General features: G+C 37.1%; 3 protein-coding genes across 3 annotated transcripts; all 3 read left to right on the top strand.

The window, feature by feature from the left end:
• Positions 1-2,569: 2,569 nt before the first annotated feature.
• Positions 2,570-3,810, top strand: LOC114649509 (trace amine-associated receptor 1-like). The gene has a single exon (XM_028799001.2). It carries the CDS (start codon positions 2,602-2,604, stop codon positions 3,637-3,639), a length of 1,038 nt encoding a protein of 345 aa, XP_028654834.1. The 5' UTR covers positions 2,570-2,601; the 3' UTR covers positions 3,640-3,810.
• A 36,647-nt stretch (positions 3,811-40,457) lies between these two features.
• Positions 40,458-41,686, top strand: LOC114649508 (trace amine-associated receptor 1-like). Its single transcript, XM_028799000.2, has one exon. It carries the CDS (start codon positions 40,474-40,476, stop codon positions 41,512-41,514), a length of 1,041 nt encoding a protein of 346 aa, XP_028654833.1. The 5' UTR covers positions 40,458-40,473; the 3' UTR covers positions 41,515-41,686.
• Positions 41,687-51,753: 10,067 nt separating this feature from the next.
• On the top strand, positions 51,754-53,102 carry LOC114649507 (trace amine-associated receptor 1-like). Its single transcript, XM_028798998.2, has one exon. The coding sequence runs from the start codon at positions 51,754-51,756 to the stop codon at positions 52,810-52,812; it is 1,059 nt and encodes a 352-aa protein (XP_028654831.1). The 3' UTR covers positions 52,813-53,102.
• Positions 53,103-60,948: the final 7,846 nt, after the last annotated feature.

The raw sequence follows: 60,948 nt of genomic DNA, 5'->3' as shown, positions 1-60,948 counted from the left end.
TTATGGATTATGTGATACAAGTAATGTGAGATTTTTTTTTCGCATGAACATTTCTTATATTATTTGCTGTCGTACAGCATTAGTTATCATTAACTTGTTTTGCTTTCTTATCTTCGATTTCCATGAAAATGTGAGATTAAACAATTTTCTTGATTTTCACTACAAAACATCTTTACACACATACAGGACAATTTCAAATTCCAGCCCGGCATCAATTGTACAGTATTTAATTCACTGATATGAATAAGTGTTAAGACTTTAAGTTATATGTACAGAATATTTACATATTTTATTTGATATAAAAATTCTAATTGTGCCACTGAAAAAATGACAGTTCTAACAAGCATTGTAAGCATTTCAGTTTAAGTATCTATATTGCTTTACAAGAATCTGTTTTTGTTTAATCATCTAGGATATACTTTGAATGCTACTGGGAGACTCAACAATCCTTTGGGAAATTCAGGATGACAACATGTGTGTTTAGGTGTCATCAAGTCTGTGATAAATCCAAATGCTAAGGATAGTTAACTGATTTTCATGTTTGTTATGGTTTGGTGAGGTATATAAAAGTCTTCATCAAGAAATGCAGTACTATAGTAGCAGAAGGGTTCGTACTAAGGTATGTGATCAGACTTATCTGTTTACAGTTTACATTTTCACTGGTCTTCTTTTTTATATTAGAAGTTAACTATATATCCATTTATTTTGCATGCGTTACTAGGGCTTCACCTAAGCACAATTGCATAGACATAGCATAACAATTAAAATAATGATGTATCGTTTATTTTCAATACATTGCAATAGATATTCATCTATTAATTTATCTAATTTATAACAAAACTTAAAAACATTAACCATATTAAATTGCAACCAGATCAGGTTCAATTAAGACAATACCACTGTTCAACTAAATAAATGATGCATTTAGATAATTGATTAACAATTATTAAAAACAAAAATGTAATTAATTTTATGTCATATTAATTAGTTTTTTCTATGAAGAGTATATACTGCGAATTATTACTGTCATAAGAAAACAGCAGAGTTTTGGTTCAATTTATGAAGCATATATTTTAAAAGTTCCCTTTTAATCTTCAAGAAAGCTTTCAGTCTCTATCATTTATAGACAAATGTTACATAAATCTAATACATTTCATTTATAAAACACTTGAGTAAAAGAGCAGATTTCAAAAGCTTAGCAAATGCACATCAGAAAAGAATTATGTTACCTGTAATTACACCGGTAACAGAATATACCAAGTATATTACTGTATAAGTTGTCGGTAAAACCATAAATATACAATTTGCCTGAAGAAAACATAATGGCAATACGTGTACATTAGAGGGAAATTGATTAATATTTATAAAAGCATTGGAAACATTTGAACAAAAATACACATAGCACATTCTGATTTGTAACGTTAACATTGGTATACTTTTTACTGAAGTGTTTCATACATAATAAATCACACAATACTGTGATGACAAATTATCTTAAATATATCTGTCAACTACACATGCATTCACTTTCAAGATTTCGTAATTACTACACACTATGACATAACTTATTATCGAGTGAAAATATTATGAAAATATAAAATGTAGTAACAAAAAGTGAGAAAGATTGCTGAAAGGTTTAGTGAATGGACACTATTTTAAGAAAAAAACAGTATGAGTAAAGTTTGGATTGTGCCCTTCGCTGACTAAATTAATGAGGTTATTGAAAAAAAGGATGGTGAAAGACTTTATTGATATTTTTTTTTGTTTTCATTAGTGGTTTTATTTAAGCAAATAGCTGCACCATTATTCAGTCAACAGTCCATTGTTACTTTTTTCAAAATGATAATATTTTAAAAGCATGACTTTTTAAATCACTTTGATTTAGGGCAGTCCAAACTGGAAAATAGACAATGATCAAATAAGAAATAATAATAATTCTTTGAGAGTTCAAGTACTATACAGAATACAAATTTACAAAGTGAAAAGATCACTTCTATTTCCTCTATATTTACTGTAAGTTAAATGAATATATTGGATTAAATCTGAAAGATATACGAAATGACAGAAATGATCAATTCATTCTTTGTGAGAATTAACTGGTTTTGATAATTTTTAAGAAACATGCTCTGTTTGTTTGGGTGGTAAAATTACATGTTTTGAAAATGTCATCTTAAAAAATAATTTAAGTAAATCCTCATTTGCCTGCCAATGACCCTAAATCTAGGTTCACATAATGGATGAATGGTTTAAATTATGTGCAGTATAAATTTAGCAATATAGAAGTAATTTAGCTCTTTAATTGTGGAAAGATCAAAAGTGATAGGTTTGGAGGTAGCGAACCCTGATTGTTTTTGCTCTGACTTATCCGCCCTATCATAGTTATCATGCAGAGTTGTGATTAACAGTCTTTATCTTAAACAACATGTTGCATTAGAATGAAAACTGAAAAATAGAATTCTTGTCTTAATATGTTGAGATCTTATTGTGTGCTAAGTTAAATTTTATTCATTTAATTTTGATGACCTAATATTCTGCATATAAATTTGAATTTATTATTTTTTTCCTTAGGATAGGACACTTCAAAGTCCACTTTACAGAAAAATGAACTTGAATGAAAACAGGATTACTAAATATACACTAGTCTGCTATGAGTCAATTAATAATTCTTGTCCAAAGCAACTCTATTCAGTTGATAACTCGTTAATAACATATATAATGATGTGCATAATCATCTTTGTGACTGTATGTGGGAACCTCTTGGTTGTAATTTCCATATCACACTTCAGACAGCTTCATACTCCAACAAATTATCTCATCCTCTCTTTGGCACTGGTTGATTTACTTCTAGGGGGCTTTGTAATGCCACCTCTCATGGCTCGAATTGCTGAAAGTTGTTGGTATTTTGGTGATTTTTTCTGCAAGTTTCATCTCAGCTCAGCTATAATGCTTTGTACTGCATCAATCATTCATCTCTGTCTAATATCTGTTGATCGTTATTTTGCTGTATGTCATCCTTTAAGGTACAGAAATATTGTTAGTGCCCTTGTAACATTTATCTTTATTTTAATTAGCTGGGTTCTGTCAGCTGTTCTTGGTTTTGTAATTTTATTTCTTGAGTTAAACATAAAAGGAATAGAAGAACAATATAGAAATACGAAATGTGTGGGGAGCTGTTATCTGATGCAAAATGAGGCATCAGGTCTTGCATCGTCATTGTTCTCTTTTTATATCCCAGGCTTTGTTATGATATGCATTTATCTGAAAATTTTTGCAGTAGCCAGAAGGCAGGCCAGGGCAATAAGAGACACAGGACATCTAAACCAGACCGCTGAAGAGAAAAGCAGAGCTGCAACGAGCAGAAGAGAAACAAAAGCTGCAAAAACGCTGGCAATTGTGTTGGGAGTTTTTCTTGTTTGCTGGTTCCCATTTTTCTTGTGCAACATCATTGATCCCCTTTTGAATCACGTTATGTCACCTTTATTTATTGAACTATTAACCTGGTTTGGTTACATGAACTCCACATTTAACCCTCTTGTTTATGGTTTCTTTTACAGCTGGTTTAGAAAAGCTCTTAAAATAATTGCAAGTGGCAAGATTTTTCATAACAATTCTTCTAGGACAAAACTTTTAACTGACTAAATTATTCTGCCAATAGCAATTTTCTCACTAGTAGCAGAAAGCATTAATACTTTTCCAAAATATTTAATGCAACCCTTAAGCATGTACATATTAATTGCACACGAAGAGGAAAATGTCATGTGATTCCTTGTAGTTTGATATAAAATTAGCTTGTAGTCATAATCATGTCATTATTTGATATTTACATTATTTAATATAATCTAAAATGTATTTTAATCTGTGGTGGGTTGGTACCCTGCCCGGGATTGATTCCTGCCTTGTGCCCTGTGTTGGCTGGGATTGGCTCCAGCAGACCCCCGTGGCCCTGTGTTCAGATTCAGCGGGTTGGAAAATGGATGGATGGATGTATTTAAATGATTTTCATTTTGTTATATTTTTTTGTCAAATATATTAAATTTGTCAGTAATTTATGTGGTTTGTTACCAAAATAACTACAAGCACTATGGTATCCTTCATTTAAATGTCATTTTAATAATGTTGCTTTCTTTTTTTTGTATATACTTTGCCAGCAGAATGTTATTTTTTATTGCTGTCAAATTCTGGGCATTTATATCTTCCTTGCCATTAAATGTATCACCTAATAAAAAAAATCTCAAATGATGATGTTATTCTAATTAATCTGAAATGTATTTTTCAATATATACTTATTGAGAAATTATTGATTTTTAATACCATTTTATATTAGGATACCACAGAATCCCATCTTAATCATTAACATTAACTAAATAATGGCACCTTTTTTCTCCATTCAGATACACTGTCTTTTGTATTGTTCATGTATTATTTTTGTTTATACACCTTTAAGTTATTTCTTTGTTTGCCATACTATATTATTAATTTTGACTTTATTAATCAAATGTAAATGATATCTCTAATCTATAAAGAAGAAAAAAAAACTATGTGGTTGAATTTACTTCTTTTTCTTCTGTACCCTTTTTACACAAGAACAATTGTAGAACAACATTCAGTATTTGATTTGGTATCTTATGAATAATTTCCTGCTTCATAAAGGGTGTGAATGATCTAAGTACATATTATAATTTTGTCTAAAAAATTATTAATTAAGCGACCAGAATGATTTTATGATGTTTGTAGATTATTTTAAGTTTTAGGTTTAATGCCTAAGCAAACATCAAAATTGTACTCACAGTGGAAACTGACATTGTGTTAATTTCCATGAAAACTGTTCATTCTGATATAAACTCTATGTAACTAGTGGGAGAGGAGTACAATAGATAGATAGATAGATAGATAGATAGATAGATAGATAGATAGATAGATAGATAGATAGATAGATAGATATGCATTTCTGCATATATTCTACCCTGAAAGAATCAATATTGAGTTATAGGGCTAAACAGGACCAACCTCCTAGAAACAAAAATAAAACCCTCAGAATATGGCATATCATAGCACAAACATTATGATCTTCAGAGTTGATACACTTAAAGATTTCTGAGCTGTACAGCATCAATATTTTCTGAAATGGGGTATTATCCTTTTTAAAAATGCCAATCACCAGATGGAAGCACTGCCACGTAATCTGCAATAAAGATTTCATATCTGGTGATAGTCAAACATTGTTCTTCTTCTACCAAGAGACCATATGACAGGGCTATTCAATTGGGGGCCCGCGGGCCACATGCGGCCCAGAATCAACCTCTGAGTGGCCCAGCCCGTGGTTCCGCCCATAGATAATAAATTAATATATATTATTCATAAATTGTTATTTAATATAATTTAATATAAATATATATATATATATATATATTATATTAATATAAATATATAGTATATTAATATAAATATATAGTATATTAATATAAATATAAAGTATTTATTATGTCTATGGTCCCGCCAAAAACGCGCATTCCTACGTAAACTACGTAGCCTGCAACACACAAACAATGCAGAGCGTGCCGGTAGTAGCTTAGATTACTATCAATATGTGTTTCTCAACACTGAAACGTAAAATTGCCAATGAAAACCGTAAGTTTAACCCTGCCTGGACTGACAAATACTTGTTTATTTTACCGCCACATCCAAACGCCAAACTGATGTGTTTAATTTGTAATGAGTGCGTTGGAGTATTTAAAGACTGCAATGTGCGGAGGCATCATGTTGAGAAACACCACACTTTTCGCACCAATTTTCCAGAGGGATCTCAAGAGAGGGCTGCAAAAGTGTAGAGTTTGATTGCATCTTACAACCGGAGCAGTACTACCATGGTGCGGTCATTCACAGCCCAAGAGAGAGCTACTGCAGCATCCCTTCGTGTTTCCTGGATACTGGCAAAAAAGAAAAGGCCATTCACAGACTCTGAAACCGTGAAGGACTGTATGCTGGCTGTCGTGGATGAGGTGATAAATGACGATAAAATTAAAATGAGCGTGGTATCTGCTATAAAAAACGTACCCCTGTCAGATACTTCAAACATTCGTAGGGTTGAAATTCTTGCTGCAGATGTGTATGAAACGCTGTTAGGAGACCTGATGAAAGCTGATACTATGTCTATAGCAGTAGATGAGTCCACAGACAAAACTGATACTGCTCAGTTGTGCATATATGTCCGTTTTTTTGATGGCAAATGCTTCCGAGAGGAGCTGCTCGGCCTACTGCCGTTAGAAGGACACACAACTGGTGATATAGTCTTTGGGAAAATTTCCGCCTTTTTTAAAGACAGTGGTCTGGATATGAAGCGTGTGTGCATGCTTGTGACAGATTGGGCTCCGTCCATGACAGGGAAAGTGAATGGTTTGGCAGCACGTTGGTCCGCTGTTGCACCTCAGTTGATCTCCTTACACTGCATTGTGCATCAGGCGTTGTTGTGCGCAAAACTAAGCGGGGCGCTCAAAACGACAATGGACAGCGTTATGGCTATAATTAATTTTATTCGCTCCACATCAAGCCTCCAACACCGCTTATTCCGCATGCTGCTGTCAGAAATGTCTGCTGAGCACCACGACCTTCTTTTGCATAATGACGTGAGGTGGCTGTCCAAAGGCAAAGCACTGGAGCGTTTCTGCGGTCTCAGAGAAGAGATCATAACTTTCCTTCGCGGCAGCAAGCAAAAAAAGGCAGAAACGCACTTGAGTCGCATACTGGACGACAACTTCATGGCCGATGCCTGCTTTCTGAGCGACATATTCAAACACCTGAACGATCTCAATATGGGACTACAAGGCAGAGACAAAACTGTCATCGACCTTGTGGAACAGATGCGCGCATTCCAAGTTAAACTGGACCTTTTCGCAAATGATTTGAGCACAGGCCGAATGCTGCATTTTCCGACACTCCGCAAATGCATCTCATCCCCCGCACAAATCACGGATGTGATGACAGTTTTCATTGCGATGTTGAAAAATAACTTTGCTGGTCGATTGGATGGACTTGATCTGCCCACAGAGTTGGCCGTTTTTGTCAGAGACCCGTTCACTGTTGCAATAGAAGAGGACTTATCCGCCAGAGCTAAGAAACTGGTCCCTTCCATTGACGAGGGGAAATTTACACTCGAACTTGTTGACATGCAGTCATCTGTAACCATGGCACAGGAGCTTTCCACGAACGGGCCTGCAATGTTTTGGACTGATGTCAACGCACATCAGTTCCCTAACATTAAGAAAGTAGCGATCGTCATGCTCAGTATGTTTAGATCAACATATACATGTGAGTCAAGTTTTTCACACATGAACTCCATAAAAAGCAACTCTCGTTGCTCCCTGACTGACCATATTCTCCACCAATGCCTTTGAATTGCATTGACAACTTACGAGCCTAAAGTCACTGCTCTCGTTCAAAACAAAAAATGTCACTTCTCCCACTAAGTCAGCAGGGTAACTGTAGCCTACAATACATCAATATAATGTGGGATGCGTAACAGAGGCACGCCTAATCACACATGGTGATTTAAAATATGTTCCCTCAGTGTTGTTATAGTTGTGAATACTGTGCACTTTTTATTTTATGCACTTTGAGATGTTCCTGGGTCAAATGTGTGCAAGTTGTTTATTTTGTTTCAAAAGGAAACAATGTTATTTCTAATAGCCTACTACTGTGCACTATTTTGTTTTATACACTTTGTGATCAGATAGGTCAGATATGTAGCCTAGGTCAGTTTTTTTTTCTTTTGTAAGTGGAAAAAATAGGGGCTACCTCAGATTCTGTTAATTCAGCTCTTTTTGTATGCACCTTTTGCTCTGCAAACTGACCAAAGTTAAAAGAGAAACAACGAATAAACCTTATGTTTTTCAATAAATTTGTTTGTGTTGGTTTTAAAATTTGTCATTACGAGCTGCTTTGCCGCTAAAATGACTGGCCCAGCTAACCTTCTTGGTTTTGACAATCTGGCCCAACTGAATTTGTAATTGAATAGCCCTGCCATATGATATTTATTATGTTCTTTTGAAGATGTATTCCTTGAGTGTGATATATTTTTCCATTAATTTGAAAGCATCCAAAACAGCTTTTCCATATTAGACTTTGCAACACATGCAATAAATCAAGGGGCATTTTGTGCTAAAGTGATAGGCATTATCTAAAGTAGTCTGTTATTACAGGACTATTTTCTTAGAATTTATGAATGAAATGGTAAAGGTCTATATTGCTGGACTTTTCCTATGTGAACAGACAAAGCGCCTACAGGTATATATAATTGACATGTGAATGTGATGTCCTATCTGCATACTTATTAAAGTGAAATTGACCACTACAGTGACACCAGTACAGTAAGTAAATGTATGTCAAAATCAGTGTACACAAGTAACATGACTACTTTGTGAAATCAGAGTGAATAACAATCTTGTAAAGACCAGCAGGGCAACAGCAGCAGGAAACAAGTAAACAATATCTAAATTAGCCCCAGTGTAAGGGAGTAAGTGTAAGTAGTTACATAGGCTCTGAGCCACTTTGACCTCAAACTGGATTAAATGGGTTCCAAAATTGGATGTCATCACCTTTCAAGATATCTAAAAAAAAAGTTCTAGCGTTCAGAGTCTGTTGAAGGCACACATAGACACCTAGGAAAGCTTAACATAATTACCCTGGGAGTGACCTGCAGTATTAAGGATAAGACACTGTTTAAGACAGCTCAGCTAGTCAAACAAAATTTCAGTAGATGTCTTTGGAGTTATAACTATTTTAGTTATAATACAATAATTAGGATGATTTAGAGTTACTATTCCAAATAAGCATGGAGACTGTAGAATTCTTTAAAATCAATAGAGTGGAAAAAAGCTACAAGGTAAGAAGTAAAATATTAATAAAAAAAGTAATAATGTAATACTACATTAAAATGTAATAATCTAAACGTCACCCTTTAACACGTATATGAGTCAAGCACATAAATCTGTCAACTAATGTAAACATGGCAATAGACTCTTGCTACAACCTGTTCCATTTATATCACAATGCCTGACGTTTAGTGAATTATGTGAAACAATACAGCCTAAGAAGGCAACTCAAAATGCAGCAGAGGAAATAACTTGGTACTGGTTGTGCCATTAGAGGGAATAAAATTCCAAATTAACTTGCAAAAAATACTGAAAAAGCAAATGAAAAGCAAAAACTGCCAGTGCCACCTTTTCACATCTGATCAACTTAACCACCCTTTGGCTTATTACAGTGCAATTGTAAATCGGTGTGACATTGTGCAGACTGAAGTTCTGTTTGCTGCAATCTGTTGCTTATGCATTCTTAGGCATATTTATTGTGAACTGAGGCAAAGTCAACATTGAAATTACACCTCTTTGTGATTTAGTATACAGCTAATACACTTAACTTGGCTGTATTGCTATAAGATCGAGTATCTTATGTTTCAAAAATCCAATAAAACTAAAAGACTAAGGAAATGCTTGACATGGATTGTGATGGTGCGGGTCCGCCCCCCACTTCCTGGTCCTTCTGGGAGTCTCTTGAATCCGCTACTGCCAATAACGTACGCGAGGGATTAGCCTAGCAAATGAGGTCACACATGCTGCACGAACGGGTAGGTGCATAAAGGTGCCAAAGTGCTTTTATTAAAACAATAAAACAACATTAAAAAATATCTTCAATAAATAAATAATCCGTAAAAACAGTTACTGTCCATGAGTTTAAAAAATCAGAATTAAAAACAAGAGTAGAACCAACAACCATTGGGGCCTTCATGATCTGTCAGACAAGCCCAGCCCAACTCTGTCTTCATCTCCCTGGCTCTCCTATAGCTCACTCAGTGGTTGGAGAGAGCAGCAGCTGCAGTTTTCTCCAACCTAACCCCCATCTTGGCTGCTTTGAACAGCGTTGGCCAGAGTGCTCGAGGTTGGTTGTCCTCCCATTATCCCTTGGGTAGGATGCTACCTCAGTTACACTTATTCCTCTAGAATAATCAGCTGAGACGATCCGCCCCTAGAGCAGCAATCCTTTGCCCCGCCTCAGGGCTAATGACTGTGCTCCCTTTCCCCATACTGACTGGCTGGCTTGTCCTGTCTCTCCAAATCATGCTGTTCCAGCGACTCTCTTTCTGTTATTTCATTTTTCTGTCCTTTCAGGTCACCACCTTCTGTCCCATGCAGGCTTCTTAATCCTCTGCTGCTTAATTAGGTATGAGTGTGAGGAGTTGCTCTCACTGTGGCATCATTGGGGTGCTTTACTGCTCCGCTTGAGTATGCGACATGGTCAGCCAGTTCTCCAATTACACGAGGAGTGAAACGCACTCACGCACACCCACACCTATTTGGAACCCGCACCTTTTCAGGGCATGATTATTTATTTAAAATTGATCATAATTTCCTAGCCATGGACCCGCTATACCACATACCACCCCTCTTAAGCCTCCAGTTGCACGGGAAGGCTCCATGCCTCAATTAACCCTGTGCAACTGGTGGCCGAAGTCTCCGTCACTGCACTAAAAGCACTAAAACAAACCCTTTCTGAAATCAAGACCCATGCCCCCTCCATAATATAAAGACATTAAAAGAAACAAGAAATTTAAAAAGACGATTAAATCAACAATAAATAAATATCCAATAAAAAGTTAAATTCCTAAAAATGTTCTCTTCTGACATGAGTCCTATCCCACTTGCTTTTCTCTTCTTGTCTTCAGTCCTTACTGCCACAGCTCATTGAACCCCTGCCACCAAATCTGACAGTGTGGGTCGGCTCCACACTACTGGAGCCTCTCAAATGTGCTACCAGCAATAACATACCCTAGCAAATGAGGACACATATGCTGCAGCAAGGGGTAGTTGCATAAAGGTGCCAAAGTGCTTTTATTAAAACAATCAAACAACCTTCAAAAGAAAAAAAAAACAGTGTTCAAAGTGCAGTGCAGTCTTCAATAAATAAATACCGTATATACTCGAGTATAAGCCGACCCGAATATAAGCCGAGGTACCTAATTTTACCTACAAAAACTGGAAAAACTTATTGACTCAAGTATACGCCTAGGGTGGGAAATGCAGCAGCTACTGGTAAGTTTCAATAATCAAAATAAATACCAATAAAATTACCGTATATTAATTGAGGCATCAGTAGGTTAAATGTTTTTGAGTATTTATTTCAAAGAAACACAGTAAACTAGCTCTGTAAGTGGAGAAGAGGGTCAACAAAAACAATATGGTATCTCTCTCGCTCGCTCTCTCTCTCTCTTTCTCTCTCTCTGCGCATGTCTCTCGCGTGCATGTGTGTGTCTCTCTCTCTCTCTTTCTTGCGCTCTCTCGCTGCACAGGGAGGGACTGAACATGTGCAGGTTGGCGGGGGCAGCAGGACCTGACTCGAATATAAGCCGAGGGTGACGTTTTTCAGCACATTTTGGGTGCTGAAAAACCCGGCTTCCACACTCACATCACAATGTATAAAAACTAAACTTGGCGTAAAGCCACACACATTTTCACACCAGCTCAATCCCTAGCGTATTATGCAAATTCTCTGCTCGGTTTTGAAAACTGGCGGCACCCAGTGTCAAAGCAGTGCTATTGTTCCAGTGTGGTTTCCCTTTCTTTTATAGATCCACATCCCCGATGCATCTTTATCAAATACACTGAAATTAACTGCATATCGTTTATTAGTTTAAGGTATCTGAGTGTAATTAACCTGTAACAATATACTGGTCCACAGAATGGCCAAACTATTCCAAATACCATAGCTGCTTTAGTGTTGTTACTCTCACTGCACCACTCAGAGTATTTATCCCACTGTATATGAGTGCGGAATCACAGCTCTACACCAGCTGATCAGAAAAAGAATTATCGGGATACAGCATCAAGCACATGCTGCCTCAGCCATACGCACAGTCTATTTGAACTGCAACCATACAGCAAACGCTTCACAACATTTCCTGTAGGGACCTCGCGGTTCAGAAACAATTTCATCCCAAGAACTATAAACGCACTCAATCAGTCCATTAAGTGCTCCTGGTAGAACTGTTTGTACTTATAAGTACAGTTACCTCACTGTAAACTTACGATACAGTTATTGCACAAACCGGAACCTCTTTATAAAGTGCATATTTACATGTGATGATGACAGGCTTCTAAGTCGATTTAGATTTCCTAGCATGATCTTCTTGGAGCTCTTGATATCATTTTTAAAATAAAATGGAGCAAAGTATGTTTATTACATTATACAGATACAATTTTAACATCATTTAAATAATCTGTATTGTTAATAATTAAACATGTGATGACACGGTGTTGCAGTGCTAGTGATGAGCTGGCGCCCCTTTCAGGGATTGTTCCTGCCTCGCGTTGTATGCTTGCTAGGACTGGCGTAACCCTAGATGGATAGAATAATTAAACATGTACTACGAAGATATTTCAATGTTCCTTAAATGTTTTGAAGAATCGCCATTCTCAGCTTGCAGATGGCTTTACATCTATTACAGAGCTGATCATGTGGCGATGAATGACTTGGAGAAAGAAAAGTAAGGACAGAATTGGGGGTTAGTATGTTTGAAAGAGACAGTACTGCTGCAATAAATTATCTCATTGAAGGTCGCACATGTCATCTTGTGGGAGGCTGGAACAATCTCTGGACGGGGCACCAGTTCATCACTATCACTGCGCCACGGTGTTCCCATGTTTAATACATTTCCTTTCATCACGAAAATGATATCAAGTATACATCTTATTATTTAAATTGTTTAGCGAGCTATGATATCATGAATGTAATGTATTCTGTGTCCTGTTGGAGGAAGAGAAAGCCCGTTTAAGATTCACACACACAGAGCACATAGAAAAACATTTACAAAACAAAGCATTTAACGTGCTACTTTAGTTACGATGGGATTTGAGAAACTAGCAAATTAATTGATTTTAAGATGAAGTTTATGACATTCTACTTTAATGACAACGTGATTAAAGTGGAAATTTCAAGATTAAAGTTGACATTTTAAGCTTTCTTTCCCACTGTGTCCCTATTTTTTTTCTTTTCTCTGTACCCTAATAAGCTTCCATATGACACTCAAGAAGGTGTGCTACGACTCACCTTTTTTGTTTTGGGCACTGTGTGACTTTGTGAACTTGAGCTTTTGAATTCTCCGACACTCTGTGTCACTCAATAAAACTTCCTTTTGTTGTTTATACCACTGTTTAAACCAACAAATAGTATGTTTTTCCTTACCTCCACTTGGTATTCGCTGAAATTCTTCTATTTTCCCCTGTGCTTTTGACTTTATCTTTTCACAGAATGTTGAACTTAAAGGCTATTTATGTTGATTTGCATATTCAAAGAGGCAGACAGTCGCGTGCACGTGCATTACTTTTCATGCTGACCGGGATTTAAGGAGTGGAAGAACATGGAAGTTGTTGTATGCACAGATTTATGCATCTGGATTTTCTTGTGTGTACACACATTTCTGCTTTTGACGGCATGTTTTAGTGTGAATTCTACGCATGGCGTTATGCATGAGGCTCCAGCTCTCCTATAGCTCGCTTAGCTGGTGGAGACACAAGTAGCCAAGGACTTCAAGTTAATTGCAAATAAAGTAAATAAATGCACAAGTATCTGCAAAAGAAAAAATTACATCTTGCCTGAAGAAGGGGCCTAAATTGCCTCGAATGCTTGCATATTGTAATCTTTTAAGTTAGCCAATAAAAGGTGTCATTTTGCTTGACTTCTCGCTACATTCATAATGGCTAACATGGTACAACACCCTAGTACCAAAGGAAAAAATAAATAGAATTGCTCAGGCAAAAGTAAAAAAACAAGTTGCAAGTTTTTATATGTTATAATATGAGAGTGAGGTGGCCTTTAGTGCATTGCAGACTGATAAAACCATTTGACCGGATAGGATTTTGATAGAGGTGTACTGAATGACTGGAAATATTTGTTAATCTTTATTAAGTGTATTTCAGAAGGTTGAAGTACATGTATACAACATTGCAAATGTGACTACATTCCACAAGAAGGGAGAGAAAATTGATCCTAGTTATTAAAGGCTAATAAACATTATATAGTATGTATATCATGTGAAATTATAAGTACAGTACCATAATAATTAATCACTAGAAGTATGGGTGAATAAAAAACGCTAAACAACAGCCACTATAGGTTTATTGAAGAAAAATTTTGCCAAATCAATCAGTTAAATTTTTACAAATGGGCAACTGGAGAAGCAGATACAAGCAAGGCACATGGAATAATTTACTTTAACTTTGAAGAAGCCTTTTGTAACATTTCACACCAAAGAATAATTCTGAAAACAGAAACAGCATCTGTTGCATTTTTCTTTAATTTGTTGTGCCTTTTTTGAAATGTTTCCTGGAAATTAATGTGTGTAGTTAGGGTTTGTTTTTAACCCACAGAATCTGAATTTGTCCTCAGTTTCCATCCAGGGTGGAGCATAAAGATGTCCCACATTTTGAAGGGATATAAAAAATGAACAAAGCTATCTAAATAGAAAATGTATATATTTCTGAAAAGTACATAAAAAACTGTTTTGTTTCAACGGGTTTTAAAAATCATATCAGACAAATGGGGGCTGTTGTTGGCAATACATTGCTGAAGACGTTCAAAGAAGTTCTCCATTACTGTCCAGATCATCTCAGGCAGAATGGCGTCGATTTCCTGTCTGATCCTTTCCTTCAAATCCTCAAGAGATCAAGGATGATGTTTGAAAATCTTTTCATTAGGTATCCCCAAAGGAAAAAGTCACATGGGCTTAAATCTGGTGACCGTGCCAGCCACCCCACGTCTCCTCTTAAAGAGAGCAAACATTGTGCTATGTGAGCTGTGGCCCCTTCCTGTTGAAACCACACATGTTCTGCTCTAGATCTGCCAGGTGTTTTTCTTTTCAGTGTGGACCCAGTTGCCCAAAGTTTAGAAATCCATAGCAAAATTGTTTTCCGATCTGGTACAGATGCATTTTGACCGAGCGCAAAGCGTGTACAGAATGCTCTCTGCATCACTATCGCAGAATGGTTGTTCTCATAGTACGCTTGAACAACAAAGCACCAATGTTCACCGGTCAAACTCATGATGGGTACTGAAAACGGTAGAGCCTAACCTACCGAATGAGACCTACCCCACCTCTCTACCCCCACTACAGCCCGCACAGTTCTCACTTGAAATGTGGGAGATCTTTATGCCCCTTCCTGTAGTTATGAAAACTTTGAATTATTTTACAGTTACTTTCCCCACCTTCTTGTGGAGCAGTTGTTTTCACTTTGCTGTGACTCAAAAATTAGTGGTTGTGACATCAGGGGTTCTTGTGTATAATCATCACAACAAGCACTCCCTATTTATCCAAGTTTGATAGAAAAAAACAAGGACTTATTTTGTGAAAGTATTCTTGGTTAACATTTTTTGTGCTACAACTTTTGACTCTGTTTTCAGGTTTGGCCTTGGTTTTGACTATTGTGTCGGTGACTTAATGGGAATGACTCTTGTCTGTCCCTCAGTTTACATCTCCTGGTTTTTTTTCTAAAACAACAATGTTCTAGCAGTCCAGTCTCAGATCTGTAAAACTAGATTTCCAGTTGTTTAATCATTAGGAAACAAATTGTGTAACACTAGAATCCCTGAAGCCTACGAAAATATTCATAATACCAGACCACCTTAAATTCCCTTGCAGCTCCTCATCAGAGTCTTTGTTTTACAAATGTGTCAATCAGCGCAAGAAACCTGCTATCCCATCCTCCACTGAAGGAGCTGAAGTCAAGTCAGACACAAAATTCTCAGAGCTGATGTCTCTTTATCCGGGAGTTAGGTGTCTGGAATTGTATAGGGTAAATAATATATTGTTATTTGAAATACATACACTTCATGTGTGTTCTGTGTATACAATAAGTAATAATCACTTAGTGATAGTGATAAATCAGTGGTTCTCAAACTTGTTCCTGGACACCCCCTGTGGCTGCAGATTTTTGTTTTAGCCAACATCTGTGTTTAATTGAACTCCTAACCTAATTACGTGATCTGTTAATTGCCAGTGAAACCCATATCATTAGGTTTTTTTATCTTCTAGAGGGCCAAATATTAAGTGTTTTGAGCATAACCTTTGAAAATATTTTTTTAATTTTCAACATTATCTCACTTTTTACAGTGAATTTGGTCAAATCTCGATCATCTTCTAGACTGACGCAGAATAAAGAGGAAGGGCAGAGGAAAAAAAGGGCAGTAAAGTTTGGTGCCTCTTTTTTTATCTGGAATGCAAGGTGGTCAAACATTAAAGCATTAGGTTTGAAGGAGTTGATGTTTCACTGTTGAAGTTATATCAGTTAAGAGGAACTTCATTGCACAATCAAAACACATGTGTGAAAATACATGAAAGTTAATCTAGTAGTCTAGAAAGTTACATAGTCTAGAAAGTCATTTCCTAAGAGCTACAAACTTCATTTGTTTAAGTTTTGAAAAACATTTTATAGAATTGTAATTTTATAGAAATGTAATTTTCTGGGATCCATATTTTAGGGGTCTTTATTGGCATGTTATATTTATTATATTTATTGAGAAGACACTGATTATTTTTTAACCACAGACTCATTTTCCTGATTAATGTCCTACAAAATCATTGTTTGGTAGAAGATCTTCTATAACATGAATCTCCTGTTAACATTTGAGTATACCTCACATCATAGATAAATTCTTTGAGCCATTCTCTAGATGAAGGAATAAGCCTTTATTTCACACATATGGAGTCATGCACTACAGGGAAGGCAATGAGTGAATTGCAGCTGTTAAATAATATACACTGTTAATCGCAGAAGCACATGATTACACATGATTAGTTTTCATGTTCTCATAAGATACTGGTTACCAAGATACAAGATACCAAGAAGACATTATTCACCAGCATTTGTGTGTCTGCTGATATGGCTTCAGCGATATCTTTTATAGGTAGCAAAACTTTACACCAGCTGTTGCAGACTGAAATCAAAGGCTTCTTCTTTTTGGGTGCATACACAGTCATCATGACACTGCCAGATCTAAACAGCAGTGTGGCAAATTGCTCACATACTGAAGAGACTTTAGCTGCAGGTGGAAGTCTCATTTTACTTTATGGTGCCAAGTAGAGTGCAGTAGTCTATTACCCAACGACAGTGCTGTGTAGAAGCTGTCTGTTGTTACGGTCCTGCTTTTGTCCAGTCTGATAGCAGTCACAGGACATCAAATCTTTGATTGCCGGTACAACAAATAGTTCTGAGCAGGCATCTGCCATAGCGCTGCTCTTGTGAAAAGAATGTAGATAAATTCCATCAACTCAGAGAGGGAGAGGCAAGTTCATTGTACCACGTGAACCTCACTGAGAGAATAAAACTGAATAATAAAAAAACAAGCACTAACTTTTACAAGTAGCCAAAATTTACACCTGGTGTTACAGACTCAAATCAAATATATGTTTTTATTATATTATTGCAATAATAATAGCAGCTCACTACTCAAAATGTGAAGCAACTGGGGCCTCATTTATAACGCCGTGCGTAGAACTCACACTATAACATGGCGTAAGCACAAAAGCGGGATTGTGTGTAAGCACAGAAAAATCCAGATGCAGGAACTGTGCGCACGCAAAATTTCACGTTCTTCCACTACATAAATCCCGATCAGCGTGAAAAGTAATGCACGTGCACGCGCCTTCTGTCCCGCCCCAACTCCTCCCAGAATTACACCTTTTTGAATATGCAAATCAATATAAATAGCCTTCTGTGAAAAGACAATGGGAAAAGTACAGGGGAAAATATAAGAATTTCAGCGAATACCAAGTGGAAGCAAAGGAAAAACGTACTATTTGTTGGTTTAAACAGTGGTATAATCAACAAAAGAAAGTTGATCGAGTGACAGAGTGTCGGAAAAACTCGAAAGATCCAAGTTCACAAAATCGCACAGTGCCCGAAATAAAAAAGAAATCACATATCAAAGTCGCCGTGAGAAGGCGAGTCGTAGCCCACCGTCTGAATGTCATATGAAAGCTTATTAGGGTACAGACAAAACACATAGGCACACAGTGGGAAAAAAGCACGAAATGTCAACTTTAATCTCGAAATTTCCACTTTAATCACGTAGTTTATTTTGCCATTGAAGTAGAACATCATAAACTTCATCTTAAAATCGTTTATTTTACTAGTTTCTCAAGTAGCACGTTAAATGCTTTGTTCTGTATTTGATCTTCTATGTGCTCTATGTGTGTGAATCACTACGTGCTTCCGTTCTTTCTCTTTCTCCGACAGGACACAGAATCCATTACATTCGTGATATTACAGCTCTCTGAATAATTAAAATACTGAGATGTATATGTGATATCATTTTCATGATGATAGGAATGAAAGCATGTTATTAAACATGGGAACACGGTGGCGCAGTGATTGTTCATGTCTCACGCAAGAGTCTTGCTGCGCCATGTGCGACCTTCGATTAAATAATTTATTACAGAAGTACTGTCTCTTTCAAACGTACTAACCTCAAATTCCTGTCCTAACTTTTCTTTCTCCAAATGCCCAATCGCCACACAATCAGCTCTGTAATAGACGTTAAGCCATTTGTAAGCTTAGAACGCCGATTCTTCAAAACTTTTAAGGAACATTGAAATATCTTCGTAGTACATGTTTAATTATTCTATCCGTCTATCTTTCCAGTGTCGCGTCAGCGCAAGAATACAACGCAATGCAGGAACAATCCCTGAACTAGCTAGCGCTGCGGCACAGTGTCCTCACATGTTTAATTATTAACAATACAGATTATTTAAATGAAGTTAAAGTTTTAGCTGTATAATATAATCAACATATTTTGCTGCATTTCATCTTAAAAATGATATCATCATATGTAAATACACGCTTCATAAAGTGGCGCAGGTTGTGCAATATTATAACTGTAGTGTAAGTTTACAGTGAGGTAATTGAACTTATAAGTTCAAACAGTTCTACAAGGAGCACTTGATGGACTGATTGAGTGCGTTTATAGTTCTTGGGATGAAACTTTTTCTAAACCGCGAAGTCCGTACAGGGAAGTCTCTAAAGAGTCTTGCTGTGGCTCAGGCAGCGTCTGCTTCATGCTGTATACCGATAATTCTCTTTCCAATCAGTTGCTGCTGTGAGTCCCCACTCAGATACAGTGATATAAATACTCCGAGTGGTGCAGTGAGAGTAATATGGAAAAAGATGATCTGCTGTGGCAACACCAAACGGGAGCAGCTAAAAGAAGAAGAAGATGCAGTGAGAGTTACAACGCTAAAGCAGTTATGGTATTTGGAATACTATGGCTATTTTCTGGACCATTATATTGCTGCAGGTTAATTACAATCAGATGCATTACACTAATAAACAATATGCAGTTAGTTTCAGTGTATTTATAAAGCCGCGTCAGGAATGTGGATCTAAGAAAGAAATGGTGATCACACAGGAACAGTAGCGCTGCTTTGACGCTGGGTGCCGCCAGTCTGCAAAACCGAGCGAAGAAATTGCGTACTCCAAGGTATGAGTTACCGTGGAAATGTGCGTGGCTTTACGCCAATTTTAGGTTTTATACATCGCGATTTGAGCATGGAAAGGTTCGTACGCAACATTTCTGTGCGTACGCACCGTTTATACATGAGGCCCCTGGCCTTGAACCCAGGATCTTTGGGTTAGTTCTTACCTCTACACCATTCAAGAAAACATATAAACTCTCTATCGATTGACATTTGAGCCTGGGTTTTAACTCATTGACAGCAACATATAAAGCAAATGCTTTTTTTTTTCATTGGTTATATTCTTGAATAAAAGCACACTTGTTTATTTGATATTTGGACTAAAGTCTTCACACATTATACACTTCACGTCATTATTAGTATAACATGGAAAAATGTTTCTGCTTTTGATATGTGTTCATTTCTTGCATTTCTCGCATTTCCTTTCATCCTACACTTACCCAGATCTTTGTAGACACGGAACACACATGAAATGCATGTATTCCAAATAAAGATATACTGTATTATTTACCCTATACAACTCCAGGCACATCACACGCAAATAAGGAGCCTTGGCTGGGAGAACTTTTTGCCCGAGTTGAGCTCCATCAAGGTGAGGGATGGGATAGCAGGCTGCTTGTACTGATCGATATATTTACAAAACAAAAGACACTGATGAAGAGGTCCAAAGGGATTTTAAGGTGAGATTGCAAGTTTTTTCATAGGCTTCAGGAATTCTAGTGTTAAAGCAAAAGAAGAGTAAGAGGAGACATTATTCATGTATTTATTTATGAAGGGTATTAGCACAATGGATTGAGATGGTTTACTTTAAAATGAGTACAGCAAGAATACGGGGACACCGTTGTAAACTTGCCAAGGGTAAATTTATACACAAACATTAAGAAGTGTTTCTTTACACAGAGAACCATAGACACATGAAATAACTTTAGGGACCTTCAAAACTTGACATTATTTTGGAAGAGTTAAGTGGATAGTCCAGGGGCCTCATGTATAAATGGTGCGTACGCACAAAAATGTTGCGTAAGCCTGTTTCCGCGATGTATAAAGTGTAAACTTGGCGTAAAGCCACACATTTTTTCATGCCAGCTAAATGCTTGGCGTACACAAGTTCTCCACTCGATTTTGCAAACTGGTGGCACCCAGCATCAAAGCAGTGCTTTTGTTCCAGTGTGGTTTCCCTTTCTTTTTTAGATCCACATCCCTGACATGGCTTTATCAAATACACTGAAATTAACCGCACATTGTTTATTAGTTTAAGGCATCTGATTGTAATTAACCTGTAACAATATAATGGTCCATGGAATGGCCAACCTATTCCAAATACCATAGCTGTTTTAACGTTGTTTCTCTCAATGCAACACTCAGAGTATTTATCCCACTGTATCTGGGTGTGGAATCACAGCTCTACAGCAGCTGATCAGAAAGAGAATTATCGGTATACAGCATCAACCACACTCTGCCTCTGCCATGCACACAGTCTATTGAACTACTCTCAAATGGCAAATGCTTCAGAGCCTTACCTGTACGGACCTCGTGGTTCAGAAACAGTTTCATCCCAAGAACTATAAACACACTCAATCAGTCCATCAAGTGATCCTTGTAGAACTATTTGTACTTACTAGTACAATCACCTTACTGTAAACTTGATGTAGAGGTAAGAACTAACCCAAAGGTCCTGGGTTCAAGACCAGTTGCTTCACATTTTGAGTAGTGAGCTGCTATTATTATTACCATAATACAGTATAATAAAAACATATATTTGATTTGAGTCTGTAACACCAGGTGTAAATTTTGGCTACTTGTAAAAGTTAGTGCTTGTTTTTTTATTATTCAGTTTTATTCTCTCAGTGATTGTAAACAATTCAATACTTGTTACATCTTAATCTCTGCCTGAACTGAAAAGGTTAAATTTAAATACACTTTCTTCATAACTTATACCTTGCAGTTGTGGAATTACTTGATGCTCTTTTCTGTACTTTCTCCTCAACAGCTAGTTTTTTAAACATGGAGGTAACAAGTAAGTACAGAATTCCAGATGTGGCATCACAAATGTGTTATATAGTATAAGTGCCATATGGGATTAATTGTTTGGCATCCCCTCCAGAAAGAAAGGTGATTCCTTATCCTTTTTGGAAGGGAGGCCAAAGGGTGCAAGGACTAACACTAGAATTACCAGAGCCTACGAAAAAACGCGTAGATCCGTCCCACCTTAAATCGCTTCGTACCTGTCCATCAGTGTCTTTTGTCCTGTAAATGTGTGAATAAGCAGCAAACATCCTGCTGTCACATCCCCCCACCCCGCACAGTTTTCTCAGCTCAAGTCTGTTTACCTGCGTGTCAGTTGCTTAGAGTTGTATAGAGTGAGAAGTCAAGCAAAATGACACCTTTTATAAATACTATATCGTTATTTGGAACACTTGCATTTCATGTGTGTTCCATGTCTACAACGATCTATGTAAACACATTGTTAAAACAGAAACGTTTTTCATGTTTTAGTAATAACTGACAAAATGTAGACATGAAGTGTATAATGTGTGAAGCCTGAATTCCAAATATCAAATAAACACTTTCACAAAAGGTACAAATATAACAGAACAAGTGCACTTCTATTCAAAAATATAACTGCAGAAAAAGAACCTGCGTTAGGGTGTGACATTGACATGCATTTGCTATGACCGCTTCGGTGGCGCAACGATATCAACTGTTGACTGGTAATCAAAACTTCACGGTTTGATCCCGGGATGAGACCGTTCTGAGAAGTAAGCTGCTCATACTCTTACTATTTTAGAATAAAAACATATATTTGATTCCAGTCTGTAACAGCTGGTGTAATTTATCCATCCATCCATTATCAAACCCACTATATCATAACCACAGGGTCATGGCAGTCTGCTGGAGCCAATCCCAGCCAACACAGGGCGCAAGGCAGGAAACAAACCCCGGGCAGGGCGTCAGCCCACCGCAGGGCACACACTAGGGACAATTTAGATCGCCAATGCACCTAATGCACTCTGTGGGAGGAAACCGGAGCACCCAGAGAAAACCCACGCAGACACAGGGAGAACATGCAAACTCCACACAGGGCGGACCTGGGAAGCCAGATTGAATGTTATTTACCTTGAGTTATTTACTTACTTCCTACAGCGTAAAGTCACAAGTAGAGTGCAGAGCTTCCCGTGTACATATACAAAGTACAGCGATGGCAAAAGTGCATTCTTGATCCGATATAGAACCGTCGTCATGACTTGAGTTTACTTCTGTTATAGCACATTTATGTGATAACAGCAATGTCAAATGTGTGTGTGGGGGGGGGCAGGGTGTGTGGGATCGTGAACGTGGCTGAGAGAATAAAACTGAATAAAAAAAAAAAACAAAGCCAACCTTTACAAGTATCATAAATTACACCGGCTGTTACAGACTGGAATCAAATGTATGTTTTTATTCTAAAATTGTAAGAATATGAGCAGCTCACTTCTCAAAACGGATTCGAACCCGTGAAGTTTTGATTACCAGTCAACAGTTGATACCGTCGCACCACCAAATGGTCATAGCAAATGTGTGTCAATGTCGCACCATAATGCGGGATCCTTTTCTGCAGTTATATTTTTGGATAAAAGCGCAATTGTTCTGTTATATTTGTACCTTTTGTGAAAGTGTTTCTTTTATATTTGGAATTCAGTCTTCACACATTATACACTTCATGTCTACATTTTGTCAATTATTACTAAAACATGAAAAACATTTCTGTTTTAATGATGTGTTTACATAGATCATTGTAGACACAGCCACACATGAAATGCAAGTGTTCCAAATAACGATATACAGTAATCCCTCCTCCATCGCGGGGGTTGCGTTCCAGAGCCACCCGCGAAATAAGAAAATCCGCGAAGTAGAAACCATATGTTTATATGGTTATTTTTATATTGTCATGCTTGGGTCACAGATTTGCGCAGAAACACAAGAGGTTGTAGAGAGACAGGAACGTTATTCAAACACTGCAAACAAACATTTGTCTCTTTTTCAAAAGTTTAAACTGTGCTCCATGACAAGACAGAGATGACAGTTCTGTCTCACAATTAAAAGAATGCAAACATATCTTCCTCTTCAAAGGAAACAGAGAGTAAAGCAAACAAATCAATAGGGCTGTTTGGCTTTTAAGTATGCGAAGCACCGACGGTACAAAGCTGTTGAAGGCGGCAGCTCACACCCCCTCCGTCAGCAGCAGGGAGAGAGAGAGAGAAACACAGTCAAAAATCAATACGTGCCCTTTGAGCTTTTAAGTATGCGAAGCACCGTGCAGCATACTTAAAAGCTGCACACAGAAGGTAGCAACGTGAAGATAATCTTTCAGCATTTTTAGACGAGCGTCCGTATCGTCTAGGTGTGCGAACAGCCCTCCTGCTCACACCCCCTACGTCAGGATCACAGATAGTCAGCGCAAGAGAGAGAGAAAGAAAAATAAGTTGGGTAGCTTCTCAGCCATCTGCCAATAGCGTCCCTTGTATGAAATCAACTGGGCAAACCAACTGAGGAAGCATGTACCAAAAATTAAAAGACCCATTGTCCTCAGAAATCCGCGAACCAGCAAAAAATCCGCGATATATATTTAAATATGCTTACATATAAAATCCGCGATAGAGTGAAGCCGCGAAAGGCGAAGCGCGATATAGCGAGGGATCACTGTAGGGGCATTTGTGATATTACAGCTCTCTGAATAACTAAAATACTGAGATGTAAACGTGATATAATTTTCATGATGATAGGAGTTAAAGCACGTTATTAAACATGGGAACACGGTGGCGCAGTGAATGTACGCGACCTTCGATGAAATAATTTATTGCAGTAGTACTCACGGGCGGCTCTAGGCTCGTGGCAGCTCTGGGCAGAGAAAGAATCGGTGGCCCCTTCACCCGCCAATGTGAATATGGTATTTTGTGCACGGCAGATGGCCACGTCCGTTGCGGACACTGCATAGCCGCCTCGTGCTCATGAAACAAGCATTTAACCTTTGCCGAAATTTGCCGCTGCGTTTTTAGCTGTGTCATTATTTTCTCTTTCTGTTTTATATTCAATATATATTGGCATGGCGGTCCCTGGGATTTGGCGGCCCTGTGCAGGTGCACAGTTTGCACATGCCTAAGGCCGGCCCTGCAGTACTGTCTCTTTCAAACGTAGTAACCTCCAATTCCTGTCCTTCCTTTTCTTTCTCCAAGTGACCGATCGCCACACAATCAGCTCTGTAATAGACGTTAAGCCATCTGTAAGCTTAGAACGCAGATTCTTCAAAACTTTTAAGGAACATTGAAAAATCTTCGTAGTATATATTCTATCTATCATTCACGCCTGACCCAGTGAAGCATACAGTGCTTTTATCTGTATAATATAATAAACATATTTTGCTGCATTTCATCTTAAAAATGATATTGTGTGCTTGATGCTGTATACCGATAATTCTCTTTCCGATCAGCTGCTCCAAGTGGTGCAGTGAGAGTAATATGGAAAAAGATGATCTGCTGTGGCAACCCCTAACAGGAGCTGCTGAAAGAAGAAGGTACAGTGAGAGTAACAACGTTAAAGCAGTTATGGTATTTGGAATAGTTTGACCATACCGTGGACCATTATATTGTTACTGGTTAATTACAATCAGATGCATTAAACTAATAAACAACATGCGGTTAATTTCAGCATATTTATAAAGCCACGTCAGGGACGTAGATCTGAAAAAGAATGATAAACCACACAGGAACAGTAGCACTGCTTTGACTCTGGGTGCCGCCAGACTGCAAAACCGAGTGGAGAACTTGCGTACAACAGGGTATGAGGTACCATGGAAATGTGCGTGGCTTTACGCCAAGTTTAGGTTTTATACATCGCGATTTGAATGTGGAAACATTCTTACGCAACATTTCTGTGCGTACGCACGGTTTATACATGATGCCCCAGGTCCTTACTCATTCTCCCCTGAGCCAAGTGCAACTTTCTCTCTTCTGTTTCTCCAGCTCACTCCATGGCCGTCTCAGTCGGTGGGGACACCAGTAGCTGTGGTCCTTCTTTCCAACCCTCACCTTGGCTGCCTCCATCAGTGTCTGCCAGGCCGCTTGAATTTAGCTGTCCTCCCGTCTTCTTTATTGTATTCCTGGCATCCCTCAGATCCCTAAGAAGGACTCCACCCCTATCGTACCTGCTTCTGCATTTAAAATGGCATTTAACAATCTGCCTCATGGAGTGCCCCAGCACCTGTTCAGAGCCTGCATGCTCTTGGACTCGATTATTTATTTAAAATTGTGCTTCACTACAGACCTCTTTAAAATTTGTGAACATCATCGCATCCTTACCAAGTCCAAACATAACATGTTTTATTTTTTTCAGTATTTATTTGTATTCATTCAACATTGCCACAAGATGTTAATTGACAATTCATTATTAGTTCCTCTGTAAATATGTAGGGGTGTGTGTAGGTCCTGTAATAGACAGGTATTCATAACAGAAGTCATTCCTGCTTTTAACCTGCTGCTGCTGCAATAGGCTCTGCGTGTTTCAGAATGTTATTTCACCTTATTATTTATTTTACAAAAAATAACAAGGAGATATACATAGACCATACCATTTTCTAAGCTCACCTAATCCTAAGCAGAATCATGAGGGAACAGGACACCAGTCCATCACAGGGTGAACACACTCACACCCATGCACTCCAGTTTAGCATTGCCAATCCTTGTACTGTGGTAGAAAACTGGAGCACCCAGAGGGAATCAATGCAGACATAGGGAAAAAATGAAATCTCCATGCGAGGAGAATCTGGGACACGAACCCTGGTCTCCTTACTGCAAGGCAGCACTGCTCTACCATGCAGCCCACTATATAATAATATACTGTGTATACATATACATATGTGTGTGTGTGTGTGTGTGTGTGTGAACATACTGTATATATTATAAAAATGCACTGTATATGAAAAGTTTGCTATTTAAAAATAAAATTACCTGAAGTACTATATCATCCTTTCAGTATTATATCTAGAGGAATTATATGCTAACACACAATGGTTTTATGCTAGTTTTGTTTAAAAGATCTGTTGTTGTTTTTATACTTCTTGATAGTTTCTTAAAATAGTATGTTTTATGGAGGATCTCCTTTTTTCCATTAGATGGCACTATAATCCTGCTAGCCATGTTGAAAGAATTCAGAATGCTCAGTTTAATAAAGGTGTTAGACACAATAAACATGCTGTGGTCCTAGGAGAGAATGCATTTCCCATACATCATACCATATAATGATCTCTTTAGCAGCACTTTACCACATTGATGTCAAGGGAATGCAACATTGCCAGATCCTTGTGGTATGTGAGGTTGGATGTACAGCTATTTCTGCAGTTTAACAGAAACTGTTTTCTAACAAAAATGCACAAGTCTTCTCCAATTCTTAGGATATTAGAAATATATATATTAACATTACTAATGAATGAATTATACTTTACTATACAAACTCTAAACATATCTGCATTAAATTTCAATCAGTGTCTGATTCGTAAAAAGCTAATTTGCTGAGAATATTAATAATAATAATAATAATAATAATACATTTTATTTATATTGTACCTTTCCCAAGCTCAAGGTGCTTCACAGAGTCTCAGAAAGAACAGCTGAATATGTGTAACATTGGATACATTTTTTGTATAGAACACTAAAATAGATAAGTACAGAATATGCAAAGCATTATATAGAACAAAAGACAATAAAGAAAGGCCTGAAAAAATAATGTAATTTCTGATAAAACGCACACAGAAATTATCCTGAGCATCTGGACAGAGAGGTAAACTGAAAGAAGGGGCAGAATGTTAGGTTAATTTAAAAGCCTTCCTGAATAGATGAGTTTTAAGTTTTTTTTTAAAACAAAGAATTGAGTCAGTCAATCTAATTAATTAAGGGAGGTCATTCCAAAGTCTGGGCGCCATACAGCTGAAGGCCCTGTCACCCATAGAGAGCAGGTTAGTGTGAGGGACAACACGATTGCTAGAATCAGAAGACCTTTGTGGTTGAACAGAAGCATAGTGATGAAGAAGGTGACTGATGTTGTCAAAGCAAGGCCATTTAAAGCTTTGTAGGTTATTAAGATGATTTTATATTCAATCCTGTAAGGTACTGGAAGCCAGTGAATGCGAAGCAGGATGGGTGTGATGTGCTCACTGTTGCTGTTTCATGGAAAGTCTCTTGTAATAGAGTTTTGAATCAACTTGGGCTGTGATATAAGATTTGAAGGGCCATCGGCCAGTAGGGAGTTACAGTAATCAATGCTGGATATGATGAAAGCATGGACAAGATTCTCAGCATTAGAAAAGGAATGAGTGAACACACAGTGTATGTTATGAAGATGGAAGTAAGAAAGTTTCTTAATGTGGTTTATGTAAGTAGAATAAGAATAAAAGAGGAATCAAAAATAACACCGATTCTTTGCATTAGAAGAACATCTGATGAGATCATTGTCAAGAGTGATCGAAAAGTAGCTAATTTTCTTTGCCCTTTAGTACCAATTTGAAGGAGTTCAGTTTTGTTGCATTTTAATTTTAAAGAATAATGCTCTATCCAGGCAGCACGGTGGCGCAGTGGTAGCACTGCTGCCTTGCAGTTAGGAGACCCAGGTTTGCTTCCCGGGTCCTCCCTGCATGGAGTTTGCATGTTCTCCCCGTGTCTGCGTGGGTTTCCTCCGGGTGCTCTGGTTTTCTCCCAGAGTCCAAAGACATGCAGGTTAGGTGCATTGGTGATTCTAAATTGTCCGTAGTGTGTGCTTGGTGTGTGTGTGTACCCTGCGGTGGGCTGGCGCCCTGCCCAGGGTTTGTTTCCTGCCTTGTGCCCTGTGTTGGCTTTGATTGGCTCTAGCAGACCCCCGTGACCCTGTAGTTAGGATATAGCGGGTTGGATAATGGATGAATGGATGCTCTATCCAGGTTTTAACTTCACTGAGGCAAGCTGTGAGCTGAGAAAGCTCTGATGAAGTTTCACTTTTAACACTGAAATAGAGATGAATATCATCTACATAAAATGATAACCCAGTTCAGAACTATGAATAATAAAGCCAAGGGGAAGCATATAGATACAGAAGAGCAGAGGACAGAGCCCTGAGGAATTCCTTGTGTGGCTGGCACATCAGTCAGACTAGATTAGATTAGATTAGATTAGATTAGATTAGATAGAACTTTATTTGTCCTCAAAGGGAAATTTGGCTTTTTGCAGAAGCTCTTTAAATAAATAAATACACATACTTTGTTCTGAAGACACACCATTGGCTATAAAGCAAGAAAATAAAAAGAAAGAAAAGTTCTGACTGGGCTGTCACAGTCACAGTGAGGCATTATTTCGACATTGCTATTGATATAAAGTAGCCCCAGCATTGTTTCTTAACACATTTCTACACTTAAACCACTTGGGGGCAGTGCCAGAGATACCCAGAATGTTCTGCATTCTGGACAGTAGAATGTCATGTCTGACAGTGTCAAATGCTGCACTAAGGTCCAACAGGATTAATTTTCTGGTTTGTCCAGTGTTTGCTACCATAACCAAATCATTACTTACCTGAAGCAGAGCAATTTCACAGCTGTGTTGCACTCTTACGTAATTGGTGTTTTGGGAGGCTACAACACCCTCAACAACTTTTGACAGAAAAGGTAAATGACGGATAGGCTAAAAATTGTTAAGACTGTCACTGTCAAGACCAGACTTTTTTAACACTGGGGTTACAGAAGTGATTTTAAAAGTATCTACCACAAAGCAAGTATCAAAGAATGTATTTATTATTGTTGTAACAGTCGGGATTATGGCATGAAGGCAGGATTTATGAAGTGTTGTGGGGATGGGATCCAGTACCGAAGTAGTCTGCCTCATGTTACAAAGGAGGTCTTTAACAAATGCAGATGTGACTCGTGCAAATTTAGAAAAGTAGCTGGATGGAATGGGAAGACAGTGAAAGATGGATGGTGGATTCATATTAGTTGAATTATTTAGATTTATAATTTTACCACGTAAAAAGTGGAGGAATGTTTCACAAACTTCAGGAGAGGATCTAATTGGGCCAGATGCAGGCTGAAGTAGTTTATTAACTACAGAGAACAAACGTTTAATTATCATTGCCACTTTCTATTATTCTGCCGTAATGTGTATCCTTGGCTGCAGTTAGTGTATTTGTTTAAACTCTTTGATGGTCAAAGAAAGCTTGGGCGTGCACATTGAGGCCAGTCTTACGTGACACTATCTCAAGGCGTCGGCCTGCTGCTTTCATAGACTGTAGTGCTGTGTTGTACCATGGAGCAGAATGCTTAACACTAGAATCCATGAAGTCTATGGAAAAACTTGTAATCCTGGGGCTCCTTAAATTCCTTCACACCTCGTCATCAACGCCTGCTATACCATCCTCCCACCGATGTAGCTCAAGTCACACAGAAGATTCTCAGAGCTCAAGTCTGTTTATCTGGGTGTGTGTGAGGTGCCTGGAATTGTAGAGGGTAAATAATATATCGTCATTTGGAATACATGCATTTCATGTGTGTTCCGTGTCTACAATGATCTATCTAAACGTAGGATGACAGGAAATGTGTTCAACAATTCCTGCCTCGCATTACTAAAACAGAAACATTTTACATGATTTAGTAATAATTGACAAAATGTAGACTTGAAGTGTATAATGTGTGAAGACTTTAGTCCAAATATCAAATAAACACTTTCACAAAATGCATAAGTACTGTATAACAAAACAAGTGTGCTTTTATTCAAGAATATAAATGAAGAAAAGAAATCGGGTTAGAGAACAACACTAACACAACTGCTTGGGTGGGGCAGAGGTAAGAACTGCTAATTCATAATTAAGAGGTTGTAGGTTTGATTTCAGGCCCTTCCTAGATTTACTGTTTTGAGTACTGAGCACCTCATATTGTTACTATTATAGAATAAAAACATACATTTGATTTATTTGAGTCTGTAACAGCCGGTATAAATTTATGGCACTTGTATAAGTTAGCGTTTTTTTATTGTTCAGTTTTATTCTCTCAGTCACGTTCACGCTCCCCCTGATTTGACACTGCTACTTTTCAAATAAAGATATGCTATAACAGAGGTGAACTCAGATAAGGGTGAGAGTTCCACATCAGAGAAAGAGAACAGAAGCACTCTCCACAAGAAACGTCCACCCACACATAAGAACAATGCAGTTCCACAAGGCATAAAGGCGAAAGATGGCACAGTTTGGATGCAGCTACAGGCCACGCTTCATCCTGCCAGTCAATCTGCCACACATGTCCTACAACAAAACAGCAGGGCATACAGAGCTCGCCAAGGAATTGTGCAAAGTTCTGTTTGTGATTATATTTTGTGAAGGTCTTTATATAAAAAACATTTATATGTTACTTATATAAAAGCCAGACTGAATACCTTGATTTATTTACTTATCTTCCTCCAGCATAAAGTCACAAGTAGACTGCAGAGCTTCCTGTGTTTGAACGACAAGGGCATGCTGAACCCTCATCCTCTTCTGAGTTCATCTCTGTTATAGCAGGTCTTTATTTGAAAACTGAATTAAAACTGAATTAAAAAAAACACTAACTTTTACAAATAGCATACATTTACATCAGCTGTTACAGATTCACATCAAATGTATGTTTTATTATATAATAGCAGCTCACTACTCAAAAATGGTAAATGTTGGAGGACCCAGGAATCAAAACCACAAACTCTTGATTAAGAGACAGCGGTTGTTACTGCCACACCAACCAAGCGGACGTACCTACTTTGTACCCTAAGCCAACTTCTTTTTCTATGGTTATATTCTTGAATAAAAGCACACTTGTTTTGTTATACTTGTACCTTTTGTGAAAGTGTTTATTTGATATTTGGACTTCAGTTTTCACACATTAAGCACTTCATGTCTACATTTTGTCAATTATTACTGAAACATGAAAACGTTTTTGTTTTAGTTATGTGTTCAGCAATTCCTGCCTCACATTTCCTGTATGTATTCCAAATAACGGTATATTTTACCCTATACAACTCCAGGCACCTCACACACACCCAGATAAACAGACTTGAGCTCTGAGAATCTTCTGTGCGACTTGAGCTGCGTCAGTGGGGGGGATGGTATAGCAGGCTGCTTGCTGCTTGTGCTGAGCGACAAATTTGCAAAACAAAAGACACTAATGGAGAGGTGCGAAGGAATTTATGGTGGCCTGAGATTACAAGTTGTTTAGTAGGCTTCAGGGATTCTAGTGTTAAAGGAAACCTCCTTTTAAAGTTTTAAAGACGCTGTTTTATCTAGTGCTGAATGAAGGGCTGTGTTATAATAGTGCAGATCTATCTAGTGCAGATGAAATAGGGGAAGACAAAAAAAGTCGTGTTGACAGATAAGCCAGCTGTCCAGAGCAGGTCTAGTATATGACCAACAGACTGGGTAGGAAAATCAACATGTTGCACTAAACCAAAACGGCTCAGCAAGGGCAGTAATTCATTTCTCAGTTTACATGTTGTAATGTCAATATGGATGTTGAAATCGCCAAGAAGAATGACTGTCTGGGAAAGGTAATTTAAATGGGTTAGTAGTTCAGTCAGATCAGATAAGAAAGACTTATTGTATTTTGGGGGACGATGGAGAACAACAAGTAAGATAGGACCAGATTTTGTTATTAGTTTAAGAGCCAGACACTCCAAAGACAATGGGCCGTTAGTTGGAATTCTTTTGATGTTTAACTCAGATCTAACAATTACTGAAACTCCTCCACCTTCTCTTGAGCTGCAAACTTCTGTGAAGTAAATGTATCCAGATGGTGTCACATCCATAAGAGATGTAAATTAGTTTGTTTTTGTCAAGTTTCTGTGTACAGATCCATAAACAGAGTTTACTTTAGCATATTACAAAATTGGCACATTGATACTCCAAAGCCATGAGTAGGACAACATATTCCTGAACAAATGATTCTGAATTTTCCTTTTGCAGCCTAGTGGTGGTGAGATCCTGCTCAGCGAAGTAAGTATTTTAGGTGCCGCACAATTCCAGGGTCTTTTAGGATACTCCAGCCTGACTATTTGCTCAGGACAAACTGTTTAATGTGCCTGAGTTTATCATAGGAGTATTTCAGCATAGTAGAAAGCTAATACTTACCTGACAGTAGTAGAGAACACTTAAGCAGCACAGCACAGCAGAAAAGTTGAGATGAGTGGGGTGGGGTGCCACAAATGCACGGTAACACATCAAAAAAATCCAGTAGAAGCATATACTGATACCACTGGAGGATTGATTCATTAAAAAGTAGGAATATTTTAAGATGCACAAGAAGATAATTACCAGGATTTGGAGGATCCAACATATAACCATATTCAAATAACCGTGGGTATTACAGGTATGATCACCTTAGTGCCACAATAGAATGCATCAGCAGCAATCCAGTGAATCCATTTTAGAAGGCACAGTATAGAAGACTTTGACAGTAATCCAATATGTTCATTTTAATTAAGGAGAAAGAACATACCCATTACTTAGATCTCCATGGTGCAAAGAAAACTGTTCACAAATCAGACATCAGATAGGAGTAGGCAATCAAAAGAAAGTTTCCTCATGTGAACCACAAAGAGATTCAAATCAGTTGTCCCTGAGGTTGTAAATTCAGTCAAGACAACATCCATAAAAATAAATCCAAATTCAATATAAAAAGTAATCAATTGCATTGATGAACTACTGTATAAATACAGTGAGAGAAAGTGAAAGAAGTCCAAAAATTGCAAGGTTTAATGAGAATTTTAATGAAAAATGTTAACAGGGAGGAGCGGCAGCAACAGTTGTGCACCAGCATTCACTGCACCATTGCTGACATTTTAAAGTTAGAAAAGAGGTGATGTAGCTCTTCCCAGGAAACTCAATTAGGCCTGATGGCATTTGAGGATGCTATAATCTGAACCTGCACAGCATGGCAGAACTGGTAAATATTCTTAAATAGCAAATGTCTGCTTAAAAATGGATGCTGGAAAACTCTGGAGCAATCCACAGATCAATTCCATCTCCCTTTATCTTCATCCTCCAGTAATACTATTTTGTAAGACAAGTTGTGATTTGTTTTGCTCCTGCTCTTGTCTGCAAATTGGACTGCAGATTGGAAGCAGAATTGCCAAGATCAGAGAGTCATTTGCAGTTGACCGCCAGTTTTTTAGCCTGATCATAATAATGATAATGCATTTTATTTATAGGGGCACTTTACATTAGCAGTAAATCTCAAAGTGCAACATAAAAAGTTTAAACAAAGGCAAGGCAAGATAAAAACAGATAAAACAACAATAATTATAGCATTCTTGTTAATAAGCTTTCCTAAATAGAAAAGTCTTTAGTTGTTTTTTAAAACAGTCCACAATCTGCTGTGTTCTTAGGCTCTCTGGTAGGGCATTCCAGAGCCGTGGAGCAACGGCTGCAAAGGTTTGGTCTCCCATTGTATGAAGTTTGGTCACAGGGGGGTGAAGGCGGTAGGTATTTGTAAAACGGAGGTTTCTTGTAGTGGATTGTAATATAAAGAGTTCTTTAAGATATTGTGCAGCATTTCCATGGATACACTGGTGAGAAAACAAACAGAGTTTGTATTCGATATGGAGGTGGATAGGGAGCCAATGAAGTGATCGAAGGATTTGTGAAATGTGTTCATATTTCCGCACCCTCATCAGGATTCTTGCAGCACTATTTTGAATTTGTTGGAGGTTTTGAAGGCTCTTCTTGGGTATCCCGATGAGGAGTGCATTACAATAGTCCAGTCTGGATGAGACAAAGGCATGAACCAGCTTTTCAGCATCAAAGAGGGAGAGGTAGGGACAGAGTTTGACTATGTTTCAGAGATGAAGGAATGCAATTTTACAAAGGTGATGGATATGTATATCAAATGACAGATGGGAGTCTAACTTGACCACTTGACCAAGAGGATTTTTTTAAATGAGGTTTAATTTTTGCGGTTTTCAAGGCCAGTGGGACTAAGCCACTCTGGAGAGAGTGATTAATGATATCAGTAATAAGAGGGCTTATATCTGATACATTAGCTTTTACCAGAGGAGTAGGAAAAGGGTCCAATGAACACGATGAAGGTCATATCTTCTGTATGATGTCCTCAACTTCTTTAACTGTGGTACAGAGGAACTGGGGAAGGCAGCCCATTGGATTTGATATAGAAACATCCAGCGATGGAGGGCTGGAGGCAGACAATGAGGTGCGGATGCTGTCCACTTTAGAGATGAAATATTCAATAAAATTATTGCACTGCTTCTCTGTGAAATTATTACAGGCGTAGGTGTGAGGATTGAGTAAATGATTTATCACAGAAAAAAGTTGTTTGGAATTTACAGGACTGTTGTTGATTAAATTTGAATAGTATTGAGATCTGCCAGTGGTCAGTGCCTTGGAGTAGTTTTTTTGGTGTTCCCAATAAGCTAATTTGTGGACTGTTGAACTGGTTGCAACAAAACGCTGCTCGAGGTCTTGCCCAGCTGTTTTCATCTGTCAAAGCTCACTTGTAAACCACGGGGCAGATTTTACAAAAGATACCACTCGTGATTTAACTGGGGTATGGGTCTCAAGGATGTTGTGGAGCCCATTGTTGTAGTAATCGACTAATTCACTGACATAAGAAAGGTGGGGAGCAATCTTAATGTCAGCATTTAAATCAGTCAAATGTATTTTTTTCAGGTTCCTGAAGTGGATACAGCGCTGTGGTTTAGAGTATAGTGAATTTGTGGGTAAATCCATTGAGATAATTTTGTGATCGGAAACACTCAGATTAAGTACTTGGAGGTCAGAGATGAGGACTGAATCAGTAATGACTAAATCGAGGGTATGGCCCTTGTTGTGAGTGGGGACCTTGACAAGGTGCCTCAGATTTAGGCAGTCCAGGAGCTCTAAGAGCTGGGCAGCAGAATAATTAGAGGGAGTGTCCACATGAATGTTCAGATCTCCAAGAATCAGTACATTTGATGATGTTGTAAGAAAGATGAGAGCAGCTCACTCATCATCCTGATCCATTCTACTTTCCTACAATCTTTTGACTTCTAAGTACAAAATGTTTGTATCCTGCTTCCCTAGCAGCCATCTTATGAACATTGTAAGAAAGGCTTTGTCCTTGCCCAAATAAAAAAGGTATGTACCTGAATCTTTACTGTGATGCATTGGATCCTTGATGAAAAATTCATTCTTGTTCATGATGCTGCTGGAACAGACACAGGATACATTGGAGATGGAGAACCAGACACGAGTTAACTCTTTAAGCAGTTCAAGAGTGAGGAACTGTAAGCAACACAATACATAGTAATCAGGGGCCTCATGTATAAACCGTGCATACGCACAAAATGTTGCGTAAGCCTATTTCCACACTCATATTGTGATGTATAAAACCTAAACTTGGTGTAAAGCCATGCACATTTTCACGGTAGCTCCAACCCTGGCGTATGCAAGTTCTCCACTAAGTTTTGCAAACTGCCGGCATCCAGTGTCAAAGAATTGCTACTGTTCCAGTGTGGTTTACCTTTCTTTTCTAGATCCACATCCCTGACGTGGCTTTATAAATACACTGAAATTAACTGCATATTGTTTATTAGTTTAATGCATCTGATTGTAATTAACCTGTAACAATATAATGGTCCACAGAATGGTCAAACTATTCTAAATACCATAGCTGCTTTAGAGTTGTTACTCTCACTGCACCTTCTTCTTCTTTCAGCTGCTCCCGTTAGGGGTTGCCACAGCGGATCATCTTTTACCATATTACTCTCACTGCACCACTCGGAGTATTTATATTACTGTATCAGAGTGGGGAATCACAGCTCTACAGCAGATGATTGGAAAAAGATTATTGGTATACAGCATCAAGCACATGCTGTCTCAGCCATGCTGTCTATTGAACTGCTCTGATATGGTAAACGCTTCAGAGCCATTCCTTGCGGTTCAGAAACAGTTTCATCCCAAGAACTATAAACACACTCAATCAGTCCATCAAGTGCTCCTTGTAGAACGCTTTGTACTTATAAGTACAATTACCTCTCTGTAACCTTGCGATACAGTTATTATATTGCACAACCTGAGCCACTTTATAAAGCGCGTATAGACATATGATGACAATACCATTTTTAAGATGAAATGCAGGAAAATATGTTTATTATATTATGCAGATAAAATGTTAACATCATTTAAATAATCTGTATTGTTAATAATTAAACATGTGATGACACGGTGTTGCAGCGCTAGCGAGGAGCTGGCGCCCCTTTCAGCCCCTTGCTGGGGCTGGCGCAACACTGGAAGGATAGATGGATAGAATAATTATACATGTACTACAAAGATATTTCAATGTTCTTTAAAAGTTTTGAAGAATCTGCGTTCTAAGCTTACAGATGGCTTAACATCTATTACAGAGCTATTTGTGTGGCGACTGGGTATTTGGAGAAAGAAAAGTAAGGACAGTAATTGGGGGTTAGTATGTTTGAGAGAGACAGTACTGCTACAGTAAATTATTTCATCAAAGGTCGCGCACAGCGCTGCAAGCATCTTGCGTGAGGCAAGAACAATCACCGCGACACTGTGTTCCCATGTTTAATAATATGCTTTAACTCCTATCATCATGAAAATGACACCAAGTATACATCTCAGTATTTTAATTATACAGACATCTGTAATATCACAAATGTAATGTATTCTGTGTCCTGTCGGAGGAAGAGAAAGCCCGTTTAAGAAACACGTAGTGATTCACACACATAGAAGATCAAATACAAAACAAAGCATTTAACGTGCTACTTTAGTTACAATGGGATTTGAGAAACTAGTAAATTAAACAATTTTAAGATGAGGTTTATGATGTTCTACTTTAATGACAAAATAAACTATGTGATTAAAATGGATGTTTTGAGATTAAAGTTGACATTTCGTGCTTTTTTCCCACTGTGCGCCTATTTTTTTTCTGTACCCTAATAAGCTTTCATATGACACTGAGATGGTGGGCTACGACTTGCCTTTTCACAGCAACTTTGATATCTGACAACTTCTTTTTTATTTTGGGTACTGTGCGACTTTGTGAACTTGAGCTTTTGAGTTTCTCCGACACTCTGTCACTCGATCAACTTCCTTTTGTTGATTATATCACTGTTTCCTTGCCTCCACTTGGTATTCGCTGAAATTCTTTTGTTTTCCCCCATGCTTTTGCCATTGTCTTTTCACAGAAGGCTGAGCTTACTTTTCATGCTGACAGGGATTTATGTAGCGGAAGAGCGTGGAAATTGCGTTCGCACAGATTTATGCATCTGGATTTTTTTGTGTGTACGAATATTTCCGCTTTTGTCCGTACGCCATGTTATAGTATGAATTCTACGCACGGCGTTATACATGAGGCCCCAGGAGTATACCATGTCAACATAAACATCATATCATATCCATTAAAGAAACATGATCATATGATTTTTATTTCTAAAAGCAAGTATTTCCTTTTTATACCTATAACATTTTAATCCACAATAAATTAAAGACTTTACTGGAAATTGTTAATTAAATACCAGAAAAATATTGACAATATATTGTATTGAATTGTATTGTACTGAATCTTTAACAGGGTGGCACAGTGGTAGCGCTGCTGCCTCGCAGTTAGGAGACCCGGGTTCACTTCCCGGCTCCACCCTGCGTGGAGTTTGCATGTTCTCCCCGTGTCTGCGTGGGTTTCCTCCGGGCGCTACGGTTTCCTCCCACAGTCCAAAGACATGCAGGTTAGGTGGATTGGTGATTCTAAATTGGCCCTAGTGTATGCTTGGTGTGTGGGTGTGTGTGTCCTGCGGTGGGTTGGCACCCTGCCTGGGATTGGTTCCCTGTGTTGGCTGGGATTGGCTCCAGCAGACCCCCGTGACCCTGTGTTTGGATTCAGTAGGTTGGAAAATGGATGGATGGATGAATCTTTAACAGTATATTTAAGTCAAAGGTTAATGGGAATATATGTCTTGTTAAGATTTATCCCAGCATACCAAAGTAAAACTAGCATTTTACAGGTTCTTCTTTTTCTGTTTGAAACACAAGGTAACATCATAGAGAATGCTGCATACAATATTGTGTATGATATTTTCACTTTACTGTGTATCAATACTGCCTTTCTATACTTACCATATTATTAGTTTAATACACCTTGGGGAACCCTAGCATCCCTGGAGGTAAATTAGGCTGATTACACCTCTTTTTTTCCTTCACAGATTCTTTGTAATTTTGTGTCCTACATATAGTAATCACATTGTTTTGTTTCCTAGAGTGAAGTGGATTGTACATATAAAAATGGAAAGTCAAACAAATAACTGTGTATTTCTTCACAAGACTTGCACAGTCCCAGTTCAGGTAAGTTGAGGTATATATTTTTTCATAAGCTTAAGAGATGATATGCTGTGCCACATTATTTTATTAAATAAATATTAGTTAAACTTTCAGATAATCTTATTCTAGGCTTTTGTAACACAACAAGACATCCTTCAGATCCAAAACAAATTAACATTTTAGACTTTAATATTTAGCTTTAAAGAATGCTAAAATAGCAGTTCACATATTAATCTGTAGAGCTGTGAAAAGTATTATGTCACTTTTGCACTGTAAATAGACATTAGTTGCAAACTCTTGCCACTTTTAATGCTCAATTTCCCATTGAAAATAAAAGTTAACACATTTACAAATGTTTTAGCATGTATTATTCAATATTACTATTATTGTCATATTTTAAAACTATTTACAATATGTTGTTATTAGGATACGTAATTAATTTGTTATTGCATAATACATAGCCATAAGGTGAAATGAAGTATACATAATAAAATGATCACTTTGCACAAAGCAGTGATGCTGTAGAATACTTAAACAAAACTAAAACATGGAAATGAAAGCTTTTGTTAAATTATTCACCCTCTTGAAAATGTCAATGTACCTATCTGTAAGATAGTTTTGAATTTATAATTGCTCCAGTTCATCAAGTAACATTATTTAGAATAACACTGGATGTAAAATGTAAAATCTATTAGGATATCTTATACTGAACTAGTTACTCGTCCCCACCTTTGTTAACTCAGTGAGGAAAAAAACACCTTATTTTGTTTAAAAAGTCCAACAACAACATTTATTTTTATAGCACACTTTCATACAAAGGATGTAGCTACAACATGTCAAGGAAGTAGTTACATTCAAAGATAAATTAAATTAAGTAAGAACAACTAATGAATAAATTGTATACAAAAGATAAATAAATGATACACACCTACATAAGAAACTTATATAATTAAGAGTATTATTAAAGAGATGTAGAGTCCTTAAATATATCTACGGTACCAAAGTTTTTAAAGATTTTTAGTACTCTTCCAAACTATAAAAGATCAATTTGCAAGAAAAGTAAAATTGAACAATTAAAATAACATAAAAATGTTATTTTCTGTTTTATTTCTTTTTAGAAAATGATGCCACCTTTTCAGCAGGATATTTAAGAACACACTAATCTAGACTATTTACATTTTTTTTAAATTTACAGAATATACAGTATTAAGCAACCTGCTTAGGATCACACAGTGAAGTTCTGATTTTGACTTCAATTGTTTAAGCAATCTTAAAAACAAATACCAAAAATGTCTGTTATATAAATGAGCACATAACAAATGATCAAACAATTTAAGGCTAAATAAACAGCATTTGTATGTTTTGAAGTACTGCTGCCATGAACTGTACCACAGTTCAACCGAATCTTCATTCTTTACCCTTTAAATGTGCCAAAGCAATTAATAATTAATGTGGCATAGTAATTTACTACTTTAATAAAAACACACAATGATAAGTATTGTTTATATAGAAAATCAGTCCAGTTCTTGATGGCTATTTTTACATTTTGTTGTCAAAAAATCAAAATAAGTGCTAAATCTTTTCTCTTTCTTTAGGTAATGAATTTCTAACCACCTGTCACCAAGATGAATTTTAACAACACTGAGAATCCTGAAATAATGCAGTTCTGTTATGTATCTGTAAATAACTCTTGTCGCAAGTTTGCCCATCCAGTCCATACCCAGATTCTTATCTATGCAACACTTTGTACAGCAATCATTGTTACGATTTGTGGCAATCTTTTAGTCATTATTTCTATATCTCATTTTAAAGAACTTCACACACCAACTAACTATCTAATTCTGTCTTTGGCAGTTGTTGATTTTCTTCTAGGAGGATTTATCATGCCACCTTTTATGGTTCTAACTGTTGAAACGTGTTGGTATTTTGGAGAGTTCTTCTGCAAGATCCACTATAGTTCTGCTATCATGCTTTGCACCGCCTCCATAATTCATCTCTCCATCATATCTATTGATCGTTATTATGCCGTGTGTCATCCTCTGAAATACAAAATCAAGGTCACAACTTCTGTTACTTTTAATATAATTTGTGTCAGCTGGATAATCTCTGCTGTGCTTGGATTTGGAATTGTGCTGCTAGAACTAAATTTAAAGGGCATAGAAGACTTTTACAAGCATAATGTTTACTGCAAAGGTAGCTGTGTTCTAATGCAAAATGAAACATCTGGTCTGCTTTCTTCTTTACTGTCCTTCTACATCCCAGGTTTTATTATGGTATGTATCTACATAAAAATTTTCAAAGTGGCAAGAAGACAGGCAAAGTCTATTACTGTCACTATACATCAAAGTAAAAGAATTGACGAACGTAGAAATGCTGAATCAAGCAGAAGAGAAACAAAAGCTGCCAGGACACTGGCAATAGTTCTGGGTGTGTTTCTAATCTGTTGGTCTCCATTTTTTTTGTGTAACATAGTTGATCCTTTAATACATTATACAACTCCACCTTTATTGATAAACATTCTTTTATGGTGTGGTTACTTAAACTCTAGCTTTAATCCACTTGTCTATGGCTTTTTCTATAGTTGGTTCAGAAAAGCTCTTAAAATGATTGCACTTGGCCAGATTTTTCAAAATGATTCTTCCATGGTAAAACTATTTACAACCTGAGAAAGGGCCTTTTCTCTTCATTGATATTTGAAACATAAAATACAATATGAAAAACTCAATTCATCACTAACTAAGCATATTGTATAGTACTGTCAAAAAACGTTTCAGCCTTTATTTGATATAGTGCCTTTCTTTAGTGAAGACTCCACTGTGCTTGACAAGCATAAAACCACATTACAGATAGTACCATGCATACCAGAACAAAGTGGTTAAGCAGCTTGCTTAGAGGGACAAAAATTGAACCCTTGTCCTTGTGGGTTTAAAGTCCAAGTCACTGAATTACAAACTTGTATAAAAAAATCATTTTTTGTCAGTTTCACGTAACACCAATGCTTTCTTAAATATGATTACTTAATGTTTTTTCCATGCTGTGATAGTTTAACAGTACTCTTTTAGGCTTTAGGCATTACTTAAAGGCAGTCAAGAGTATTTTATTGTACATGATATGAAAAAAAATAAGAAAAATGTAGGTTTTTAATTGACATGAAAAAAAATAAGAAAAATGTAGGTTTTTAATTGACAAAACATTATAATAGTTTCATCTCATTATTAACACATATATATGTAGTTTAACTCACGTCAGTTCATTAGGAATTCTTTTTTATTTGTTTACTAATGAGTATGACACATGTGAATCGGGCATTGATATTTTTATTGTGCATGCCATATTAAAGAATGGGAGTCCATGTAAACCCCACCTGTCTTTGATATTTAATCCAAACTGCAAATGTAACTGACCCAAGTAACCTATATGTAGAATAATAGCAAATTACTTCATTTTTTGTTTTAAATTTGTATGTGCTTTACCCTGAAAATGTAAAAAAAGAACATTTTCTCAAATGTCATGCATATTATTTTAAGAAATGGAAACCTGTCAAATCAAATATGTATCACACACTGCCTAAACCTTTATAATGCTATGAAATATTAACTTTTGTTATATTTCACAAAATATGTTCCTTATAAAATTAAAAAGGTTTCTATCTAATGAAAAAAGCTTTCATTAGAATGATGCCTATAAAAGTTTATTATGGTATCTGATATTAAATGCTTTTTGTAGTATATAATAACGGCATTTTTGTTATTTCTCATATTTTCAGAACATATCAGACCAGAAAGTATAATTTCTTATTGAAACTTCTTTTTAAGTTTAAGGTTAATACTGGGATAACATAAACACAAGTCCTGCTTTTACATAGCTAGCTCGTCATGGTTGCAGATATTTACAGTCCTTACCACTAAACCATAGTCTGAAATATCTCACTGCCAGGACTTTTGGTTTCAGGAAACAGTTTACAAGTTAGCATGAAAATAACAATGGTGCTCTAATTAGGTGATAAACAGCCTGGTTACTCTCTCTAATTCTTTCCCTATGCCACTTTAATGGCTATTTTTTGAGTTGACGTATTTTATTGGGATGAGCAGTAGTTTGTATGGCAGGATGCCCATCCTAACATCAGCCTTCTTTAGTCCAGAGGGTAGGAACCAACCACAGTCTTTCATCAGACACAGGTGTCCATTCATTCATACTGGGCCAATTTCAAGTTGCCAGTTGGACTAACACAAATGCTTTTGGGACATGAAAGAAGAAACAGACTACCCAAAGGAAAATCCACACAGTAGGTAAAGAACATGCACAGAAGCAAGTATCAGCACTGTTACAATATTATTGATCTTGCTGCATGATTCATATTTGTCTGCTTTAGCTGTGTTCTGTAATAATGTTTTGTTGCAAATAAAAGAATATAATGAAAAAAGTTCTTCATTACTGGACAACATTGCTACTTTATTCAACAACTTTTTGCATTAAAAATGGGATTCACCATCTCTACTGATGAATCTGCTGTGTTCATGGCTTCTACCTGTCTGATGCAGAGCAATCAAGACTGGCAAACTTCAGATTACTAATCAGCCACCTCAGTTCGTAAATTCTTCAAGGCCGAAGTTTTGAGTGTGGTGCTATGCTTGCTCTCTTGCAGTTTTCCACTCTTGCACAGTCCTCAATTTCTACAAATTTATGACATGCACCTTTAAAAAATAAGTTTAAGTCCAGTTTACATATTATTAACACGTGAAGCAGAATGTTTCCCAATCATACCAGAGTGTGACATACACCCTTTGAACTCTATATTAATCTTACATTTGGCTAGCTAAAACAGCCAGCTACCCCAAAAGGAAACACTAGAATAATTAAAGCTGCACTAAGAACTTGACATTCTGTAACCTAAGTCTGATCCAATAGGGTGACAGACCTTGGCGTAAAATCTGCAAATTAATGTGAAAGCAGAAAAACTCAGCAGAAGAAAGAATAAAATAGCTGTGTGTCTGCTCTGCCACTCACTATATCATAAAATTCTATAACATACATAATTCTATAATTTATACAATTATATATAAGTTATATAAAATTCAATAATAAATGTTTTTTTTCATATTGTAGCATCAACACTGAACACCACAACAAATGGACTCTATACTTTATGTGGCTCTTTGGGGTGGCTCGCTATCCTTAAAAGGACAGCTTGCCTTTTGCCACACTAGTTGGAAAAACACGTGTGACTGTGCAGAGTTGCCGTTTTTATAGGCAATGATGATGCAATGGCAGCTCAGTCTTTTAGTGACTCATCACTGGCTTATGTAACTTGTTTAGTGCCATTGCATAGCCCTCCCTTCAAAGTCATTACCCCGCGTGGCCATTTCCAACTCCTTGCAATGGTGTGCAAACTTGTCAAAATGACAGGGTGTCTTCTCTCCTGCATCGGTTGTACAGCTGATATTAAGGACACATCAAAGCTGCTGATTAACTGTGCATACTGCATCTCTATTGTTGGTGTATTAGCACTAAAACATAAATAATATGATAGTTGTAATTTGTTACTAACCCTCACCTATTCTGTTTCTCTTCTCAGTACTCAAATGTGGCATTTGGTGCCAGTGCCCTACTGTAAGTTGTTTTGCCTGCCTAAGGTAAAGTCATCTCTGATGGCTGATTGCAGAAATTGTTGGGTGGAGGGGTCCTTTCATTAGATTGGCTGGCCCAGTGCTGACTCAGCTTGGAATGCCCAATAGGGGGAGGCAGCTGGATGTCTGAGTTCTCCAGGACTCTGAACAAATCCAAATCATATTATGTGATATCATCTACTGTTGAGGGCGGCACGGTGGCGCAGTGGGTAGCGCTGCTGCCTCGTAGTTGGGACACCTGGGGACCTGGGTTTGCTTCCTGGGTCCTCCCTGCGTGGAGTTTGCATGTTATCCCCGTGTCTGCGTGGGTTTCCTCCAGGCGCTCAGGTTTCCTCCCACAGTCCAAAGACATGCTGGTTAGGTGGATTGGCGATTCTAAATTGGCCCTAGTGTGTGCTTGGTGTGTTTGTGTGTGTCCTGCGGTGGGTTGGCACCCTGCCCAGGATTGGTTCCTGCCTTGTGCCCTGTGTTGGCTGGGATTGGCTCCAGCAGACCCCCGTGACCCTGTGTTCGGATTCAGTGGGTTGGAAAATGGATGGATGGATGGATCTACTGTTGAATTCTGCTCTGTGCTTGTAATATTTCTGTTGCACTATTATATTGTATTGAAGATTACTTGTGTTATGTTCTGTGTATTATATTGTATTTACCACTTTTTTTCACACCCACTGCACACCGAACCTACCTGGAAAGGGGTCTCTCTTTGAACTGCCTTTCCCAAGGTTTCTTCCATTTTTTTTCCTACAAGGGTTTTTTTGGGAGTTTTTCCTTGTCTTCTTAGAGAGTCAAGGCTGGGGGGCTGTCAAAAAGCAGGGCATGTTAAAGTCCATTGTGGCACTTCTTGTGTGATTTTGGGCTATATAAAAATAAATTGTATCAGCAGGGTGTGACGATGCGGGTCATGCTCCTGCTAGCTGCCTCACGCTTCTATTTATCATGGGGACGTGGATCAGCTGTGAAAATCATCAACTCCCAGGAACAATTACAGATGTGGACAACTCCTCACCTGTGCACTTAAGTGAGGACTCCCCGGGAACCACTTGGCCACACACACCACGCCCCCTCGCTAAGCCGCGAGTGCGGCGATTATTTATTTTAAAAAGTGGCCTTTTTGACATGAGCTGTGGACCCGCTACACCACACAGGGTTTGGGAGCACTGTGTTGACAGATGGCACAGCAGGAATGCTGCTTGCTGCACTGGCAGGTGGAAAACTGGGATGTTAAGTGCTGTTCTGTCATTCGGTGCAGCAGGGGTGTTCAATGCTGGTCAGCTGTAGGCAAGCAGGCAAACCTCCTGGTGTGGAAATGCAAATGTACCAGCCTCTTTGCTGTTTTCCTTTACTGAAGTGGTGCTGCAAACCATGTTCCAGGTCTGGATGTCAGCTTTGAGACTGTCCTTTAGCCGCCAATTCACAACGCCTCTATCATCTGCCTTGTCCTTCACATGTGAATTTTTACCACTAGCCCTGCTACTCACAGCTCACTTGGGTTCAGCAGCAACTTGATCTGCCACACTTTCTCCTAGCTCCATGATCTTGAAGCTCTGCCAGTGTCCTCACTCCTGGGGTAATGGAGGTTTGCAAATGGAGAAGCAGTGTTGGAGCTGCAGAGATGTCAATCTCTCAAATGTCTCTATCCCTGTACTGTTGCTGCAAATGGCACTGCAGATTACAGATCTGAGCCTTGAGACTCTCCTGCACCTCCTCCAAAGAGCCAAGCAGGTTCATTTTAAGGTCTCCAAAGAAATTGGCACTCTGCTAAGTCAGACTGTAGGTTTTATTCCCATCCTGCTTCTGACACCAATGTAACATCAGCGCCAAGCGCTGCAATGGATGAATTCTCTGCTCTTTACGTAGCTCTTTGACTGCTCGCCTTTTGCCGCACTAGATGGAAAAGCACATGCAACTCTGCAGAGCTGCCGTTTTTATGGGTGCTTCTTCTGTTGATGATGCATTGCTAGCTCAATCTTGTTCAGCGCTGTTGCAATATGTTTAGGTGTATTCACATATAATGCAAAAAAAGCACCTACTTGAATAGAATGACGTTAATTAAGAGTGAAGGATTCATTGCTTTTCATTATTGTGTTAAAAGACTACAGGAAATGGCGTTTAATAAGAAAGAAGCTATCAGGATTCAGCTGGAACAAAGTAAAATCAACAGTTGGTTCATTTACATGCGTAAGCAAAGCCAGAATAAGATGAGTAATCCAGTAGAGGCAGAAACCTGGCTTCTTAAAAACCTTAACCTGCGCAAGCAATCGTCTGGTGTTCTCCTTTGGCAAAACACTCAGACATCAGCAAGCTGCACAGAAAAAGAGTGAAACATCATCAATGGCCACCATGAATCTGTTTACAAGTATAAAGCCTGTGATTATTTTCTTGTGCTTGATAAATACATTCAGTCGTGCTGCGAAGTAAATGACATTCTTTTACTCTTTATATCCTTGAACTTAGACACCAATGATTCGCGGTATGGACACTGGCCACTTCGTTATCATTTCATACTGTTTCACCAAATCTATAGCAAATAACTAAACTGACTGTTTATTTACGGATATCTGGTAATAGATTGCACACAGCACTTGTTTGCTTGACTTTGTGGTTGAAAATTGTAAATTAGTATAGTTTGTTCTTGCTTTACACTCAGTTCTGCTGGGATATAAATAACCTATAAATAACCTACTAAGTCTTTTTAGCTCAACTAAAATAAGAATTATGTTATTTTTCACTTTAAAAAGTAGTTGGAATATGTAATGCACATTACTTTTAACGTGTTTACCCCCCCCCCCCCCCCAATACTGCTCACGAGATTGTGCACTATATTTTCAGCTCATTAACATAAATATAATGATTTCTGAAATATTGAGACAGATAATTTCAAACAGCGGAAGTAATAATGTGACTGCCCAAGCTTTTGTCTCAGGAAATTTATCTTGTGGGTGATTCTACCAGTAGCTACTGAAATCATGTGTGAAGCTAAGCAGGTGAAGAGTACAATCGAAGTGCACAGACAGCAGTATCCTTAACTGTTAAGGGTTTACACGGCCATATAATCAGGTTATTCATAGGGAAATTTAAAGGTGTTAACTTGGTTTCTCTAACTAGAATGAGGATTTAGATGGCATTTTAGAAACCAAGTTTTCTTTGAGTAACCAGGTTATTAAAGCACTTGTAAATGTACTCAGTGTTAAATTACCCTCTTATAGTGTTAACATGACCCTTAGAATAACCCTTAAAATTAAAAAGGATGCATTGTGTTCTCTAGATAATGCCTTGCACCTCCTCATTATTATAAAATACTTTTACTTTTGGTACTTGGGTATTTTCGAAAGTAGATAATTTTTTACTTTTAGTCAAGTATTTTTTAACTGAAGAATTTCTTACGTCAGTGAAAATTAAAATTTGATGAAGTGTATCTACTTTTACTTATTAAATATTATTTCTGAGTGCTTTTTACAACTTGTTAAGTTTTAATGCATTAGTGACATGCATTAGGTAGAATGATTACTTTTAAAAATAATGAGTACCCCAACACAATACTTATTTTATTGAAGTGAAAGTGATAATACCTGTGTTACTGTTATCTGAGCAGCACTGGTTCTAAAGCAGGAAGCAGGTACATCACTTCTTTGCACGCCACAATTGCATAACCAACCAGAAAAAGAGTGTACTGCGTACAATCTGGCAAAATAAACATATTAAAAAAGTATCAGTTTACTTTTAAACCAGCTATTTACTATAGATATGTTAAAACAGTGTGATCAGGTGATACAGTGGCCAGTGTTCATACCATGACTTTTTCTGTGGTTTAGGTAGAGGATGTAAAAAGAGGATGGATTTTATATCAAAGTACTGCACTAGAACAACTCCGTATATTAATGAAACACAAGAAAATGATCACATTTGACAGTGTTTCTGGTCTGTTTCATGAAGATCCATGTATAAGCTTAGAATTTAATTTATGCTTGCCAGTCCAATGTGCAGTTTTTCATACCAAAGAAGAAAAAGTAAAACACTGCTTGTAATGCCTTGTATTTAATAATCAGCAACTTTATAATATATTTAGTTCCTCTTTTTGTAAATATTACTCGAAAAAGTAGTTTATGAGCAATTAATTCATCACTTACAGGACCATCAGGTAATGGACCTTTTTCAGTCAGGCTTTAGGCCCCAACATAGCACAGAAACCGCGCATTTACGTGTCCTAAATGACGTCCTCTTGGCATTGGACTCAGGACTCTACGTGATTATGGTTCTTCTCGATTTATCTGCTGCCTTCGATACAATCGACCACGACATCATGATCTCTCGACTTGAATCCTGGGCTGGTGTATCTGGCTTAGCCCTCGACTGGTTCAGGTCATATTTCTGCAATAGGACTCTTAGAGTCATGATAGACGATTTTTCATCTGAATCAGTCCCACTCCCATGTGGTGTCCCCCAGGGTTCCATTTTGGGGCCACTACTTTTTTCAATTTACATCCTGCCTTTAGGTGCAATTTTTAGAAAACATGCAATCTTATATCACCTATATGCTGATGATTTCCAAATTTATTTCTCCCTCAAGTCAACTGACTCCACTAAACCTCTTCTCGACTGCTTATCTGATATTAAGGACTGGCTGGCTGTAAACTTCCTTCACCTGAACGATTCAAAAACCGAGGTCATTGTTTTTAGTCCTGACCGCAAACAGACCCTACCCTTTGGCCTCGACTTCCTTCCCATTCCAGTAACTTTGTCTGTTTCCAATCTTGGAATCAAAATCGATATGGTCCTGAAAATGGATGCTCAAGTCAACAGCACAGTAAAATCCTGCTTTTTCCATCTCAGGCGAATTGCCAAACTCAAACCAATTCTGTCTTACCACCTCCTGGAATCAGTAATCCATGCATTCATTACGTCCCGGCTCGACTATTCTAATTCCTGCCTATATGGTATTAGTAAAGCCACTCTTTCGAGACTCCAATTGGTTCAAAATGCGGCTGCAAGGCTTTTAACTGGAAGCAGCAGAAGCCAACACATTACACCGATTTTAAAAACCCTACACTGGCTGCCGGTTAGATTTAGAATTGATTTTAAGATACTCCTCTTAACCTATAAGGCACTAAATGGTCTAGCCCCTGCCTATTTGAGTGTCTTGCTCCATTGTCACAATCCCCCTCGTGTTCTTAGATCCGCAGATCAGCTGCTCCTAACCGTTCCCAAGGCACGTTTTAAAGTTCGTGGTGAAAGGGCTTTTTCCGTCTGTGCACCCAGACTCTGGAACTACTTACCTTTAGTGGTTAGGCAAGCCGCTTCAGTTGCCACATTCAAATCACACCTAAAAACGCACTTCTTCACACTGGCTTTTAATTCTTAACCTGTCTTATTTCCTTTTGCTTTTTGTTATTTCTCTGTTTTATTGGGTCCCTTGACCTGTTTTTTTACTGTCTCTGTTTTAATTATTTCTTAATGTTTGTTTTTTTAATATTTTGCTTTTAGTTTTGCTTGTTTTTACTGTACAGCGCTTCGGTCAGTTGTAATGCTGTGTTTTTAAGCGCTCAACAAATAAAAATGGTATGGTATGGTATGGTAAATAATACATAAAAGGAACTGATACTTTTAAAAAGTAACAAATCTCCCACAACATGGTGCTTTTATGTTAAGAATTTATGATCAAGTTGATCATGATATTGGTAGATCAATCCCCTTTTAGTGGAGAACTGAAGGTCTGTGTGTTCTACTACTGTAGTAGTAATTATTTTGTTTTAAATACAGTACACACCATAGAGTAAATTTGTTTAGATGTAGCATAGTGAACAATGTACAGTATAATACTCTTTTGATCATTTTATTATTTGTACTTTATCGTATAAAATATTTTAAAATCATTTGTAACTTTTTACCTGAGAGAAATGATCATCAATGTTGGAAATTTCTTTTGTTCAGTGTTATGCTGTATGATGATATCTCAATGTGTTATGATTGCGCCATCTAATTATTATATGCAATGAGTCACAGCATTGTAAGCTATATAAGCAACAAAGCACTGAATGATTTGCTCTAATGAGAAGAAAGGAGGGCTTCAGCTAAAGTAAGTTTTGGCATTGTTTTATTTTTTTGCATGTTCTTGTTTTAAGATGTCATATCATTTATAAGTAGACTGAAATCTTAGAAAGATTTTTTTCATCTTTACTTTAATAACCTTATACTATTTACTTTGGGTGAATAGGTGTTGTTAAATTGGCCATAAGGTAGTATGCATGTGTGTTCACCATTACGGGCTAGTGCCCTGTCCAGTTGTTGTTTCTACCTTGTGCTTAATGGTTGCCCTCAGTAGTTGTGTTAGAGAAAATGAATGCCCTTCATAATAAATAACAGATTATATAATATCTAGTGAAAAGTGTGGCTGTTTATGCCTCAACATGTATGCATTTTTATATTTATATGGTGTCATTGGTAAAAAGTACACCTGCTCTCATTTGGGTAGTTATAGGCTAATGATTACGTGTGTCCTCTTTGTCTATGGATTACCAGACTGTTTAGAAATCAAAAAGCTGATGAAAATGAAGGAAGTAATGTAAGAAGGTCTGCTACTATAAAAGAAAATCAAGGGATCTACTTAAAAAAAGCAACACTTTACAATTATCTTTCAGTACGGTTCAAGGCGAGATCAGCTCCAAAATATTCTTTACCTTTAGTGCCCAAACAAGTATAAATTGATAATTAAATTGTAAAAGAGATCTAGTCACACATTTCAGTGCATACATTTTATTTTTTCAGTCTCTAATCAGAGAGGGTATTAGTGCCAGTCCCTTAGCTTATAGGAGAGATAATACACATTTTGTCCCTAACTGAAAACTGCTTGCTGATGTTACTTGTTGCTTGGTAATACCAACACAAAATATAAATCACACTAAGGAAACAGTTCTTATTTTGCATTGTCCTTTGCACCCACAGTTTGTTAACTGGCAAATAAGTTGGATACAATTAGCACAGTAGATTCTACAGAGAAGTTTCATTAGGATTGCAGAAGAACAGCAGAAAAGGTCAGCTGATCAAATACCAGTTCTAGTAATTCTAGTAAAAAGCAAAAGTCATTTATTATGAAATTGTGTTTGAACAAAATATGAACCACTGAAATATAACTAATGGTAACATAAAACTGAAACAAGAATGAATTTTTAAAAAGTATGTAAAAATTGTTTACAAGAACGTTTACATTGTTAAAAATAATGTATTTGTTACAAATTTGGTTGGAAATTATAATAACCAACACTGTATTATATTTTAGGAGCTATGAGAAGAAATATGAACTTGAACTTCACTTTGAATGAAAATTCTGAAATTGTCCAGTATTGTTATGATTCTGTAAAAAGCTCATGTCAGAAACGTCCTTACGCAATCTCTGTCCGCATCCTTATATATGTATTTCTGTGGATGACAATCATTGTCACTGTTGTTGGAAACCTACTGGTCATTATTTCTATTTCTCATTTTAGAGTACTTCACTCCCCAACAAATTATTTTATATTGTCTTTGGCAGTTGTTGATTTATGTTTGGGAGGATTTATAATGCCACCTGTTATGGTTCGAAGTGTAGAGACATGCTGGTATTTTGGGGAATTCTTCTGCAAGTTTCATCTCAGTACACTTATCATGCTTTGTACTGCCTCTATTATTCATCTGTCTGTTATATCTATCGATCGGTACTATGCAGTGTGCCACCCATTAAGATACAAAACAAAGATCACCCTATCTATAACTGTTAACATAATCTGTACCAGCTGGGTTGTTTCTGCTGTGCTTGGATTTGGAATTGTGTTTCTAGAGTTAAATTTAAAGGGTATAGAAGACTTCTACAATACGAATATTAATTGTGTAGGCAGCTGTATTTTAATGCAAAATGAAGCGTCTGGACTGCTTTCATCCTTATTTTCTTTTTATATCCCTGGATTTATTATGGTATGTATTTATATAAAAATTTTTAAGGTAGCAAGGAGACAAGCAAGGTCAATCAGAGACACAGCTCGTCCCACGCAAATTACTGAAGAAAATGGAGACTCAGCATCCAGCAAAAGAGAAGCAAAAGCTGCAAAAACTTTGGCAATAGTATTAGGAGTCTTTCTAATATGCTGGTCTCCTTTCTTTGTGTGTAATATAATTGACCCCTTTATACATTACACAACATCACCTTTATTGATAGATACACTTTCCTGGTTTGGGCTCCTGAATTCAACATTTAATCCAATTGTCTATGGTTTCTTTTATAGCTGGTTTAGAAAAGCACTCAAAATAATTCTGTTAGGCAAAATATTTCAAAGTAATTCCTCTAGAATAAAACTATATGCAGAATGATTTTTTGTTACAAATTCATGCATATATTTCTGGTGTTTCACAGCTTAGATACACAGTTTAGAAAATGCGGAAATGAATAAACATTAAATATTACATTTTTTGGTTCAGTTATTTTTTTTAATCAAAATGCTTATTACAACTTACTCTATTTTGATTCAGCACATTACTTCAACTGGGCCTTTAAGATAACTGCTTAGCGGAGTATTCCTTTTTTTGTATAAAGTACTGATCTAATGTTAAAAAATGTGATTTATTTCCCTTTTATGTTTGCCTTAATACAGTAAGTTGTGCCAAACCAAAAACATTTCTATGGTAATTTTTTAATGAAACTAAACTTATAAGCATTCAATAAATATTTAGTTTGTTTAGGCATTAAGAATTGATTTTATTTTTTTATTTGTATCACTTCCTCTTTTTACTTCTTATTCCTCCAATCTTGTGGTGTTTCTTTTACTTACCATGATTCCTTTGTTAGTGTTTTGAATGCAAACTTAAAAAGCAAACGAAGCAAACAGTAATAGCAGGAAGTTTTATTAAGATTTAGCTTTGAACAACAGAGTTTTCTACTGAAATGGGAATGCCCATCAGCTCAGGCATTTCTGCCATATGCTTGGCTTGGTAACAGATATATGACGATGTAGTCCATTTTCACATGCACATAAACACACAAGAAGGAAGTTATTTAGAGACACCCAGTTTGACTGCATGGTTTATGTAATATGGTAGAAAAAATGTTTTGTAGGTATGCTATCTAAAATATAGCTGAAGTCATTTTAGGTTATGTGGTGGGATCACATTATGTTTCAGTCACTGTTTCTGTGAACTTAGCCATCTTCAATGTGTTTTCATGGGTTTTAGAAAATCTAGTTTTATGCCATAGTTGAAATATATGCAGGTTAAGTCTGCTGTCTGAAAACTCTAAATTAAATCTGCATGAATAAGTGTAAGTCAGGAAATTAATTGTATCCTATGCTGGTTCAGTTTGTGGTTTGCACGCAATGCTGTAAAGATAAGGCTAAAGATCTCTGCAACCTCTTAATCAATAGGTTGTCAAACTATGGGTCACAACCCAGAGTTTTGAATCACAATAATAGTAAATTAAGGAAGGCCTTGCAAAGGGTTGTCACAGCCTGCATGTGTGATTCTCCAAGAGGACCTAGGGAAGACTATCTGCATTGATTTTCCAAAGCGGACAACCAGAATGACATTTGGCAATGATTTTCCAAGGGAACACCACACCCCTTCCCCCAACATGAAGCACCGCACTGATTGAGAGTCACAAAGATATTAAAGGGTAAAATTGGGTTGCGAGATAAAAAAGCTGAAGAACCACAGCTGGAATGGAATAAGTGAGCTTGTAAAACTGTTTAAATGTTTGATGAATGAACCTTGCATTGTCATTTAAAGTATCTGGATGTCTGTTAACATTCAGGTTTCTCTCTCACCTCAATGTGAATGGAAGGAACAGTATTTCATTTTGTGAAAAAATACTTGATCTCCATATTATACCGATATTATATTCAAATAACTGCTCAGTCTAAACCTCCATGGTAGGTGGAAATAGCACATCTGATGTCACTTCACTTTTTTTGCCATGCTGTCAGAGTAACCTGGGAGTATATTTAATATTGCTGCTTTCAGTTGGTCTAATATTATATTGAAAGAGCACTTTCTAGTTTTACTTTTGTACATTTCTATTCTTCTTTCATAAAGGTTTGATTTGATTAGAGCATTAAATTAAAATGTGATAAAAGTATACAAGTTTATAGATTTAATATCTTAAGGTAAATATAATTTCTGAGAAAACAAGCTTGTATGGAAAAAATTGATTCCTGATTTTTGTTTTTTTAAATGACTGGTTATAACTGAACCTAAAATGCATGTGATACTGAAAGTAGCTTGAGGTACTCGATTGGTGAAGCTGTCTGAATCTAACAGTGAAGTAAAGGTTTTCAGAGAAAACCTGCACATGTGTTAGTTTCCAAAAATAAATATTCCATTCCATTCACTGACAAAGTAAAATGGCATTATGGAAGGATTTAACACTAGAATCCCTGAAAAAGTTGTAATCCCCAGCCACATTAAATTCCTTCGCACCTCTCTTTTGTGTTGTGAATGTGTCGATCAGCACAAACAGGAAGCAGCCTGCTATCCCATCCACCCAACCAAGTCGGACAAAACATTCTCTCAGCTCAAGTCTGTTTATCAGGGTGTGAGGTGCCTGGAGTTGTATGGGGTAAGTAATATATTGTTATTTATATATTTGATGTGTATGGATTTATTTTTCTGTTTTATTTACTTTGGAACAGTGACATTTATTTATCTATCAACAGCCAACGTATAAGAGAACCTATAGCAGATCACATGCCATAAATTGACCTTTTCATTGTATAGCTCAGTAGTTCATTTTCTGAGCATATTGGGTGTAGTGGTTAAGGCTTTGGACTTAAAGCCATGCTACTGTGAGACCAGGAACAAATCACTGAAAAAACAAAAGGAATGAAGTGTATCTCAAATGTTGCATGAATAAATCCATCTTCCAAATAGGTATATGAAAATATTTGGGATATGAGAAGATATCAGTTTGCTAAGAGAAAACTTGTGTGGAACAAAGACCAAATGCAAACTACTAACAGATGTGGTTTGTAGGACACCACTTTCCACTTGTATCTTACAAAAAAAAGGAAAGCATTTTGATATTGAACAGTGAAAACAGCTTGAAAAAAAATGCCAGAAACTATAGTTTCCATTACACTTACTGAACAAAACATTTTTACTTTCTGGAAACAGATCTCAGATAACAAAATAGCATCTAGCCCAAGACTTACTCATAAATAAATGCTTACCATGACATGACACACCTACATGCACACAGGACATAACCTTAGTGATGGATAGTGACAGAGCAACTGAAGTTCAAAAATTCAGCTAATGACTTCACAGTACAATATCAAAACAGTAAAAATATATATACATAAATTATTCTGATACTGTGTCATCCAGTTCATGATAGCCTGTCTAAATCTTCTGGATCCAATTATGCTTGCGTTGAATCCAACTGACTAAACTGAGTTGTTCCTTTATGAGGTTTCAGTGCTGGTTTTACTAATCCATGATATGCTCTATACCATAAAAATCCTTTCTTGATCAAAAATAAATAAAACATAGAAATAAAAAATTATACTTTTAGAAAGTAATCACTTCAATCATCTCTATCTAAAATCTGGATAAAATAAATACATTCTTCTGTCTTTCTACAAAACTTTATTCTTCTATTCAGAAATCTACATAGCATGGTCACTCATCTCAAACGCTCTGTGGTCTGTCTGGTAGCTTCTGTTCCACCTATCATGGTTTCATGTCAACATTTTGTGACCTCTCTATTTCTGGGGCCTTCAAAGAAATTCATTTTGCTGCATCTGCCAGTGTTATTGAGGTTACTGTTCCCTGGTGATGCGTTTCTTCCCAAACAGGCAATATTTTCCTATCTTTCTCTAGAATGGACTATGTCAGTACTCACTTGATATCCCACACTCAATTGGCATCCCACATAATAAACATCCCTAATAACAGGCCAAATAGTGTTTGAACTCTCCCAAATTCCATGTAAGGGGCAAAAGTACTCTGTATTTCACCTTGAAGTTCATAGAAAATGCTATTTACCTGTGTTACATCTTCCTAATACTTGTTCAAGGCCCCCATCATTATCAAAAAGTTCACCAAAATGTCCCTCTGCATGCTTTTGGAGATAGGGGAGGTTCTGGACTCAAACAACATACTGTACATGTAAAATCTACAAAGGCCCCAATATTTCCTTAATTTTGTCAACAAGGTCCTGAATAAAATTTTAATTCAAAATTTTTATTAGTAAGTTGAATGTCTGCACAGACATTCTGCTGTTGGTAACTGAGGGCTAATATGCGACTACCATTAGATGTTCATATCTTCAAGGCATCAATTCACTTTTTCAGATTAACTGAATCCTTCTATGGTTTAATGTATAAGTAGGACAGTCCCTAAAGCAATATCCTGGTGTGTGATATCTAGGGCCCCAACTGCCGGTTGTCTGTGAACAACAGCTAATTCTCATCTCTCAAACTGAGCACCACAAGCTTGGCTGATCTCCACAAGGCTGTTGGGGTAGTTTATTTTTTTATGTGTAATGTGAGGACCAGTCAGGACCATAATTATTAGGCATTGTAGCACAAGCACTTTAATCTTATCATGTATGATTTGAAAACAAATACTCTTTTAATTGGACAGGCCAATATACAAATCCACCCTCCGACTGCTGACTGTGTTCCTGTATTCCCAAGTCTATGTTTCCATGTTGGCAGCATTTATGGTGCATGTTGTCAAAAGTGTTGGTGGAAAGGAAGCAGACAGAGTATTCTCTTTCTTCATATGAAAAATGAAAACACTTTCATGCTTTCTTTTTGGAGATCACACTGTCTCCACTTTCTCTCACACAAATATTCAGGTCACGTATATTTTTGCTACATTTGTAAAAGGAAAAGAAAGACTAATTTTTGTTCAGTTATTGTTATTCCTTGACTGTTGACTCCCTCCCACAGTATTTAATTTGCATCCCTCACTATAAACTTACCAAACTGAGTTAATACCCAAACTACCTTCTTTTAAAAATTTTGGTCTTCACTGTTTGTTAACTTAGTAGTTTCTTCATAAGCTGTCAATCTGCTGTTTAAATATTTTAAATTATTATGGATAAAATCATCTGCTAAATAAACAATTGTAATGAGTTCGTAATAACTGAAGATCATTACAGTACAACATTTAGTGCACTGAGTTACAGTATTTCATTTGTGAAACACATACTATCTCAAAATGCCTAAGTTTCTATTAAAGGCAGTTGGCATCAAGGACCAAGAAGCCACATAAATGAGGGAAAAATAAAATAATGACTGTATTTAGTGCTTTTAAGCAGTCAATAGAAATTTCATATATGCATTGTTGACATGTGTCTGGTTCTGCTCCCTCTTTGATTACGTCATTATGAATACACAGAGAATCTATTTTTGTGAATGAATTTTTGTGTTTCAAGTGTTACTTTCTTTTGAACGCTATAGTTTTCACGTTTGCCTTTTAAGGAAATGTGTGCAGTTACTAGTAAAAGTGATTGTATAATAAAATTAAAAAGTATATATAGTAGAAAAGTACACATAGCACCAAGAATTTTCACCTACATTTGAATATATTTGAATGTTTACTTATTTTTAATATTAGTATTAGTATTTACCAAGACTCCAAGGATTTGCTACTCTCAAGCCATAAACATGTTTTAACTCTAAAAAGAGAGCAGATTGAAAAAGTTAAAAGGGTATAACAATTCTAAGTTATAAATAATCATTAATGTCGTGCAGAGCACCACTTTAAAACCATACCTTTTATTGTTTTTTGTCTCCTTTTTTTAATTATTTTTTTATTGAAAAAAATTAGTTGCAGGTATATGCTTTTATTTCACCATTAAATTAGGCTGTTTATTTGAAATAAACCCCAGTAAAACAGAAATTTGTCAAACAAAGTAAAAGTGATGTTTTTTTAAATGTGGTTTACTATTTTAATAATGCTGTTTTTTATGAACTTGGCATTGAAAATTACATTGTAATTGAACAGCTTATTATGAAGTAAAAAAACAAGGAAATTGTCTCTGTAGTGTACTATGTATCCTTCCAGCATGGAGTTTTAAAGAACTGTTTCATCCATTTTTAACTTGCAATATTAAATGTTGTTTTTGGAAGTCAGAGCCAGACCTGGCACCACTAGACTCTACATACAAATCAAATCTGAATGGAGATCTAATTCATCCTAGGGCAAAAATACAGCATTTCCACACCCACATTCACTTAAGTCAGTTTATAGCGGACTGTCAGCCAAGCTTATACAGTACATGTTTATGATTCTGGTGTTGGAGGCCCACTGATCCTGGAAAAAAAGACAGACACAAACACAGGAATTAAACCCACTTTTCTGGAACACTGAGGTAGTAGAGATCATTGCACCACTGTACCCTCCTGCATTTTTTAATTAATGTGTATTTTCATTAGCAGGATGGCTGATATTTTTACTTACATTTCAAGAATGTGTTTGAATGGCTGCCAGTTGTCAGGCAGACAGGGTGTACTTGTGGTCTCCAGAACCATCCTTTCTCCTTCTCTATAAGTGGTTGATTCTGTTTGTGTTGTAACTCTTTTGCAATTCCCTAATTTCTGAGCATACATGAAACTAGTTCGCTCACTGTGAATATCATCCACTTATTATCTGAATGAGGCATTTAAATACAGGAGGTCATAACTGAAATGTGTTTGGGAAATTTGAAAAATAGAAACTAGTGAATAACTCAAATACCACAGACAGGGTCCAGAAACTCTCTAAAAGTCTAAACCTGACAAAGGTTGGACAGAAAAAAGAATTGATATGTTATTATTACCCAGGGTAGTTACTAGTACTATGGTGTATTTCAAATGCGTAAATTATGGGTGAACTAACTCATATTCTTGAATGAAAAATTGATATGGTTTTATACACTTAGGCTAAATACTGGGGACTATGTTTGCTCTGTCTGGCAACTACTACACTCAAGTGCACCCCTTAGTAGTGTCTCATCCTATATTGGCCCGGTTCATTTTTTTGTATTCTCTAACGTGGGCAAGAATATAACATTTTTGAGTAAGATGGGAATTTATTTTAGAAATTTATTATGAGAGATAGGGAGAGAGCAACATAAGGAGAATGAGCTGGGTTGATGAGAAGCTGAAGCCTATCCAGCAAGCTTTAGGTGAATCCCTGGATGAGGAGCCAGTTCATCAAGTTGTCTGGGTATATTTGTAGAATGGGTTAAGGAAATAAAGCAAAAGTTGATGTTTTTTTTTAAATAGTGACCCTGTTGTTATTGCTAGCTTTTCCATCTGTCATCCACGCTGTCTCTTTATAAAAGTCTCTGCTCTTGTGAGTTGAGAATTTGTACTTTTTGGGTATGATTGGATTTTCAGAATTGCGGTAAATCCTTGCTGTAACCATGAAAAATGTCATGTCTGATTTCTCCTCTTAGTTGGAAATGGACGGTTTGTAGTACTTAAATTATGAAGAAAGCACAACCAAGTAGGATTTAAACAACAACCCTTTGATTCTCCTTTGTGCTGTTCTGCACGATCAAGCTTCACCCAACACAATATTATAGTAGACAGAAGCAGAGTGGCATTCTCGGATAAGTAATGTTACGCTGTACTCATTTAATATTTTAGTCCAACTTCAGTCTGTTTGGATGTTTCACTTGCTCTGAGCCATCAGGTGTAACTGATGTGTAAACTGTAGCACACAGAAAATAAAAAAAAAAAATACTGGAACCCCCAAGGTCAATATTTTGAGTTCTAAAGTAGTCTAATGTATCTTGTACATATGACCCCAGACAGCAACGATGCAAAATCTGGTCCAGATTGCTTAAAGTGTGAAGAATTGTATAGGGAACATACAGACAGACATTCAGTCTCCCTGTCCCTTCTTATGTGAATGCTAATTAAAGGAGTGTCAGCTTTCCTTCAAGCAGAGATACTGTAAGTAATTTTGTTGCTAACTTATGAATCTGAGCTCAGGCAAAGCTAATAAAAAACTGCCCTGCTGACCAGAATATCATTAATCTTGGTAAGTTATTGGAGAAATTCCTGCACACATATTATATTGTATTCTTGTGAAATGCAATGTGTGTAACTTACATCTTCTCTGAGCTGTCCTTATTATTAGTACTTTAGGCAATTCAGGAGAGAACAACTTAAAGTTTAATAGAACGGACCCATGTTCAGAACATTCTCTGGTAGAACATTGAGTCTTAAATTTGTAATTGCCATTTTATTATGTTGCATTATTATGTAATATTAATGCAAGCTGGTTTAATGCTTATATGTATAGGAAAATGTTCAGAGGCGGCCTTAGGAGTACAAGGGGCCTTGGGCGAGTGTCATATGTGGGGCCAAGAGCCATAAGTGTAGGCTATATACCGTACCACCACACTCACGGGCTTGTCCGCCTCTAATGCTGTATGCCTTATTATTGTTAAAAAACATGGTGCCTTATGTAGGTACCATTGGCCGTTTGATTACATTACGTATTGTAATTGTTCTT

Source organism: Erpetoichthys calabaricus, chromosome 3, assembly GCF_900747795.2.
Source record: "Erpetoichthys calabaricus chromosome 3, fErpCal1.3, whole genome shotgun sequence".
NCBI classification, from domain to species: domain Eukaryota; kingdom Metazoa; phylum Chordata; class Cladistia; order Polypteriformes; family Polypteridae; genus Erpetoichthys; species Erpetoichthys calabaricus.
Note: the sequence above shows the minus strand (reverse complement) of the source record. Positions and strands in the feature narration are given on the sequence as shown.

Excerpts from the sequence above, each read along its gene's own strand:
- LOC114649509 (XM_028799001.2), top strand. The coding sequence starts at position 2,602 with ATGAACTTGAATGAAAACAGGATTACTAAATATACACTAGTCTGCTAT.
- LOC114649508 (XM_028799000.2), top strand. The coding sequence starts at position 40,474 with ATGAATTTTAACAACACTGAGAATCCTGAAATAATGCAGTTCTGTTAT.
- LOC114649507 (XM_028798998.2), top strand. The coding sequence starts at position 51,754 with ATGAGAAGAAATATGAACTTGAACTTCACTTTGAATGAAAATTCTGAA.